The sequence below is a fragment of the Budorcas taxicolor genome, chromosome 6 (genome assembly GCF_023091745.1).
Source record: "Budorcas taxicolor isolate Tak-1 chromosome 6, Takin1.1, whole genome shotgun sequence".
Classification (NCBI taxonomy): domain Eukaryota; kingdom Metazoa; phylum Chordata; class Mammalia; order Artiodactyla; family Bovidae; genus Budorcas; species Budorcas taxicolor.
Window position 1 is genome coordinate 90,927,337 of NC_068915.1, and position 60,948 is coordinate 90,988,284.

Genomic DNA, 60,948 nt, shown 5'->3' on the forward strand with positions numbered 1-60,948 from the left:
GAGCACAGTGAGCTCTCTCATGATTCTAGTCTTTTTTTTCATGCTGTCCTTACCCTCCCAGTGAACTACTTATCCTTCAATATCCAAATCAAACCACCTGATATGAAAAGTCTTCCTTAACACCTTCTCCTTAACCCCTCCTTTGGCAAAGTTAATTACTCTTTCCTCTATTATCTTCAAGATAATTGTACATATCTTTATTTTATATTTTCCACATTATACTATAATTGATTGTCAGTGAATCTGCTACAGCAGGAAGAGACTTTATCTCATTACCTTTTTTTTTTTTTTTTGGCCATGCTATGAGATAGTTCCCCGACTAGGCATTGAACCTGGGCCCTGGCAGTGAAAGTGTTGAGTCCTAACCACTGGACTACCAGGGAATTCCCTATCCTCACAATCTACCATTCAATATGTATGTACTATATTGGATAAGAAAGACAAGCTCCCTACCCACATGGAACACACATTCTAGTGGAAGAGACAGACAAGTGATACCATAAGAAGGAATATAATTCCACATTCTAGGAAAAAAAAAAAGGTAGCACATAACATGATGAAAAATGTAACCTTAAAGGCACTCCATAATTCTTTGACTTCCAAAGTTAATTTCTAAAAGAAAGAAAAATTTTTTCCTTTTTCACCCACCTGTTTCTCCCACTCTTTAATCAGTTCTTTCACTTCTGGTAAATCTGGGTTTAGGCAGACTTGAGCCCCATTCTTCATTGTAGCGCTACCAAAGAAACAGCAACAAGTTTTTATTTTATTTTTTTTTACTTTTAAGATTTTTTTTTTTTTACTTTTAATGATTCAAATGCTTTCTCTTATCCAAAGAATTCAATTCCCCAAGTAAAATATATTTGTAGCATCTGGGACTTCGGTCTTTTTCCTGCCTTTTCATTTTTTTAAGTGACTGGGGGGACTTAGATACATTTCTAAGATAGCACATAACCCTAAATTTAAAAAATCCAACAGGTGTATGCAATGGGAGAACTTATCTCTAAAGATAATATTGGTTCTGTTATGCTAGAAAAAGCTATTTATGTTTAGGTGAAAACAGAAAATAGAAAAGTTGCCAATATATCTACTTTTCTCCCCAAACAAGGAAAATGAGCATGAATTTTACTAAATTTTCTAGTAAAACAACTTAAAACATAATAAAATGCTTTCCTAAGACAAGATTAATGGACTGGTTGAGTTTTTAAATTACATCAGACTCTCCAGGAATAATTTAAGGACTTTTTTCTTTAATTTCTGACTAGTCTAAGAATAAAATGAGTCATTCTATATATCATCCTTGATTCAGGCTTCAAAAAAACTTAAAATATGCATATCTTTAACCTAGCCTGGAATTCTAGGCTCCCTGTATCTCAGATGGTAAAGAATTCTCCTGCAATGCAGCAGCCCAGGTTGGGAAGATCCCTAGTTCTCCAGCATTCTTGCCTGGAGAATTTCATGGGCAGAGGAGCCTAGTGGGGTATTGTCCATGGATCACAAAGATTCAGACATGACTGAGTGAATAACACACACATCCTTAATCTACCAATTCTAATCTCTAGAAAAATATTAATATAGGTGAGAATTAAAGAAATAATATTGATACAGTAACTATTGATACAGTAGCAAAAAAACTGACCTACATTTAGGTATTGGTCATATAGATTATGGTATGTGCATATAATAGAATACAATTTGGTCATTAAAAATGACATTATTAGCAAAAATGATGTTATTACACAAGACTTACTGACATGAAGAAAGGTTCATGATATAGTGCTAATGAAAAAGCAGTTTACAAAAATGTATATGGTATACGATTTTGTTTTTGTATACATACATTGTGTATATAAATATATGTATATGTACATATATGTTTTGTATCTATATATGTACACACAAAGCAAAAGTGTGTATATATACCAAGAGAATAACTGGATGGTAGAATTTAGAGAATTTTTAATTTCTTCTTTTGGGTAATTTACATTAAACATTTTCTTCAATGAACACATAATACTTTGGTAATATATCATCCTTGGTTCCTTATCTTTACCAGAAATTGCTTATTTTTTTAGAAGAAAAGAAAGAAGTTTACCAGATTTATGGAGGGGCAACCATTTGCATTTTAAATGTCTGAATGAACAAGTATTCCCAGGGTAGTACTCACATTAAATTTAATGCTGGACATGTGTTGAATGAGTTTTTACTTACATGATTTCAATTTTCTCACAAGTAGGGCTTGGAGCAAATTGTTTAAGGTCCTTTATGGATTTTGGGTGGATCATCCCTTGGCTGGTGTTGATGCAGGAACAGCGTCCATTCCTTATTGCTGGGATTCCTAAGGGAAAAACAGAGGGTGGAAAACATCAATTGAAAGCTATGTCTTCATTTTGGTGATACACCAAAATGATACATTTGACTTAGTAATGATTATTACTATCATCTGCTGAGTGTCTTTCAATCATAACCACAAGATTTTGAAGTAGGTGTTATCTCCATGGTGTTATATCCATGGGATTCTCCAGGCAAGAATACTGAAATGGGTAGCCATTCCCTTCTTCAAGGGTTCTTCTTATTGGGAGAATCCCATGGACAGAGGAGTCTGGTGGGCTACAGTCCACTGGGTCTCAAAGAGTCAGACATGACTGAGGGACTAACACTTCCACTTCATATCATATTTTGCAACCTTAGGAAAAGAGATTTTTAAAATATTCAATAAATGCCTATCATAGGTCAGATACATGTATACCTAATTCATGTGTGTTATGCAGACCATAGCTTCTCAAACACCTCCCAAAGCCATTTTTTAATCTGACCTTAATGAAATGGAGTTGGTGTTAGTTTCAGTTAAAAAGGTATACTTATAGTAACTAATTACCACTAATCCTAATCTTCCCCACTGCCTTGGTTTTCAGTAGTGCTTTAAACTTTCAAAAACTCTTTAAAATACACTATTTTCATTCCTTAATTTTTTCATTTAGTACTAGGTAGAAAAAGCATAATTATATAATCTCCATTTTACAGCTGAGGGAACTGAAGTCTAGAAAAGCTCATTAGAGAGAGAGGGAGAGAGAGAGAGGGAGGGAGAGAGAAAGAGGGAGAGAGAGGAGAGAGAGAAAGAGAAAGAAAGAAAGAAAAGTCGCAAAAGAATTGTAAAGTCCAACTCTTTGCAACCCCATGAACTGTAGCCTACCAGGCTCCTCCATCCATGGGATTTTCCAGGCAAGAATACTGGAGTGGGTTGCCATTTCCTTCTCCAAGGGATCTTCCCCACCCAGGGATCGAACCTGGGTCTCCTGCATTTCAAGCAGACACTTTACCCTCTGAGCCACCAGGGAAGCAGAAAAGCTCATTAGTTTGCCACAAATAACAAAGGTAGTTAGTAAAGGTTGTTCCTGAGGAACACCTCTCTGATTATCAGATACTTAATTGGTTAATCACAGACATACTTATCAACAAACTCTGTCAAGGTGGCAAAAATTATTGAGGAGACAAAGTCTCCCATCTCATTACCAAACAGTTCAACAAACATTTACTGAACACCTACTGCCTGCCAGGAATTCACACACGTAGACTGAGAAGACTTGTATTTGACCTGGCAGGTCCATCCAAGATATGAACTTTGGATAACTGCCCACAAGTGACTCACATCACTTTCTGATGCATGCAAAGCAATGCAAGTCAAAAGGCTTTTATAGCAATTTACATCTCTGACTTTACCAACTTTATATAACTTATAATCCCTTACCTTGAACTCCAGTCAGAGTCAGGAAGATGATACACGAAAAGAGAGGAGCACTTTTCTTCATATTGGTAGAGTGAAATCACTCCTGTATTTGTTCTAGTGAGTCACTCCTTTATTGGAAAGTCTTTAGAGAACATGCTCTTTGAAATCATATTTATTAAGGAAATCCATTTCCCTCCTAAAATCTGATTGGCTGGTGGTCTTAGCTGATCCAGCTAAACTGGCCAGAAACTTAATTGTGCTAGGGGAAACCCTACTCTCCTATCCAAGGGAATTTCTGCATACTTTATTTCTTTCCATTTCACATAAATGGGTAGTTTATAGTAAGAGATGTGAAACCATCAGCATTAGCAGCCTTCAGCACACATAGCAGCTCACCTGGATGAGGGATAAGTTATATAATGAATATAATAAAATTATACAGGAAGGGTTGGAAATGTTTCCAGATGGAAAACATGAAAGTCCAGATAAGTAAAACACTCTTCAAATTTTCTTGCTATTTGTAGAATATCTTTATGAATAATAATTGGCCATATTTATTTTTTTCTAATAATGCCTACCCAACAATCTTAAACTATCAAAATACATTAAAGACATCTTAACTCAGGGACTAGGTAATTTTCTACTTTGGTAAGTTCATTTTGTTTTTATGTGATTGCTGCTAGGTATTATTTTTTAATGGTTAGATTAATTAGAATAATGGATCATTTGACAATAGACAATTGGTACTACATTGAACTTAAAAACCTCTGTGTATCAAAGAAAATAATCAACAGGGTGAAAAAGCAACCTATGGAATGGGAGCAAATAATTGCAAATCATATATCTGATAAGGAGTTTATATATATATATATATATAACTTCTACAACCACAAAATCCAAATAACCCAACTGAAAAATGTGCAGACTTGAATAGACATTTCTCTAAAGAAGATACACATAATGGACAATAAACACATGCATAAAGTTCAACATTACTAATTGAAAGTGAAAGTGCTAGTTGCTCAGTCCTGTCAGACTCGTTGTGACTCCATGGACTGTAGCCTGCCAGACTCCTCTGTCCATGGAATTCTCCAGACGAGAATACTGGAGTTGGTAGCCATTCCCTTCTTGGGGGGGTTCTTCTTCATCCAGGGATCGAAACCTGGGTCTCCTGCATTTCAGGCAGATTCTTTATCAGGCCACGAGTTATTGTAATATCTAGGAATTTTTAGCACCCCAAGAACCAATTATTATCCCCTTGAGGGCAACCCTTCCTCCTCCACATTGAGAATGCATGCTGTAGAGTGTGAGGGGAGCAGATACCAGCATTTTCTGTTACATGATACACATTTTGGAACTGGTTTCTAGATGGATTACTATGCTTAAATACGATATTAAGAATTCTTTTTGAAGAAAACTTGTGGTGAACTTTGACACAGCTTATTCATTTGGTTTTGCTTAAATTGGCTTAAAGCTCAACATTCAGAAAACGAAGATCATGGCATCCGGTCCCATCACTTCATGGGAAATAGATGTGGAAACAGTGGAAACAGTGTCAGACTTTATTTTTTGGGGGGCTCCAAAATCACTGCAGATGGTGAGTGCAGCCATGAAATTAAAAGACGCTTACTCCTTGGAAGAAAAGTTATGACCAACCTAGATAGCATATTCAAAAGCAGAGACATTACTTTGCTGACTAAGGTCCGTCTAGTCAAGGCTATGGTTTTCCCAGTGGTCATGTATGGATGTGAGAGTTGGACTGTGAAGAAGGCTGAGTGCTGAAGAATTGATGCTTTTGAACTGTGGTATTGGAGAAGACTCCATTCTGAAGGAGATCAGCCCCGGGATTTCTTTGGAAGGAATGATGCTAAAGCAGAAACTCCAGTACTTTGGCCACCTCATGTGAAGAGTTGCATTGGAAAAGACTGACGCTGGGAGGGATTGGGGGCAGGACAAGGGGACGACAGAGGATGAGATGGCTGGATGGCATCACGGACTCGATGGATGTGAATCTGAGTGAACTCCGGGAGATGGTGATGGACCGGGATGCCTGGTGTGCTGCGATTCATGGGGTTGCAGAGTCGGACAAGACTGAGCGACTGAACTGAAATGAATTTTGGTAACAACTGTGACATGGGTAGGGTGGAGCTGGGTTCTGGTTCCAGCTTTGCTACTTGAGTATATGTGACAAAGTCTGTGAGCTTCACTTCCCTCAGCTGAGAAAACTATTACTGATCTCACAGGCTGGTGAAATGAATGGCAACAGGGAATTTCAACTGCACAATACCACAGAGCTAGTGACCACTTTTTTCTAGCAAAGAAAGTTAGGCGAAAACTTCTTAGAATAAAGATCAAGGCCCAGAATGGTCTGCCCATGCCCACGTTCAAGTCTGTTCTTGTATCTATCTCTACTCCATCAGCTCTCCTTTTCTTCCTTCATTTCCTCAGAGGGGCAATGCCCCATTCCTATCACACGGCTTTTACTCATGCTGTTCCCTGCCTGGCATGTGTACCTAATCTACCTCCCTACCCTACTGCTTACCCACCTTAGAGTCTCAGGTTGGCATTTCCCCCGGGGAGACTTCCCTGATCCCCAGACTTGGTCGGGTCCCCCACCATGCCATTTCATGGCGCTTCGTGCCTCTTCTCATTCAAATGCCGTGCAAGGCAATGTTATTAATACGGTTATCAGCCATCTTATGGTTAACATCTCTCTTCCCACATAGCACTAGTGTTAAAGAACCGGCCTGCCAATGCAGGAGACTAAAAGAAGCGGGTTCAAATCCTGAGTCAGGAAGATCCCCTGGAGGAGGGCATAGCAACCACTCCAGTATTCTTGACTGGAGAATCTCAAGGGCAGATGAGCCTGGACCCCAGTCCATAGTGTCGGAAAGAGTCAGACACCACTGAAGCGACTTAACATACACCACCACTAGAACAAGGAAGGCTTGCGAGGGCCCACACCTGCGTGCAGTGTCGAGGCACAGTGCCCGTAGGCATTCAGTTAACCAGCGCACAGCTGCGAAGGAACCTGAGAGCGAACCGAGGCTCCGGCCCTGGCTCCGTACTGCGCCTGCCTGCAAGGTGCAGCCGGGCTCTACCAGCGTGAGCGCACTGCGCATGCCCAGCCAGTCAGCTTCCAGAACCTTCAGTGGGGACGCTGCAGTCACAGCCGGAGCATCTTGCGCCGCTCGTGGCCGTGTTGGGTGAATCTGCTACCTCCGCTGCTCCTGCCGAGAGGCCCGTGGAGAGGAAAGGTAGTGGTCATGCGCCTCGGATCTCTGCCCTGTCCCCCCATGTGTGTCATCCCTCTTCCACCCCGAGGGGGCCGCGCTTCCCCGGCGGACGCCGGGAGTGGGGTCCGGTTTGCAGCTTCGGCGCGTGGCTTCGGCTGAGGCCGCAGGGAGCGTTGGCCTCGGAGGGGCCTGGTCGTGGGGCGGAAGCCTCGGAGGGTCGTTCGGCCTTGGGCCTTGGTGACTGGGATAGAAGACTTCTGAACAAGAGGAGGGGGCGTTGGGGTCAGTGAGGAGTCACTCGAGGCCCCGTCGTGTTTTTTTATCTGGAGGTGGTGAACTTTCTCCGGGGCTTTAACGTGTTTGGCCTGAGGGCTGGACTCGCCGCCCTCAGAGTAGGCCCGGACCTCCCTTGTTTCCCAGGCCTCCTGTGGGAAATTGTCCTGAAAATTTTGAAAGAAAACATGTTTCTGACTGAAAAACCCCAGCGAACTGGCGTTTATGGCTCGATGGGGTATTTAGGAGAAACAGAAACCCAGAAGAGGACCTTCCTGGCAGTTCTCACAGCCTTGGGAAGGGAGCCAAGGATTTTCAAAGCGTTCGAAATAGATAATTATCAGTTTCCCTTTGGATAGAGTTTTAACCTCCTTTGAGTCGGAAAAAACCTCCAGTTCCTGTCCCCGGGGGGAGGGGGGTGCAGGGGGAACCAGGGTTTTGTCTTCACATGTGCTTGCCCGCCTCTCACTTCCGTCTGTTTGGTTATGGGGTCAGTGCGGTCTGTTGAATTATATGCCCGGTGTGACCGTGCCGGAGTGAAAATCGGAGTCTTCCCTTTTACTTTGAAAGGAGAAGCAAGTTTCTCTCATAGTGAAACTCCGCAGGCCTTTTTGAATTTCTCGCAGTGTGGACTTCCCCTCCTCTCAGCAGCTGTTAAATTAAAGGATGCTTACTTGAAAAGAGTTTATTTCTTGAAAGTCTCTGCAGCTCCTACTTAGCATTCTGATTTTTCCTTCTTTCCTCCCTATGCAGGGAGTCATTCCTTCTAAAATATTGTAGTATGCCTGCAAGCACATCATAGTCGGTGGGGGCTGGGGTGGGATTCAAGTCCTGTCTGCATTCTCAGGTTAACAGAAAGGAACACGTTCTTCCTTTAATGATCTTAGTATCTGGCCTCCTGGTTTATATGTTTTATCTAAAGTTTACGGACTGGATTAAATATGTGAATAAACTGTCCTGAGATGGAATGTAAGTGCATCATTTAAAGGACAGCTGCAGATGAATGATGGCAGTAACATAACATTTTTGCTCTACGACTTTTGGCAAGTCAGCTTATAGTCTGCTAAAATGTAACCAGAGTGGTTGAAGCTGCTGCCTGACTTGAAAAAAAGTTATCCTGAAAAGGAAGAAAATATTTTTTGTTTAAAATAACCATATTTCTTTGAAGTGATTTACATTAAGATTGCTTATCTAAGTAACTTTAGAAGAGAAAAACAATCCATGTTCTTGGAAACCCGTTTGATGTCCATCGTTTATTTCATCAAGCTTTTATTATGATTATTCTAGGACCTGGTGGCTCAGACGGTAAAGCTTCTGTCTACAGTGCGGGATACCTGGGTTCAAGCCCTGGGTTGGGAAGATCCCCTGGAGAAGGAAATGGCAATCCACTCCAGTACTATGGCCTGGAAAATACCATGGACAGAGGAGCCTGGTAGGCTACAGTCTTTGGGGTCGCAAAGAGTCGAACAAGACTGAGTGACTTCACTTCACTTCAGGACACAAATCTGAACAATAAAGAACTCAGTTTAGTGAAAGAAAGCAGCATGTAAACTAGCAATTACTGCAGAAGTGATACGATAAACGATTGTACGCAAGTTATTGAAAGTGTAGAGAAGGTCACAAGTTTGGCTCATGGCTTCAAATCACAGTTGTTTAAATTAGGTCTGGAAGAGAGATTTGGTTGGAATTAGTTACAGAAGGTGGGAGGCATGAAAAAGTATGCTAAGTTTTAGAAACTGGAAAAACTTCAAGAACTTTGATAAGGATGAAGGGTAGAGTGATAACAGGGGAGTGGTGAGCAATGAGGCTAGAAATGTAGCAGGATCTAGAGGATGAAGGCCCTTGTAAATCCTTGTGGTGAGGACAAGTTGAAGGATTTTACCCAAGGGAGTGACGTGAGAACATTCACAAACACATGCACACGCACATACACCTATGTCTACATCTGACTCTTGTCACTAAACAATATCATTTATTTTACCTAAACATTTCCCAGTATCTATGTAGTTTATATGATTTTAAAATGCTTCCTTTTATTTGTAGTCTGTTTATTCTCCGTGCTGGACTGAGCTGTTACCGTTGTTTCTGTAATCAGTTCAGTCACGTCCAACTCTTTGCGACCTCATGCAGCACACCAGGCTTCCCTGTCGATCACCAGCTCCTGGAGCTTGTTCAGACTCATGTCCATTAAGTTGGTGATGCCATCCAACCATCTCATCCTCTTGTCATCCCCTTTTCCTGCCTTCAATCTTTCCCACCATCAGGGTCTTTTCCAGTGAGTTAGTTCTTTGCATCAGGTGGCCAAAGTTTTGGAGTTTCAGCATCAGTCCTTCCAGTGAATATTCAGGACTGATTTCCTTTAGGGTTGACTGGTTTGACCTCCTTACTATCCAAGATACTCTCAAGAGTCTTCTCCAACACCACAGTTCAAAGGCATCAATTCTTCAGCCCTCAGCTTACTTTATGGTCCAACTCTCACATCCATACATGGCTAGTGGAAAAACCATAGCTTTGACTGAACAGACCTTTGTCGGCAAAGTAATGTCTCTGCTTTTCAATATGCTGTCTAGGTTCGTCTTTTAATTTCATGGCTGCAGTCACTATCTGTAGTGATTTTGGAGCCCAAGAAAATAAAGTGTGTCACTGTTTCCATTGTTTCCCTATCTATTTGCCATAAAGTGATGGGACCAGATGCCATGATCTTAGTTTTCTGAATGTTGAGTTTTAAACCAGCTTTTTCACTCTCTTCTTTCACCTTTAGCAAGAGGCTGTCAATTCCTTTTCTGCCATAAGGGTGGTGTCATCTGCAAACCTGAGGTTTTTGATATTTCTCCCAGTAGTCTTGATTCCAGCGTGTGCTTCATCCAGCCCAGCATTTTGCATGATATACTTTGCATGTAAGTTAAATAAGCAGGCTGACAATATACAGCCTTGACATACTTCTTTCCCAATTTGGAACCAGTCTGTTATGCTATGTCTGGTTCTAACTGTTGCTTCTTGACCTGCATGCAGATTTCTCAGGAGGCAGGTAAAGTGGTCTGGTATTCCTATCTCTTGAAGAATTTTCCACAGTTTGTTGTGATCCAACACAGTCAAAGGCTTTAGCGTAGTCAATAAAGCGGAAGAAGATATAATAGGGGTACTCTTATCTTTTTCAGAGATTTTACTTTCTTGGGATATTTTCCTTCTTTAGAAGCTTAGACACAAAGATTAAAAACATTTTTATATCTTTTGAAACAATTTGACAGTAAGACTGGACTGATTTTGTAATACCTTCATCAGTGTGTAGATGTACCGGTTTTCCAATTCCCTTGTCATTTGCATTTACTTTTGTTAGTTTAATGTATGAAACTGGAGATCAGAGCTTATTTCAGTTTTGGGTTTTTTTTCAATTGACATTTTAGTTTTATTGGCTTAATCTCTGCATCATCTATCTTGAGAGGAACACTTGTCAAGTGGAGTCAGGATATTAACATTATAAATGTATGTCATTTCTTTACAGACTTTGAATAGGAAGATCTAATCTATTTTCAGTTAAAATACTTGCTTTTTATATTTTGTTGCCTTCATTTCTTGCATAATTTTTTACAGTATGACATATTATATTAGCTGAATTGTGTCCCCCAAAATTCATATGTTGAAGTTCTAACTGCCAGTACCTCAGAATGTGGCTTTATTTAGAGATAGGATCTTTAAAGAGATAATTAATTTAAAATGGGATCATTAGGATGGTTCCTAAACCATTATGACTGGTGTCCTTATTAGAAGAGATGAGGATGCAGAGAGATACAGAGAAGACCATGTGAGGACACGGGGAGGAGATGGCCATCAGCAAGCCAAGGAGAGAGATTTCAGAAGAAGCCAACCCTGCTGACTCCTTGGTCTTGGACTTCCAGTATCCAGAATTGTGACAAAATAAATTTCAATTGCTTAAGCTGGTCAGTGTGTGATCTTTTGTTATGACAGCTCTGGCTGAATAATACAACATATATATTGGAGGAAAAAAATATCTATATATAGAAGAGTGTACTGGTGTGGCTCAGTGAATTTTAACTGAATGTCAGTGGCATGACAGTACCCTTCCTTGCTTCCCCAAAAGTAACTTGTATCTTAGGTAAATTTTGTCTATTTTTGAACTATATAAATGGCATTATACAATATGTTGTATTTAGTGTCTTATTTCTTTCTCTAAATATTTTTGAGATTCACTCATGTTATGTGTGGAGGAGGAGTTTGTTCATTTTAATTTTCTTATAATATTCTGTTGTATGACTTACAGTGGGGTATACATCCAGCTGATGGACATTTTGATTGTTTCCCATTTGGTGTTATGAGTGTTCTTGTGTGCATCTTTTGGTCCACACGTATATGCATTTCTCCTGAGTGTATCATTGGGAGTGGAATTGCTAGTTCATAGTGTGTGTATATATTCAATTTAAGAAGTTATACCAATTTATGCTTCCACTGTTGGTGAGTGAATGAGAATTTCATTGACCCTCCATCCTCATATATGTTTCATTTCATCAGGCTCAGTGTTTTTTTCCTTAGTTTTTTTGCTTTTAATGGTTTAGAAGTTTTTCATTATTATAGAATACTGACTTTTGTTTCTATAAAATAGAGATTGTCCATAATTGATTGTTTCAAACTATGAATTATTGTTTGATATAGTGTGAATTTAAGTTACTTGATCTCTAAATTAATACCTAACTTTCCCACCGAAGTTTGTTAGTGATTTTTCTCTGCTGTAATCAGTGACTGGGGCTAGAGTCATCTGAAGGCTTTACTGGACTGGATGTCCAAAATGGCATCACAGACCTTATCCATGTAACTTCTTTCTTCAGCAGTATAGTCCCAGCTGTTAAATGGCTCCTGAAGACTCCTCCATGTGGCTTGCCTCTCCAGCCATGTAGTTTAGGTGGTGGTGACTCCACTGTTCTCCTCTTTCTTCTTCACTATGTAATTACTTTTACCAGTGTTCTCTGTTTTTTCATAGTTTCAGTTCATTGTCTAGTGTCCTTTCTCTTTAGTCTGAAGCACTCCCTTTAGCATTTCTTGTAAGGCAAGTCTAATAGCAGTGAACTCCCTTAGTTTCTGTTATCTGGAAATGCTTTTATTTCTCCTTCATTCTTAAAAGATAGTTTTGCCAGATTTAGAATTTTTGATTGACAGAATTTTTTTTCTTTCAGAGTTTAAAATACGTCACCTCTCAGCGTTCTGGTCTCCATGGCTTTTGATGAGAAGTTGACTATTAATCTTATTAACGATCCTTTGTATATGATGAATCACTTCTCTCTCAGTGCTTTCAAGATTCTCTCACTGGTGAGAATTTGATTATTATCTGTCTCTTTCCATTTATCCTGCATGAAGTGCACTGAACTTCTTGGATGTGTAGACTCGTGTTCGTGCTAGATTTGAGAAAATTTTGGTCATTATTTCTATGAATATTCTTTCTATCCCTTTCTCTTTTCTGTTTCTGGAACTTGCATTATATTACTTTATTTTATGGTATTCCATAGGTCCCTTAGGCTCTGTTCACTTTTTTTCATTCTTTTTTTTTTTTTTCCCTTGCTCCTCAGATGCAGTAATTTCAATTGACTTATTTTCAAATTTGCTGAGTCTGTCTTCTGCTGGCTCAAAAATGCTGATAAACCCCTCTAGTGAATTTTTCATTTCAGTTTTTTACTTTTCAGCTCCAGAATTTGTATTTGGCTCCTTTTTGTAATTTCTTTCTCTATTGCTACCCTCATTTTCTTCACGCAGCATTTTCCCTAGTTTTCTTTTATTCTTTGTACATGATTTCCTTTAGCTCTTTGAGTGTATTTTAAGATGGTTGATTCAACATCTTTGTCTAATAAGTCCCATGAATGTCTGGGTTTCTTCAGGAATGGTTTTTCGTCAGTTCTTCCTGTTTGAAAGGGCTGTACTTTTGTGTTTCTTTGTATGCCTTTCTTGTTGTTGAAAACTAGACATTCTGAGTATAGTAGGAACTCTGAAAATCGAATTCTCTCACTTGATGACTGAAACCATCCGTTTGTTTCTTTACCAAGTATTTTTGCAAAGTGGGTATTCTTTGTTATGTGTAGTGACTGAAATTTGTTTACTTGTGTTGTGGTCAACCAGTGACCTGACATGACTTTATAAATATAGGTCAAGACAAGTAGAATGACACACAAAGTCTGCTCATGTATGTTAGGGTAAATTTTATTCAAAATGAATTTCAGGAAGTTATCTTAGAGATCTGAATTAAAGTTGAATTCCAGATATTATTTTGGATTTCTTTTCTCAAAATGAGATTAGATTATATCCTTTGCAATATATACTAAGTTTGTGTGGGAAATAAGTGAATATTTTATTTCTTTTGCATGTCAGTGCCCATAACCTCGGAGAAGGCAATGGCACCCCACTCCAGTACTCTTGCCTGGAAAATCCCATGGACAGAGGAGCCTGGTAGGCTGCAGTTCATGGGGTTGCTAAGAGTCGGACATGACTGAACGACTTCACTTTCACTTTTCAATTTTATGCATTGGAGAAGGAAATGGCAACCCACTCCAGTGTTCTTGCCTGGAGAATCCCAGGGACAGTGGATCCTGGTGGGCTGCCGTCTATGGGGTCGCACAGAGTCGGACACGACTGAAGTGACTTAGCAGCAGCCCATAACCTAAAACCATTACCTTTTGATTCCATCACTTGTTGGCACCTCAAGTCAGAATCTAAGTGGTATAATTTTGAAAATGTCCTTGGTTTACACTTTGCAGGCTCAAGAGGATCTGGAAGTCTTGAAATAGAGGAAGTAGCAGATGTGACAAAAGTTAGCTTTTGGGAACTAAGAGCACCTTTTGTATTGTACTATAGTACCCAAATTTTCAAACTTGATTTTAAAATAAAACATACTTCTGAAACAAAGAATGCCTGCTATGTTTGTAGCAAGCAAATGTTAATATATATAGCATTTATGCTAAAGCTTACTCTGAAAACTTTCTTTCCTGTCTTAGAGAATTGCTACAGCAAGCCAAGATGATTGTATAAACTTTATTTTTTTGTAGTTTTTATTGAAAAATAATGTTACTGTTTTCCAAAGTACAAAACTGGATGTTTCAAACTATATTTGCTACTCTTTCCAAGATTCAAATATATTTCTCCTTATATGTGCTCCCAGTTGAAAATTATGATCTAACATTTCAACTAATGTTATAGTGTCTGCCATTGTGAATATATCTTGTCTGTCTTTTCTCCTCTGGTATTTGTGGTATTTGTTAGTCAGGCTTTGTGGTTGCTGATGTGTAATATGTGAAAATTCATTTGTTACTTTAATTGTGAATTTTTTTATTGGTGTATCGTTACTTTACAATTTTGTGTTAGGTGAATTTTTATTTTGAGTAATTTAGTTAGATGTAACGCATTGTGTTATTACTCATAATTCTGTTTCTACCAAAATGTATAATTCTAATTTAATTAGGTTCTGTTTTTATGTTCTAAAACACAGATGAGATACTTCAATAAATGATGGTCTTTGATTTGGGATTTTATTTTCTATCTCAATCCATTCTCTCCCTGCAAGCTAAATAATTGTTTTACTTAGTCCCAAAGTATGGTGAGCTATTTACAGAGGTCTTTGTGTGTATATGAATGGTGGCTGTCTACAGTGCTCATGCTGTGATTCTTGCTTCTTGTCCAGGCTGAACTTCAGCAAGCTCCTCAATAAGAATTTCACTTAGAATTCTGTTTTCTTTGTCAAATCTTCCCTGAACACACCACAGCCCTAGGTCATCTTTCCTTTTCCTCAGTAGCTCTTAAACTTAGTTGAGAGTTTATTATGTTGACTGTCTTATCCTGCTCCCATTAGTATTCCTTCTGAGTGATGATGAGCATCAGTTAGAGTGAGACACTGTAGATATACATGCATTTCGTTTTTTTGTGCCTATTAGTCATCAGGGGGTATAATTGATCTGCATGATCTAAATTCAATAACATATATACTTACTATAATTCCTTATGACTGTAATCAAATTTTTTAAAAAGAATGGTTAAGGTATTCAACAAGGAGGCCATTAGATTGAGGTGGCTTTAGTGCCTTGGTAGCCTACACAAACAAAAACCAGAGTCAGTACACTTGAATCTGAAAAAATGAAAACCAATCAACTAGGTTTTCCCAAGTAAAGCAGCTATTTAAGCTGTAGTCAATCGAATAATTTTGCTTTGTTTCTGCATCTTCTCTGTAAAAACCTCAGCCCTAGCTTCTGTCGATGGAGTGTTTCTAACCAGCTTTGGTTTGGTGCTGCTTGATTTGAATTAATGTTTGCTCAGATTTTTGAAAAATATCAATGTGTGTGCCTCAGTTTCCCTTTTAACAAGACTCTCTGTTCGTTGTACAGAAGCTTCCCAAACACCTTCTGGTACCACTATTAAGGTGGATCTGTCTAGGCTAGGCTTCCCAGGTGGCTGAGTGGTAAAGAATCCACCTGTCATTTCAGGAGATGTGGGGTGGATCTGTCTAGGCTAGGCTTCCCAGGTGGCTGAGTGGTAAAGAATCCACCTGTCATTTCAGGAGATGTGGGTTTGATCCCTTGCTCGGGAAGATCCCCTGAAGAAGGAAATGGCAACCCACTCCAGTATTCTTGCCTGGCAACCCACTCCAGAATTCCATGGACAGAGCAGCCTGACAGGCTACTGTCCAGAGAGTGACAAATGAGTCTAACATGACTGAGCAAGTAAACAACAACCAAGCTAGACTACATATTGTTCTGCCTCTGTTTATGGTTGACTTCGTTACCACGTGGGCTTTTCTTAAAAAAACAAAATTAACAAGATGAAAAGTCCAGTTACCTATACAATTTAGGATGGCACATTCATGATTTAGTCTCAATTTTACCCTTATTCCATATAGTCAGAATATGACTTTGATCTCTTTATATCTCATGTGATTGTAAGAATATAAGCATTCTTTTATCTTGAAGAAAGTTAATTTGTATCCCTGTAGTGTTTTAGTGATAACTTACATGTTCCTTTGAATTTAACACAAGGTATTTCTACTAACTATATCTAAGATGTTTATCACTTCCAACATAATAGATTTTCTTTTTTGATCAGCATTATTTGCAATACTGGAGAAGGCAATGGCACCCCACTCCAGTACTCTGGCCTGGAAAATCCCATGGACAGAGGAGCCTGGTAGGCTGCAGTCCATGGGGTCGCTATGAGTTGGACACGACTGAGCGACTTCACTTTCACTTTTCACTTTCATGCATTGGAGAAGGAAATGGCAATCCACTCCAGTGTTCTTGCCTGGAGAATCCCAGGGACGGGGGACCCTGGTGGGCTGCCGCCTCTGGGGTCGCACAGAGTCAGACACAACTGAAGCGACTTAGCAGCAGTAGCAGCACCATTTACAATACCAGTTATCTAAACATGAGTGTTTCCTACCTTTGATTGCTGGTGATATTTGGCTTATATATGTGCTTTTTTCACACTGAAGTATAAAAAATTAAAAGTCAGGTATCATGTTGTCTTTGTTTGCCTCATTGCATCTTGAAGATAGTAGGTGCACAGTTTGTATTTACTAAGTTGAATTTGATTGAATTGAGAATATGCCAGGAATCCCTTTAGTCTCATATAGTAATCTGAAGGATGTTTTTAATTTCTAACAGCAAGTTTGTGCCCTCAGTGGTTCTAGAAGTTTTTAAAAAAGGTGGTATTATGGTTAATAAAATAGTTCAGATAGTCTTGAAATTCTCGGAATACCTTGGAAATAATGACTATTAATATCTCCTTTAGGGCCAGATCTTGAAGTCAGCTCAGGTTTCTAAATCCCGAAACTGCCAAGTATGTTCAGAGTCATTTGCATGTACGATTACCCAGATTGAAGTGTGTATATTGATGTCCCTGTGGCCTGAAGGGAATGTCCTGCAAACTGAAATGGTCTGTTCAAGGTCTTGAATGAATTAGTACAGACTCATGGTTTTTAGCCATTTGGAGGTTGTTGCGCTCTCTTGACAGTCTGGTAAAGGCTACCTATATATGTGCGTTTGTATGTTTTGTATAATTTTAGGAAATTGTTGAGCCTTGAAAACCACACATGCCAAGGTAAAAGTCTTCTGGGAATGATGGAGTTGGACAGACTCTTTAACTCTCCTTAAGATGAGATTGATGTTAAACTTTCTTCAATTTCTCCTTTTGTCCTCTTTTCCTATTCTGTAGTAACTAAAGTCAGAGAAGGCAATGTCACCCCACTCCAGTACTTTTGCCTGGAAAATCCCATGGGCGGAGGAGCCTAGTGGGCTGCAGTCCACGGGGTCGCTAAGAGTTGGACACGACTGAGCGACTTCACTTTCACTTTTCACTTTGATGCATTGGAAAAGGACATGGCAACCCACTCCAGTGTTCTTGCCTGGAGAATCCCAGGGACGGGGGAGCCTGTTCGGCTGCCGTCTGTGGGGTTGCACAGAGTCACAACTGAAGTGACTTAGCAGCAGCAGCAGTAACTAAAGTAAAAGTAAGGGAGTTTTCCTCTTGCATCTGAGCCTAGGAAATGGGATGGCCATGTTGTTCTGGCTCTAATTAAATTTGAACAAACTGGGAAAATGTTGCCTAATATGTAAACAATATGCTTGTCTCTATCACAAGTGAAAATAAGACAAGTTATTTTTGATTTTGAAATAAGTGTCTCTCAGAATGAAACCCTGTGAGGAGCATGGATTTCCCCTACTCTTAACAGCTTTTGGTGCTGTTAGAGCATTAAATTTAGTTTTAAAGCACATTTATTTTTGAAAGTCGTGTAAGCCCCTGCTTAAAACCTAACCTTAATTCTATTTCCAGTAGGGGCCTCTCATAGTTTAGTAAACAGTTTGCCAGTACACATAGTGGATATTGTAATAGGAGAAGGTTGTCATGCCCTCTGTGCCTGTGATAATTCAACAAAACTAGTAAGCTTCTCTTTATTTCCAAGTTGACTTTCTCCTAAGGCTTAAGAGTGTCCCACCCAGGGATGCTCCTCTATTTGGGGCTTCCCAGGTGGCACTAGTGGTAAAGAATCTGCCTGCAGTGCAGGAGACCTGGGTGTGATCCCTGGGTTGGGAAGATCCTCTGCAGGAGGGCATGGCAACCCCCTCCAGTGTTTTTGTGGAATGCTTGTGGAATGCTGTGGAAGTGATGGGAATATGTTTGCTGTATTTGAGAAGTAATAGGAGGCTGGTATGGCTGAAGTAGAAAGGTAGAGGTGAAGAGTGGCAGGAATGAGGCAGGAGAGTTATGCAGAGCCTTACAGACCATGATGAATTTTGGATTTCATGTCAAGTGTGGTGGAATGGTATTGGAAGGATGAAACCAGGGGAGAAATATAATTATATTTATTTTTTGTAAATATTGCAATGATTTGTATAGTGAATAACCTGTAGCAGGCAAGAGGTTACACAAGGAGACTGATAACAAATACATTTGGATCACCTTACATTATTATATGGTGATCCAAAATACATTCACTGATAGGTCAGTGATTTTTAACACAAGGTGTTAAGTTTTAGTCTAACATGGAGGAAGAAGTTCTGGTATCTGTATGACTCTGTTCTCAGTTTAGATCTTTTTGCAGAGATGATTAGTTTCATAAAGCTCCCTGAGAGCATAAATCTTGGTCCTTTAAGACTGACGCTTAAAATTCAGTGTCTTTGAAAATTGCTTAACTTTCCCCCTTCTATTATAATTAAAAAAACAGTAAAAATGTTCTTATAGGAAACTTGAAAAATAAAATTTAAAAAATCATTTATAATCTTATCTTGCTGTTCAGTCACTCAGTTGTGCCTGATTCTTTGTGACCCCACGGACTGCAGCACGCCAGGCTTCCGTGTCCTTCACCATCTCCCGGAGCTTGCTCAAACTCATGTCCTTCAAGTCAGTGATGCCATCCAACCATCTCATCCTCTGTTGTCCCCTTCTCCTCCTGCCTTCAATCTTTCCCATCATCGGGGTCTTTTCGAAGGAGTCAGTTTTTTGCATCAGGTGACTATGGTATTGGAGCTTCAACATTAGTCATTCCAATAAATATTCAGGATTGATTTCTCTTAGGATTGATTGGTTTGATCTCCTTTCAGTCCAAGGGACTCTCAACAGTCTTCTCCAACACCACAGTTCAAAAGCATCAATTCTTCAGTGTTCAGCTTTCTTTATGGTCCAACTCTCACATCCACACCTGACTACTGGAAAAACCATAGCTTTGACTAGACAGACTTTTGTCAGCAAAGTAATGTAGAAATAGTATTTTAATTAGCTCTTGATAGTTCTTTGTCTTAGCAACATTTATGGAGGATTTCTACTTTTCTTTTTATTTGAGAAAACAGAGGCCCATACAAGCTGTCATGACTTATTAAATATTGTATTCTTACTGCTTTATTGAGGTTCTCAGCCAGTCTGTGAATGGAGGGAGAACAGTGTTACTCAGTTATCAAAGTCTAGATATGGGACATGAATTAACCAAGTATGGTTTGACAAAGAAAATTAAGAGGCAAAATTACAATTACTTTTCCCTTTCCCATTTTCCCTTCTTTATAGGAAGCCAGTGTTCTTAAATCAGGTTGCAACATATTGGTCATTGTCTCCCCCTGCCAAAAAAAGAGGTTCTCCCCCTGAGATTTACAACATGACTGTAATATAGTAGATACGTCAATTTTGTTGAATGTATACATAAAATTTTACTTACATCAGCTTTCTGCTTAGAAAAGACGTTCTTTTTCACCTCTTGACTTCCCTAAGACTAGAGACTTATTTTTTAAAATATTTTTGTAGATTTCTCTTCCTGAACTAGATTTCTGCATGAGCCTTGTTTTCTGCCTTAGAATTTTTAAAAATCTCATTAAATTTTTTTCTATTTGTGTAAGAGGCAAGTACATATTCCCTTCCAAATTTATATCCCTCATGGCAGTTAAGTAAGGGAGTCCCTTGTTCTGGACAAGGCGGTGTAGACTATATAGCATTTAAGAGCCAAGGTGCCACTTCCATCCTTCTCTTCCTGTCATGGCGACTCTCAGCTGAGATTGAGGGAGACTGTTCTTGAGTTAGCGTAGAGGCCCTGCACACCTGCATGGAACTTGGTGTGAGCAAGAAATAAATTTTTATTGTGGTGCATCTTTAATATTTTGAGAGCTTTGTTACTACAACATAGTCTAGCAGTCTTGAACATTTTTTCACGTATGTTTTATAATATGTATATAGTTTATAAATATGTAATGATAATGATGGCATACTTAGAATTTTTCCTGATCTAATTCCTGTCTGTCTCCTCAAAATCATTTCTCACAATATCCGTTTAAACTTCCATTCTTCCAGACTGAATACACTATGCTGTTTCACACCTGTGTCTTTGTACATGCTCTTTCCTTTGCTAGAATTCACTTTTATTTTTCTACCTATCAGATATATACGTGTCTTTCAGATTTCAGATTGCCGTTACTTTCCCAGGAAAGGCTTCCATGATTTTCTCTATTTTCTTTGTACATTTGGAGTTTTTTCAGTTTAGATTTATCTACCTTTCTTTCTGTCATCAATAGTAAATTATAAACTCACAGTGTAGTAATTTCTTTTAACCTGGGTATATAATGGGGATAAATGTTTGTTAAATGAATGCCCTGCCTTTGAACAGAGAACGCTTTAAAGCTCTGTTGGTTAATACCTTCCTGAAAAGTAGTTGGCAGTTGGTTGAGAATAAAATAGGTAATCTTTTGTATAAATTCATGGGGTCAGGAAGAAAAAGAAAATGAGAGGGGAGGAAGGAGAAATTCTGCCACTTCAGTTTTGCTGTGATCCTCTTAAGGTTTTCATAGTAAGGGCCATATAATGTGGTGTTAGTGTTTGTGCTTTCTCTCTCTGCATTAGATTTTTATCTATCTTTGCAGTTTCCTTCATTGGGTACAGTTGACATACTGAACTGATGCTATCATATTAGTTTCAGGTTTAGAACCTAATGGTTCAGTATTTGTATATATTGTGGAATGATCATCATGCCACCACAATAAGTCTAGTTAGCATCTGTCACATAGTTACAGTTTTTTTGCTTGTGATGAGAATTTTTACAGTTTACTCTCTTGCATAACTTTCACACGTGCAATACAGCATTATTAACTACAGTCATGCTGTACATTACATCCCCAGTGATAGCTCTCTTATTCTGTCATTTTTGCTCTGTGAAGTTGCTTGATGTTTGTGAAGACATCTCAGAGTTGGTAATATTCTGAAGTTCTTTGTTTCTTTCCTGGTTTGTTTTGCCTTTTTAAATGTAAAATAGAGCATGTATCTAAAAATTAAAATGTGTAGGTACAGATTAAAGAACAAATTCTCACGTACCCATTATTTCGGTGAAAAATAAAACTTTACTATAGGCCAGAAGCCCCTTATGTGCTATTCCCTGGTTTCATTTCCTTGTCACCTCCTGAAATAATCACTATCCTGAACTTCATGGAAATCATTCCTTTGTTTTTGTTTTCATCGTATATGTCTCTATAGCTGACCGTTGCACAACATAGGGATTGGGGCGCTGACCCTTGCACAACATAGGGATAGGGGCGCTGACCGTTGCACAACATAGGGATAGGGGCGCTGACCCTTGCACAACATAGGGATTGGGGCGCTGACCGTTGCACAACATAGGGATTGGGGCGCTGACCGTTGCACAACATAGGGATTGGGGCGCTGACCGTTGCACAACATAGGGATAGGGGCGCTGACCGTTGCACAACATAGGGATTGGGGCGCTGACCGTTGCACAACATAGGGATTGGGGCGCTGACCCTTGCACAACATAGGGATTGGGGCGCTGACCGTTGCACAACATAGGGATTGGGGCGCTGACCCTTGCACAACATAGGGATTGGGGCGCTGACCCTTGCACAACATAGGGATTGGGGCGCTGACCCTTGCACAACATAGGGATTGGGGCGCTGACCCTTGCACAACATAGGGATTGGGGCGCTGACCCTTGCACAACATAGGGATTGGGGCGCTGACCCTTGCACAACATAGGGATTGGGGCGCTGACCCTTGCACAACATAGGGATTGGGGCGCTGACCCTTGTACAACATAGGGATTGGGGCACTGACCCTCTCCCCACCAAGTCAAAAATCCATATGTAACTTTATAGTTGACTCTTCGTATCTGTTGGAGAAGGAAATGGCAACTCACTCCAGTATTCTTTCCTGGAGAATCCCATGGACAGAGGAGCCTGGCATGGGGTCGCAATAGTCAGACATGACTTAGCGACTAAACCACCACTACCACTGCCTCCATATCTGTGGTTCCACATCTGGGGATTTAACCAACTACAAATCACATAGTACTATAGTACATATTGAAAGAAATTTTGATGTAAGTGGATCCACATAGTTCAGACTTGTGTGTTCAAGAGTCTTTGTCAGTGTTTACGTTCCCTTTTTTAAAACTTTATATTGTAAATGGAACCATGCTGCGTGTACTTTCCTGTGGCAAGCTTCTTTTGTACAAGATTTGTTTTGAAATACATCCATGTTGATGTGTATAGTTGTACTTCATTTATTTTCACACTGTATAATATTCCATTGAATTAAAATACGCTACTTATCCATTCTATTTATGAACGTGTGGCTTTACATACAGAGTTTTACTATTGTAAAATAGTAATCATAGCTGTTTTCTCTTATATCAAAAGTGGAGGTATCTCATTACTCTAGATACCTTCCTGATACTTGCTGTTACCCAACGTAAAGTTTTTTTCTAATCTGGTGGCATAAAATGGTATACCATAATGATTTGAATGTGTATGTCCCTGATTACTAATGAAATTGAGCATCTTTTCGTATGTTAAGGGATTGTACTTTTTTCTTTTCTGGAATTCCTGTTCATTTGTTTCCTGTGTTTCAGCTGGTTGTCTGTCCTTTCCTTTTCAGATACTAATAATGTGCCAACTAAATGCTTTGCAAATACCTTCTTAGTGACTGGATATGGGAGGTGAGGGAGAAGAAGTGTAGAAGTACTCAGAAAATTCTGGTTTTGGGAGCTGAATGGATGCTGCTGCTGTTCATCTACGGTGTAAAATAGAGGAGGAGAAATAGATCTGGGCGCAGGGAGAAGAGGAATTAATTTAAGATATTTTGGAGTTTGATGTTATCAGGTTGCAAATGTCTCATAGAAAGTTGACTCTTAAGGATCTGAAGCTCAGGCCAAGCTTTGCTTTGCCACATAAGCCCTGGAAGAATCCTGTATGATGGGCCTTCCAGGAGACTATAGTTGGAAGGAATGTGGTAGTCCTCAAACTAATTTGTCCTCCACCCACTCCTGCTGCTTTGGCTGTGGATTCTCTGGTGTATGCTTTTTATGAAATAAATGTCCCAGTAAAATGATCCACCAGACACTTCATCTTTGTTATAATTATTTATTATGTTTTTGGCCTCTAAAACAATTACATAATCTTTCTTAGTATTTCTAGGAGAGAACATTACTTTTATTTTGGAAAGCATTTAGCATATTTGTCTTACATAGCCTGCAGAACATGTATCTAAATTTAAAAATTTATTCCATTGCAATAATTACATAAGTTGATAGTTGTATACAAGTTATTCCATGAACACTGAAAATCATATAAGAAACATATATCTTTAAGAATTCTACTTTGTATAGTTTTTGACTAAGTAATACTATTTTAACCTACATTTCCAGATATTTCTGTCTGCTTCTGTATATTTGGAACTATGTACATAACACCTGAAAGAATACGGGCCCCTTGGAGGGATGGCAGTGAAGCCCCTTGGAGTAAAGATCTTTCTTTAAAAAGCAGATTGCATTATTGGTTTGAATATCTCTTAGTTATTTGAGATCCTAAGGTCTCTAACAAGCCCAGAGCTGGAAAGATCCCTTAATAACCTAGAAAGATTGGAAAGGGGAAGAAGCTGTCAGTAGCAAGGCTGGGACTTAGCACATTGACTGAGAACGTAGCGCCTCGGTATAGCTTACAGTCACAGTGCCAGGACAGAGTCACTACTGAACAGCTCAGGGTGATGAGCCACCCTCCCCCCTGCAGGAGTAGTAGCAGCTGATTTGGTGACTGGCTTGGTCACCTTTTAGGAGAACTGAAGTCCATGAACAATTAGGGCTTGACATATACTGTACACAGGGAAACAATTGTAGAGGTAGCTTTTCTCTGGTCCATCTTATCAGTAGTGCAGTGATTATGCCTCTTTCTGTGTTCGAGGAGATCTTTTAGTCCTGTAAGAAGAGAAAGAGGGTGTAAGAGACTCTAATGTGCCCAGTCTAAATTCTGCTAGCAACATACTGAGTTCATAGGTAATCGTAGGTCCTTAGGTGAGGTGTGGTGAGCTTTCCTGCTCCTACACAGTCATTGTCGGTTACACAGGATGCTTTTTTAAGGCCAGGAAAACCTTATGGGAAATTTGGCATTTTTGCTTGCATTGTTATAGCTCTGCTTCAGGGTTGAAGTGGCCTAATGACACTTCTAGACAGGTAATTAGGGTAACTTTTGATACCACACAAGATGACACCTGAAATATAGAAGCAGATGGAGGTAGTGGAAGCATGGTGGTAACACCGTTTTAAGCCAAGAATTCCACCGGAAAGCCCAATGCAAATATTTATAACTTTCCAAAATCGACATTTCTTAAAAAGCAGTTCTTCTGAAAGCAATAGCAAACCTACCTTTGCTTGTTAATTGCTTTCAGTAAATTCTTGATGGTCTTAGATTCTGGATTCAGACATCTTTTCTCCCCATTCCTTTTCATTGTGGCACTGTAGGAGTAAAAAAGAGTGAAAATATTTAAAACAATGTTGGGCCAATAAAACAGATGGAATATGTAGTTTTAAAGTCAGGTATTTAGGTTTCACTTTAGATGTTTCTCTTTGCTCTATGGAAGTCTTAGGATCAACATAGACCCTTTACTGACGTTTGGAATCATCATCACGTATTTATTGTTTGATTACAGCCAGGGAGATGATCATTAGGTTTTACTCACATAATCTCGACACGTGGACAGGATTGACTTGCAGGAATCAGTTCAAGTTTTTCTAAGGACCTTGGATTAACAGATCCATTACTGATCTCGATGCAGGTACAGCGTGTATTCCTAGAGAGAGGTATGCCTGCAGGGAAAGAGACAGGTATAGCAGAGGACATTAGCACAGTTTTCATTTTAGGCACTTAATGTGGATTTGGTAGTACTTAGCAGAACCTCTAAGTGTAATCACATAGTCAATCTGTGATCATACAGCTCTGTTTGATTTAATTAGTTGATTCCCTGAAAGAATGGAGTTGTAACTTGTTGATTGTAAGATGCATTGAGCCCCAGTCATATAGTTAATTACATTTAAGTTAACTAAGGAGATACCTGTCTCTTCCTCTTTCTCTTCCTTCCCTCATATTTTCTCTGTATATCCCTCTTTCTTTTCCACTCCCACCTTCCTCCTCTCTATTTTTATTCCACTTGCTTCTCTGATAATAAGCTCTGATCAGAAGCAATCTCTGTTCATTTACCCTTCATTTTTAGGCAGGCTGTAAAACTTTTGCAAATACATTATTTCTGTACTTCACAAATCTATACCCTAGTCCTATTTCTGTTCTTATAAATTAAGTATCCCTTGATGTTCCTTACCTTGACTCAGAGTCAGAAGGATAAGGCAGAAAATAAGAAAACCACTTTTGTTCATGGTGCTGCAACTGAAGGTACTTCTGCAGTAGGCTCAAACTGTCTGAACAGTTGAGGAGTGTTTCAGAAAACGTAGATCTCAGATGCAGTATTTATTTGCAAAGGCACTTTCCCTCTCTAACTCTGATTGGATGACATTACAGTTGACTTAGCAAAACCTGCAGCCTGTTCCTTGGGGAAGTCCCACACTGCAGAATCGAAGATATTGTTTATATTTATTGTGGCTTCTGAGGTACGGAATTTCCCTCTCCCTCCTTTGTTTCAATAAGAGTGAGTTAGGTTTCACTTTCTAAAACATGAACGGTTTCTTGAAAAACATAACTTTATTGCAAGTAGAATTACTTTAAAAAGAGGAACTTATATTCTTGCACTTCCTGCAAAATAAAAATGTCAACTTAAACTCAAATCAGAGTCCTAAATACAGTTTTGGTTTTTTTTAACTATGTGGTGCACAAATCCATCTCTCCTTTATTTTGTTGTTCTTACAAATATATCTATACATTTGTGTCCATTAAAATTAACTTATATTAATGTTTTATGCCTAAATACAGTTTTAAAATGAATAAGCCTTACTATTTGTTTCAAATCCATTTAAATTTGCATCAGTAAGGCATAAATAGGAAATCTTACTTTTATTCACTGTTTACACTTTTTATGGGTTTCAGCGATGTCATATATGTTCTCATTTTATTTCTGTAGTAATCCTCTAAGAAGATAAGATATTATTTTATATGTGGAAGAGTAATTTTAAAGATTAGATAATAGTGTCAGGTTGTCATCCATTTATTTTAACTATGTTGCTTTTCTCTCAACATTTTAAATTTTGGTAATACTTTCACAGGTTTGGCAATTTAAAAAACTTCTTAGGAATAGCAATTTTCCCTCCTTTGGAGGTAAATTTAATTTTTGGAAACAATAATTTCGCCAAACACTGCAGTATTTGATCAAATAGCAGAGTGTTTGATCAGATAGTACCAAGTAATAGGTTTGGTCTTCTGGAGAAGGTCAAAGACATGGAACTGGCAAGTTTCAAGTAATTCTAGAAGTGCTCCAATTACTCATTAACATCACTAAAATAAGTGAATAACCCCCAACATAATTATTTCTAGGTTAAGCACTATGTATTTGAATATCTGATTTCTTGTATGTTAATAAACAAGTTTCATGTACCACAGTCCATCCCTGAATGAAAACATCATAGGATCCAGAATGGAGTAAGAAAAGGATTTGTAGCTATAGTAGGGTTATAGCAAAAAAAAAAAAAAAAAAAAGCTTTTTGAGGAAATAAATTTAAAATAGGGGCATAAATAAAGACAGACCTTAGGAGAACAGAATGGAAACAGAGATTGATTTAAGATGAGTACAGCTCTAAGAGAATGTCACATGCAAAGCAGAGGCAAAAATGCGGTAGCCTTAGAGCTGGTAACATTGATAACTAAAATAAGCACAATTTCAGCTAGGCAAATAGGGTCAATACTTGGTTTCTTATTTTAGCATTCAGTAATGCTTGGCTGATTATTCACAGCAGACATTATCAGTAAGAAGTAGGTAATACCCTTTTATATAACATGTGTTAGAAATGCACCGGTAGTCTGATTGTATTCTTGGCAAGTGATTGACAACAGGAGATACAAAATTAAATACTTTTCTAAATGCAGGCATCCAGATGCAAGTGATACTTGGAACCTAGGAAAATATATGGGGGGTCTTTTCATAGTCAGCCTGGCTGCAGCAATGTAGGGATGGTCCAGAGAAAGGTAGGGCTTCCACGCTGGGGTTAGACTAGTGTACCTGGAAGGAACTGGCCTAAAAGTTGGCATAGAGGCCAAGATAAAAGCCCATATTTGTAAACTGAACACATGTAAAACTTGGAACCTCATATGCAGGGGCTCCGTCATCAGAACAGTGAATGAGTTGTTGCTTCGGGATGCAGAAATTTCTGGATTGTTGAATCTCAGGTTGGTCTGTTCTAAGGACTGGAGTAGAGCTAAGCTTGCAAGTGGGTAAGTCAGTAGACTTAGCTGTGGGGAAACTGAAAAGTCAAAAGGAGAGGGAAGTGAGGCAGAGACTGATAGAACTGGAAAGACTTTCATCCAGCAAAAACGCCTTCTGATGAGGGAAAGGTGTGTGAGAGACAGTGACATGGAGGAGCCCTCCCATAGCTGTTTGTGTAGAATAAAAATTGGACTGTGAGTAAAAAAGCCAAACATTTTTTGGGAAATGTCTTGATATCATGGATGGAAGAGGCATAGGACAGTTCAACATTAAACAATAAACAGATACATGGTGATAGTTTTATTTTGTTAGTATCTAATTTCACAAATAAGATGCTGTCTATATAGCACAGTAGGAGAGTTGAGGTAGAGATGCCTGTTAGTGGACTGTTATTAGTGAAAAAGTATGTATTACTCATTTAATTGATTTTTAGTTAAATATTACATAGCATTAACTATATGCCAGGCATTGTTTGAAGTGTTTTATGAATACTGACTTAATCCTTAGTTCTGGGGTCCATTTTCTCGACAACTTTGTTGTGTTGTCTTTCTAGAACATTGTCCTTGATTTGGATTTCTGATTTCTGTTCTCTCTGTCTTAATTAGCTGAAGACATCGTTGAGGTTGTTTTGATGCCTCAATAATTAAACACCTAGGGTTTAAGGTGGGTCTGTCTTACACTGAATCTCATACTGAAATGAAAGATGCTGTATTGTATATGTATGTTACACATGTATATTCAGATAAACACGTGTTAGCCAGTAAACAATCACATAGATACACATTTATTTACTTATAGTATTTTATATGGTAGTTTCCTTTCCTGAAATAGATCATGTTCTATTGGATTTGTGTTAGAATATAGTGAACATTGTATATCCTGGGATTTTTGTGACTGGGGGAAAAAGACATTTATTTCTTCCTAGTTCTGATATTTGCATTTTGATTCTGTTAAAATATGTAAATTTTATTTAAGAGTTGAGTTTTATTGTGGCTTTAAAAATACTGCAGATAGATTTTATCATTCAGCATCTTGTCATTTATTCAGCTAAATAATTCCTCAGCTGTATTCATGAGCCTGCTCAACGTCTCCTTCATCAGAAATATAGACACCTCCCAAAGTTTTTTATATTCTTGTGTTTAACTGTTGTGACTTAATGAATCATTATAAATTATCTTTCTTTGCCTCTACTAACAGTGTTTTGTTTGGTCTGTTAAGTGTAGCTACAACTATTCAGCTCTCTTTTGGTTACTGTTAACATGAAATATCTTTTTCTGTTATTTAACTTTTAACATGTTTATGTCATTGAATATAAATTACATCTTTTGTAAAAACTGTACAGTTAAATCATGTTTTAAAAAATCCATTCTGGAGGATAGTGGCCAAGACGGTGGAGTAGACAGATCCTGAGCTCACCTTCTTTTATGAGCACACTAAAATCACAACTATCTGCAAAACAACCATCAATGAAAAAGACTGGAACCTGCCAGAGAATATCTTCTACAACAAGGATGTAAAGATGGAACCACAAGATGAGTAGGAAGGGCAGACTTATGATTAAAATCAAATCCCATTGCCCTGGGAATGCAACCCACAAACCAGAGAATAATTATATTGTAGAGATTCTCCCTTAAAAGTGAGAGTTCTGAGCTCCAACACAGAAAATTTCAAATAGCCAGAGCAATCTTGAAAAGGAAAAACAGAGCTGTAGGAATCAGGGTCCCTGACTTCAGACTATACTACAGTGTTACAGTAATCAAAATAGTATGTTAACCATCACAAAAACAGAAATACAGATCTATGGAACAGGACAGAAAGCCCAGAAATAAACTTATGCACCTGTGGTCAATTAATCTACAGTAAAGGAGGCAAGATTATACAGTAGAGGAAAGACAGTCTCTTCAAATGATGTTGGGAAAACTGGACAGCTACATGTAAAAATATGAAATTAGAGCATTCTTTAACACCACACACAAAAATAAACTCAAAATGGCTTAAAGACCTAAATGTAAGACGATACTATAAAACTCTTAGAGAAAAACATAAGCCAAAACACTCTGACATAAATTACAGCAATATCTTTTCCACACCATCTCCTAGAGTGATTGAAATAAAAACAAAAATAAATGGGACATAATTAAACTTAAAAACTTCAGCACGTCAAAGGAAGCCATAAATGAAACAAAAAGACAACCCATAGAATGAGAGAAAATATTAGTGAACAAAGCAACTGACAAGGAATTAATCTCCAGAATATGTAAACATCTCATGTAGCTCAATAGCCAACAAAAAAATGAAAAACCCAATCCACAGATGGGCAGAAGTCCTAAATTTCTCCATGCAAATGGGCAAAAGCCATATGAAAAGATGTTTAACTTTGCTAATTATTAGAGAAATGCAAATGAAAACTGCAGTGAGATATCAGCTTATACCAGTCAGAAGGGCCATTATCAAAAAATCTACAAACAATAAATGGTGGAGAGAGTGGAGAAAAGGGAACCCTCCTACATGGTTGGTGGGAATGTAAATTGGGATAGCCACTATGGAGAACAATATGGAGGTTCCTTAGAAAACTAAAAGAGAACTACCATATGGCCCAACAGTCCCATTCCTGGGCATGTATCTGGAGAAAACTCTAATTTGGAAAGATACATGTATCCCCAGTGTTCACTGTAGCGCTGTTTACAATAGCCAAAACAAGGAAGCAACTTAAATGTCCATTGACAGATGAGTCGATAAAGAAGATGTGGTATATACATAACAATGGAGTATTACTCAGCCACAAAAAAGACTGAAATAATACTGTTTGCTGCAACATGGATAGACCTGGAGATAATCATACTAAGTGAAGTACATCAGACAAGGACAAATATCATATGATATTGCTTATATGTAGAATCTTAAAAAAAAAGATGCAAGTGAACTTATTTACCAGACAGAAACAGACTCAGAGAAGAGAACAAACTTATGGGAACTTATGGTTACCAGGGGAAAGGGACGGATTCAAAGTTCAGGACTGACATGTACACACTGCTCTCTATGTCAAACCTGCGCCCCCTGAAGTAGGAGTGCAAAATCTTAACCACTGAACCACCAGGGAAGTCTCCATCCACTATATGTAAAACAGATAGTCAACAAGGGCCTACAGTATAGCACAGGGAACAGGGCTCAATATTCTGTAATAATTTAACTAGGAAAAGAATTTGAAAAAGAATAGACACATACACACGTATAACTGGATCATATCACTGTACACCTGAAACTAACACAATATTGTTAATCAACTATGCTCCAATACAAAATTTAGAAAAACACCCCGTAAGTTGTCTTGTCATTCTTCTGCTTAGGACCTTTCAATACCTTAGTTATATTTAGAATTAAATCCAGTTCTGTATCTTGTTTTACTAAGTTCTCTATAATCTGGTTGCTACTGGTTTCTCCACCCTCATCTCACATTTTCCTTCTCAGCCACTCTACTCCAGTCACAGAGGCTTTTATACTAGCAATTTTCTTTATTTGGAATGTTTTTCCCCTTGTTCTTTGCATTGGTGATTCCTTCTGGACATTTGGATTCTATCTAAATAGTCCCTTCTCTTACCAAACAACCTAGAACATCCATGACCTTATTTTAATTCTCTGGCATTTCTCACGCTCTGATACTTGCTTACATTACTTTTTAATGTCTGTTTTGTCGCATTCAATTATAAGCCCTTAAAGAACAGGGACCTTATCAGTCTTTTTCAGAGCTCATACCTATCACCTAGCATGTCACCTGGCATATGGAAGGTACTCAATAAATACTGGATGGATGGATAGATGTATACATCTTTCCAGACTTTAAGCAATGATGCAAATAAGAATTATACATCTTCAAAGAGAATTTCCATTGACTCATCACATGTCTACATTAAGACATGAATAAATACTACTGTTTCCTAGCTTTAGAAACCATGTTTAACCTGAGAAAGCTATAATTTCCCCAGAAGTTAGCATAGATTCAGATAAGTAGAATCAATACAGGTATTCTCAGCTAGCTATAGGTCAAAATCTTTATTTCTAGGACAGTGGGGCAAATATGTAAAAGGTGGTACACTAAAATTTTTAAACTATTCATTGGAGGTTCTCTGCAATTATGTACTGAATGAACAAAGGAATGCCGGTCTTTTCAGTGCATATTGCTTACGTGTTCATTGATGGTTTTGGAAGCAGAAGAACAAGGAGAATTGTACTTGTTCTAATTATTGTCTGTCTACTTTATGAAGGGAACCAAGCTAGTCTCATGGGATACTAGGATAAGATCCAATGTCTGTCCTTGATGGATTTGCATTCTAACTGGAAAGGCTGCAAATATGAAACAGTAAATATCAATTAAAAAAACTGTGCTCAATGACAAATGAGTGGTATAGATAATATATGATATGGGGGTTATAGGTGATTGTATTTATTAAGATCAGTAATAGATGAACCTTAAAGTGTGGATTGTATTTAGACAAGCGGCCAGGAAGGGAAGCATACACAATTAGAGAAGTGTCACGAAAAATGGATTAGAGAGATGCCAACCAGCCAATCAGGCAGATTGCTTCAGTCTCATTGGGTTGGTAATATCTTTTTAGGATTCTGTAGGATCTGGTCCTTGGGTTTACAGCTCTGGAAACTCATTTTTTTCTAATCATTCAGGGTAAACCTGTTCTTAAAGAGTTAATTCTGCAAACCAGATATACAAGAACATAAGATGAAAATTAAAGACAGTTTATTCATTTGTATGAAGACCTTCCAGTGACTGGAATGATTGAGTCTGATAACCAATTCACCCTTTTCTAGTATCAGAATACCTGAGAAGTTGAATTAGTTATCAGGTTGTTTTCTTGTGAAAATAGAGTGAAAACAAAGGACGGTTTTCTCCTTGTTTTGAGTGGGGCTCTGCTCAGGAGAGAAACCTTTATAAGTGTGATCAATGTGGAGGAGAATTGGGGAAAACCTTTAGAGACAATAGTAAGCCAACTATTACTTGTTACATCCATTGGCAGCCTTACATGAACTGTGTGAATAAAAATCTAAATAATAACTTCTAAATTTTATATTTTAATTTTTGCGTGACTTTTTATATATTTACTTTCTTAGTATTCACTGATCTGAGTCTAGTTTTTAAAAGAAAGAATTAAGGGGAAAAGTACATCTGTAGTTTCAGTTTCATTTGCTGTTGATTTAAGACTAACTATGGCATCAGGCCAAAATAAATTGTCTGTCCTAACAGACTTGTTACAGACCCAGGAAAAAAAAAAATGCTTTCCGAGAAACTAATGTGCTTAGAAGAAATTTCCTAAAAAGTGAGCAGGAGCAATTCAGTGATTTCCATAGGCTGAGAATCCCCTCAGCTGATTTACAGTACACCTTGGAAAGTCTGGGAGAGGAGGGTAAAGCTTTGCCTTTCAAAGTCTTGACTGAATTGTCAAAAGATTCTCCTAGCTAACAGTGTCTGGTAATACTGGTTTTATACTTTTGAGTTACCAGTGTGTCTCATCATTCACACCCAGGGCAAAGTTGGTAATGTATACTTAAAATAAGCATGCTTGGGAAAGCCTAAATAAATAACTTCTGTTTGTATGCATACTGAAACCATGCAGTGCTTTGCTTTTCTCACACTTAATGGGATGATGAGATGGTCTGGGTCTCTACAGATAGCAGTGTATAGTTTGTTCTCTCACTTGCTCTGTGAACCTGGACAAACTGTTAGGTAGGTTTGGGCTTCAGTTTTCTTATTTTCAAATATGCGTTATAATATATACCTTTCACATTGTTCCAAAGATGACAGATTATTAAAAAGGAATTTTAAGAAGTGTAAATGAAGTTTTAATTGGCCAGCATTTCAGAAATATAGCCAGGTCTCTGTCCAAGTTTCAGCTTATCTCCTAAGTGCAACAGGTAGTATTTTCTCTCTAGATTATGTAGTAACTCGTATGATCAGACGTGTCTGTTAGTCTGCAGCATTGACTAGCCATAACATGCCTCTTCTGGTGGAACTGAGGGCTGGAATCATGCAGCATTTAGTCTTAGGAAAGGGCTTATTTAGGTAACTTGTCTTATCTTCGTTGCATAAGCGTATACCATGAATTTACTAAACAAGACACGGATGCTCATTTTTTACTTTTCTTCTTTGTGCTATAGGTCATAGCCTGAAAATTTTAAAAGAAAGAAATTCAAGCCAGAAGTATTGATAAGGAAGAAATAAAATTTTGCATAGAAGATTTTGCATAGGAACCACCCTTTCAAATTTAGAAACGATCGAATTTATCAAAGTAGGTGGCTATAAGATCAGTGTACTACACTTTCTCCATCAGAAACAAAATAAGTTTAATGTTATTTTATAAAAATTTACAGAAGCAACAAATTCTTAAAAACATGAATATTAGGAGTGAAACTAACAAAAGGCAAGCAAGACTTATTTGCAGAAAATGTAGGTGAATTTTTCTAAAATAATGTTGAGATTAAATACAGAAAGATTACCCTTTTGATAAAGTTAAGCAAAACTAAAGCTAAATAATACTTTGTTTAACTGTGTGTGTATAAATAAAATTAATTTTAAAAAGGCTTCCCAGGTGGTGCAGTGGTAAAGACTCTTTCTGCTAATGCAGGAGATGCAAGAGACATGGGTTCGATCTTTGGGTTGGGAAGATCCCCTGGAGGAGCAAATGACAAATCGCTCCAGTATTCTTGCCTGGAGAATCCCACGGCCAGAGGAGCCTAGTAGGCTACAGTCATACAGAGTTAGGCATGACTGAGCAGCAGAACATACACGCAATCTTAAAAAGCAGGAGAGTGATGGTTGCACATGAATGTACTTAATACTGCTGAACTGAACACTTAAAAATGTTTCAGTTCAGTTCAGTCGCTCAGTTGTGTCTGACTCTTTGCAACCCCATGAATTGCAGCACGGTCAGGCCTCCCTGTACATCACCAACTCCCGGAGTTCACTCACACTCCTATCCATCGAGTTGGTGATACCATCCAGCCATCTCATCCTCTGTCGTCCCCTTTTCCTCCTACCCCTAATCCCTCCCAGCATCAGAGTCTTTTCCAATGAGTCAACTCTTCGCTTGAGGTGGCCACAGTACTGGAGTTTCAGCTTTAGCATCATTCCTTCCAATGAACACCCAGGGCTGATCTCCTTTAGAATGGACTGGTTGGATCTCCTTACAGTCCAAGGGACTCTCAAGAGTCTTCTCCAACACCACAGTTCAAACACATCAATTCTTCTGCGCTCAGCTTTCTTCACAGTCCAACTCTCACATCCATACATGACTACTGCAAAAAACATAGCCTTGACTAGACGGACCTTTGTTGGCAAAATAATGTCTCTGCTTTTCAATATGCTATCTAGGTTGGTCATAACTTTCCTTCCAAGGAGTAAGCATCTTTTAATTTCATGGCTGCAATCATCATCTGCAGTGATTTTGGAGCCCAGAAAAATAAAGTCTGACACTGTTTCCACTGTCTCCCCATCTATTTCCTGTGAAGTGATGGGACCAGATGCCATGATCTTCGTTATCTGAATGTTGAGCTTTAAGCCAACTTTTTTGCTCTCCTCTTTCACTTTCATCAAGAGGCTTTTTAGTTCCTCTTCACTTGCTGCTGTAAGGGTGGTATCATCTGCATATCTGAGGTTATTGATATTTCTCCCAGAAATCTTGACTCCAGCTGTGCTTCTTCCAGCCCAGTGTTTCTCATGATGTACTTCTGCATAGAAGTTAAATAAGCAGGGGGACAATATACAGCCTTGACGTACTCCTTTTCCTATTTGGAACAAGTCTGTTCCTGTCCAGTTCTAACTGTTGCTTCCTGACCTGCATGTAGGTTTCTCAAGAGGCAAGTTAGGTGGTCTGCTATTCCCATCTCTTTCAGAATTTTCCACAGTTTATTGTGGTCCACACAGTCCAAGGCTTTGGCATAGTCAATAAAGCAGAAATAGGTGTTTTTCGGGAACTCTTGCTTTTTCCATGATCCAGCAGATGTTGGCAATTTGATCTCTGGTTCCTCTGCCTTTTTTAAAACCAGCTTGAACATCTGGAGGTTCACGGTTCACCTATTGCTGAAGCCTGGCTTAGAGAATTTTGAGCATTACTTTATTAGCGTGTGAGATGTTAGGTTATGTGTATTTTACCACATTTTTTTAAAAAGCAAGGGAAGAAACAGAGTTCAGAATAGTGATTGTCTTGGGGTTGGCAGAGGCAAGGGAATAGGATAGGGAAGAAACACATAGTTACATTGTTATTAATATTCTAGTTCTTAATTTGGGTGGGGTGTTCATGGGTGTTCATTTTATGATACAGATATATGCCTCAGAGGTGACAAGTTATGTATCATCAACTACAGTGATTAATCCAAGTCTGTATACCAGTGGTCCACTGAAAAATTAATCGACTGTAAAGTTCTCATTTCAGAGAAAGTGTGAGAGTAAGTTTTTATTCCTGGTTCCTCCTTTGGAGAGGAGCAGAAGAAATGTGGCATAATTATGCTGCTGCTTTTCTGAGTCATTTCATATATTAAAAATTGGAAGTTTCCAATAATCTCAATTAAATTATAGCAATATTTTGACTTAACAGAGTGACTGATGGATTTAAATCATTGTGCTGTTCAGAAAGGGACTTGTTCAGTCACTAAGTAGTATCTGACTCTGTGAATCTTTTCCAGTGAGTTGGCTCTTCACTTTGGGTGGCCAGAGTATTAGAGCTTCAGCTTCAGCATCAGTCCTTCCAATGAATATTCAGGGTTGATTTCCTTTAGGATTGACTGGTTTGATCTCCTTGCTGTCCAAGGGATTCTCAAGAGTCTTCTCCAGCATCAGAGTTTGAAAGCATCAATTCTTCCAGGGAAGCCTCAGATCACATCTTTATCCATTCATCTGTTGATGGTAATTTAGGTTGCTTCCATGTCTTGGCTATAGAAAATAGTACTGCTGTGAACACTGGGGAGTGTGTATCTTTTTACATTAGAGTTTTCTCTAGATATATGCCCAGGGGTGGGATTGCTGGACCATGTGGCGGTTCTGTTTTTAGTTTCTTAAGAACCTCCATATGTTTCTCTGGAGTGATTGTACCAGATTACATTCCCACCAAGAATGTAAGAGGATTCCCTTTTCTCCATCCTCTCCAGCATTTACTCTTTGTAGATTTTTTGATGATGACCATTCTGACTGGTGTGAGGTGATACCTCTTTGTAGTTTTCACCTGCGTTCTAATAACTAGCAATGTTGAGCGTCTTTTCATGTGCTTTTTGGCTGTTGGTTTTCTTTGGAGAAATGTCTTTTCTCCAAAGATTTTTCTTTGGAGGAAGGTCTTCTGTCTGTCTTTGGATTGAGTTGTTTTTCTTTCTTTTTTTAATGTGTTGAGCTGCATGAACTGTGTATTTTAGAGACTAATCCCTTGTCAGTTGCTTTGTTTACAAATATTTTCTCTCATTCTGTGGGGTGACTTTTTGTTTTGTTTATGTTTCCTTTGCTATGCAAAAAGCTTTTACGTTTAATTAGGTCTCATTTGTTTACTATTGCCTTTATTTTTTATTACTCTAGGAGGTAGATCCAAAAAGATACTGCTGCAACTTATGTCAAAGTGTGTTCTATGTATTCTTATAAGAGTTTTATAGTTTGGTCTTACATGTAGGTCTTTAATGCATTTTGAACTATTTTTGTGTATAGTATTAGAGAATATTCTAATTTCATTTTTTAATGTGTAGCTGTCCAGTTTTCTCAGAACCGCTTATTGAAGAGACTGTCTTTTCTCCATTGTATAGTCTTGCTTCCTTTGCATAAATTGTCCATAGCTGTGTGACTGTGTTCTGGACTTTCTATCCTACCCTGTTGATCTGTATTTCTGTTTTTATATTTCTGTTATGGTTTATGGTACCATAGTGTTTTGATTACTATAGCTTTATAGTGTAGTCTGAAGTCAGGGAGCCTGATTCCTCCAGCTCCATTTTCTTTTTCAAGATTGCTTTGTCTATTCAGGGTCTTTAGTGTTTCCATATAGATTTAAAAATTCTTTGAAAAATGTCACTGGTGTTTTGTTAGGGATTGCATTGAATCTGTAAATTGCCTTGGGTAGTGTGGTCATTTTGATAATACTGATTCTGCAGTCCAGAACATGGTATATCTTTCCATCTGTTGGTGTCATTTTCAGTTTCTATAGTTTTTAGAGTAAAGGTCTTTTGCCCTCTTAGGTAGGTTTATTCATAGATATTTTATCCTTTTTGATATGATGGTAAATAGGACTGTTTCCTTAATTTCTCTTTGTGATTTTTGTTGTTAGTGTATAGATATGCAGCAGACTTATGTATATAATTTTGTATCCTGCAACTTTATTGAATTCATTGATGAGCTCTAGTAGTTTTCTAGTAGCATCTTTAGGATTATTTTATGTATAGTATCATGTCATCTGCAAATAGTGACAGTTTACTTCTTTGCAATTTGATTCCTTTTATTTCTTTTTCTTCTCTGATTTCTGTGGCTAGGACTTCTAAAACTATGTTGAACAGAAGTGATGAGAGAGGACATCCTCTTCCTCCTGATCTTGAGGAAAGGCTTTCTGCTTTTTACCATTGAGTGTGATGTTAGCTGTGGATTTGTCATAAACGGGCTTTATTATGATGAGGCACTTTCCACTCTGTGCCCACTTTCTGGAGAATTTTTATCATAAATGGGTGTTGAATTTTGTCACAATGCTATTTCTATATCTATTGAGATGATCGTATAGTTTTTATTCATCAGTTTTTTCCAGTGTTGTGTGTCATACTGATTTGTGGATATTGAAAAATCCTTGCATCCCTGACATAAATTGCACTTGATTGTGGTGTCTGATCCTTTTACTGTCTTGTTGGATTCTGTTTGCTATTATTGTGTTGAGGAGTTTTGTGTCTGTGTTCATCAGTGATACTGGCCTGTGCTGCTGCTGTTAAGTCGCTTCAGTCGTGTCCGACTCTGTGCGACCCCATAGACGGCAGCCCACCAGGCTCCTCCGTCCATGGGATTTTCCGGGCAAGAGTACTGGAGTGGGGTGCCATTGCCTTCTCCGCATACTGGCCTGTAGTTTTCTTTTTTGTGGTATCTCTGTCTGGTTTTGATATTAAGATGATGGCAACCTCATAGCATGAGTTTGGAAATGTTCCTTTGCAGGTTTTTGGAATAGTTTCAGATGGATAGGTGTTACCTCTTCTCTAAATGTTTGATAGAAATTGCTGTGAAGTCATCAGGTCCTAGAGTTTTGTTTGTTGGGAGTTTTTAAACCACAGTTTCAACTTCAGTTCTTGTTATTGGTCTGTTCATATTTTCTGTTTTCTCCTGGTTCAGTCTTGGGAGGTGGTACCTGTCTAAAAATTTGTCTTCTTTCCTTTTATTGTTACATTTTATTTCTATAGGAAGTGATGCTGATTTCACGTGTACAGTAGTGAAAGTTTGCTTTTTATGAACAGGAAAGCAAAATAAAAGCATTAAGAAGTTGCTGAGAATAATGAAGATTGATCAGAAATGTGGTAAAAGAAAATTTGTGATGATGGTATGAGAATAACTTGAAGTTTGGGAAATACAAACAAAACTGAGCTATGGCAACATACTCCTTTTCCCAAGCTTTCCTAGTTCCACTCAATCTTCTAAGCTATCCCCAGAATTATTTAGAATAATTAGGAAATAACTTAATTAGGGTCCTTATCTTATTCATGAACATTTAATGAATCCCCATTTTATAGATAGTAAAATTCAAGGTTGTTCAGTTAGACATTTGATATCCTTCATCCTCACTTCAACCAAACTAATTTAATTATTATTTTTAAAACTCAACTTATACTTTTCTACCATTATGCATTCCTTCATAATATTCCTTGATGTAAGTTCCTTTCCCTTAGTTTTTATTGCCATTTAGTTTTTCCATTCTTAAATATTTATCAAGAATCTGATACCTGCTAGACAGTATACTATGGGCTCTTCCCAACCCAGGGATCAAACCTGGGTCTCCCATATTGCAGGCAGATGCTTTACCATCTGAGCCACCAGGGAAGTCCTATACTATGGGCTAGGATTTTAGTAACTTTCTTACTGAGCTTGCACTTGTGGAAGAGCATATATTAAGCACAGAAATACTTTTTTATTTGCAACAAATAGTGTCATGAAAAAGTGCAGTGTTCTGAAGACAAATAGGGAAGAAAATGTCATTTAAGCTGAGATGTAAGTGATAAGTAGGAATTAGTTTAATGAAGAAACGGGCTAAGGGAATGGAATGTGTAAAGGTACTAGGACTTCCCTGGTGGCTCAGACAGTAAAGCGACTGTCTACAATGCGGGAGACCCTGGTTTGATCCCTGGGCCAGGAACATCCCCTGGAGAGGGAAATGGCAATCCACTCCAGTACTATTGCCTGGAAAATCCCATGGACAGAGGAGCCTGGTAGGCTACAGTCCATGGGGTTGCAAAGAGTCGGACACAACTGAGCGACTTCACTTTCACTTTCACTAAGGTGGGAAGGATTTTGACTTGAGTATTTTAATTATGATGATGAGAAAGACTGAGGGCAGGAGGAGATGGAGGTGACAGAGGATGAGATGGTTGGGATGACATCACAGACTCAATGAGCATGAGTTTGAGCAAACTCTGGCAGGTAGTTAAGGATAGGGAGGTGTGGTGTGCTGTAGTCCATGGGGTCACAAAGAGTCGGACACAACTTAGCAACAGACCAACAACAGCATTAATTCTTTTATGTCTTATTTTGCTGTGAACAAATTTAAGTATTATATTGTTTCTCAATGATAATGTACTGATCCATGCTGCTGCTGCTAAGTCGTGTCAGTCGTGTCTGATTCTGTGCGACCCCATAGACAGCAGCCCACCAGACTCCTCCGTACCTGGGATTCTCCAGGCAAGAACACTGGAGTGGGTTGCCATTTCCTTCTCTAATGCATGAAAGTGAAAAGTGAAAGTGAAGTCACTCAGTTGTGTCTGACTCTTGACGACCCCATGGACTGCAGCCCACCAGGCTCCTCCGTCCATGTCCATGGGATTTTCCAGGCAGGAGTACTGGAGTGGGTTGCCATTGCCTTCTCCAACTGATCTATGCTACTTTACTTTAAAAAATATCAAATTTATGATGTAGCTCTTAGTAAATTTTTTTTTCAAAGATTTCTTTAAAAAAAAAATCATTGTAAATAGTCAAATGATAGATCCAAGTTTTAAAACTATCCAGGGAATTCTTATAGAAGTCCTATATCTGTATAGAAATCTATGTAGATTTATGATATATATACATATAATATTTATGCTGTATATCTATACAATATACCATAGAATAAATATTTGATTCAGGTATTTACTTATTTATATCCAGATCTCCTGGATAACATTTTGTCTTCTCATTATTGCTTGTAGGCACCAGTCAAAAGTTAGTCAGTAGGACTGTTGGGTTCCAGGCACCCTACTGTGCTCTTTACTTTTCTGTGCATTCTCTGATCTGTTTTATGGTTGGCTCTTTGATATTGATAAGAAGGATACACAAAAGATGCATTTAAATTGTTCTTTTGTTTTCAAATAAACAAACGTAACATGATATTTGGTAATTCTGTAAATATTTTCGTTTTCCCAATGTATGGATGTCTATCTAAAGAGTGCTGTCACAGCTGAGGTTCTTGGATCCACACAGAGAAACCAACTCTGGCTCACTTCAGCGGAAAGAAATTTAATTGGCAGTTGAAGAATTTACAAAAAGACTGAAGAATTGGATTTGGAAAATGTACAAAACCTAAGGGTGCTAGGTGGCAGGAAGGATTATAGCTACAGGAACATGTTAGGAAGTCACTACTATCAGACTTACACTATTACTACTGCTGCTTTAAATATATCTTACTGATAGCATCTTTGTGGTGCCTGCTGGAGGTCAAAGTCTAGGGTAGGAATGGTCTTGCGGAGACCTTGTTCTGGCCGCCAGGGAACGCCTTCCTTTGGCTTTTTCCTTTTGGCCTACCGCCAAAGCTCACATAATAAGAAATTTGCCCTGAGTAAGAAAGCAGTTTGAGTGTAGGAAGATCCTTTAAAAAAAAGAAAAGAGATAGCTGTCCTTCACAACTACTCATTAAAATATATTTCAAAACAATTCTTTGTGATGATAGGTAGCTGTGTACCTCTTGAATTACAAGATAAAATTGTTTATGGTATCTTATGTTTCTGGAAAACATGTATTTGTTTCTGTTTTAAGGAGGGTTGTGGTAGCTTATTAGAGAAAAATTACTTGATTCTTTTCAAAGTGAAACTATCTTAGATATCTCTAAATTTTATAGTACAGGCATGACTAAAAAATAGATATTTTTCTAAGAAAAAGAATCACAGAAAATAAATTTGATTGTGAGATATGCACATATTATTTATTTTTCAGTATTTTTCTTTGGTAGACAAAAATATGCCATATTTAAAATGTGTCCAAAGTATTACTATAATTTCTAAGAATGGATAAACCAAAATTCATGGTTAACACATACATCCTAATTGCCTCAAATATCTCAATGAAAAAATGGTTATTTTAAAAATTCAAAACACCAGAGCTACTCATTTTGTTATGAAATATTTGCACTCTTACCAGTTACCATTAGTTTATAATTGTTTTCATAGTACATTTCATGAATTACAGCCTTCTTTATAAAACAAGATGATGTTTAAGGACTTTCTCCATATATATATATAAAACTTCTGAGAAAAGGAATGTGAATTGACATAAAAATTATTTAAGGAATGATTATTATACACATGGATGCTTTGACTTACGAGTCCTGGTCTTAATTCTAGTAATAATAATACATTGTAATATGGAATATAGGTCAGGTATAGACAGATAACTTCTGGAGACAGAGGTGCTTTCATAGCCACAGCAAAATAGTTATAAGTATCAAATCTCTTAGAGATTTTCCTAACCTAGAAACGTGTGAATGTTCATTGCAGCCGGCAGGAGAAAGTCAGTTTCCTTACTGCAGAGTTCTTATCTTTTCAGTAGTCACAGTTACACTTGTTCTAGGTTTTCAGATCCTCTTTTCCAGGACTTCATATATTTTGATATTTTTAAGAATTCTTTCTTTGAACTTTCTGTAATGAGAAAATGAGAATTTTACAGACTTGGACTGTTCTTGTTTCCTAGTGATTTAAGAGTTGACATGCAGAAATGTGTAGCAGGAAAGGAGTAGATCATAACCAGAGATCCCTTATCAGAACACTTCACACAGGATCATAACAAAACCATTCTGTAGTTGTCAATTTTTTCTCCCAAAAGATTTGTCTTGGATAAAGCAGATTATAAAATGGAAGTAATCTGGTAACCTACCTTGATAATAGCTTTTGCTTGCTTTGACTTAGGATTTAGGCATCTTTGTCCTTTATGTGTTTTCAGGGTGATACTGTCAAGGGAAGGTCCAAAACAGTCTTAATTATGGAAAACCATAAGAAAAACAACACAACCCCCCCCCCACTATTATCTTCACCATGTCCATTACTTACATCACTTCTGTTTTGTCACAGTTATTAGTTGGGTAAATTATGGAGACTTTCTCAATATCTGCCACTTTCACTGCTTTGACACCAGGGCCTATGCAAAGACACCGACCCCCTTTGAACATAGGGAAGCCTAGAACAGATCATAGCATCAGTTACTAATACATTTGATTGCAGCAGTGGGCTCTGTTTTATAATCTTGATGAAGAATGTGAGCCAAGTTTTTAGTGAGGCTAGAGATAGTAATTTGACAAATACCACTCAACACTGCTGTTACTAGGAAAAGAACTTAAGAAGTTGACAATTTTCTCTTTGAATTTGTAAGCAAACCATTAAAAAATAAAGGGAGAAATGAAAGAAGTTCATTAGAGATCAAGCTTATTTGCCTGTTGCTTTTATGCTCAAGAACTTTTCCAGAAAGCTAATAACATTATCTCTTAAAATCTTGGCAGATGTTTAAAACTATTCCCAAAGGCTCTTGCCAGATTTTGTAGCTAAATAAATTCTATTAAATGTATCATCTCTAGTTTCAGTTAAACATTTCCAATGTTCTCTGCCAAAGCTGTAGCAACTGCTAATGTTTGAGGGTAAATAAAAATTCACTGTATATTTTGAGATAAAAGTGAACAAAAAGACATTTGAAGCGTTAGAAAAGACATTTATAGGTTGAGAAATAAAAGATACCATATACCTTGAACAATTGCAGCACATAATATCACAGCCAGGACTATAGCCATGCCCTTCACACGCATGCTTGTTGCTGCTGCTTTGGCTTTGATATTCTTCTTGGAGGGAGGAGAAAAGCAGATAGTGGAAGAGAATTCTTACTGGCTTATATAAGGCACTTTATATACCAGCAGCCCTCTTATGGCAAGTGGAATTTCCCTCCTTGAGTCATGTTCCTTTCTTCCAAGAGATTCTATTTTGTTCTCATCTGCCGTTCCTTCCTTTTGTAACAGTATTGTAAGTAATATGAATGTGAAAGCACTTTGTAGACAGTAAAGAGCTATATAGAGTATTCCCAGATGGGAACCTACCTTCCAGTAGCATTTCCTAGAAATGTATTTGTTTATTGGACTACCCTGGGCAGATTCTGATTGCCATTCTTTCTTCCATTTAGGAAGATTATCTTCTGATTTTCAGTCCTTTCACCTTCCATCTTTCACAGAACTATATAAAAGAACATTCTTTAAAACAAATTATACTTTTGCTTTTAAGTCCAAACTCTTGCATGGGAGGCCTATTTTGTTTAACATCAAATGACCTTTTCTTTCAACTTATTTATATTTTTTAACTGTAATTTATAATTTATTTATAATATGTCTGAAGAAGTCTTCTAAAGACCTGTACTTATGAATTTATATCCATTTATTTTTCCATGTTTAACAGTTTTTGCATATATGTATTTCTCAAGCATTATTATTTAGTACATAAAGTTGTGTGAATTGTGGATTTTTAAAAAACAGTTCTTTCTCATGCTGTGTTTGTATTTCTTGGATTCTACTTTGATATAACCCTGTTTTCTTTTTATCTTTACCTTTTCCTCTTAAGGGGCTTCCTTGGTAGCTCAGCAGGTAAAGAATCCACCTGCAATGCTGGTTCAATTCCTGGGTTGGGAAGATCCTCTGGAGAAGGGGTAGGCTACCCACTCCAGTATTCTTGGGCTTCTCTGGTGGCTCAACTGGTAAATAATCCACCTCCAAAGTGGGAGACTGGGGTTCCATCCCTGGGTTGGGAAGATTCCTTGGAGAAGGGAACAGCTACCTACTCTAGTATTCTGGCCTGGAGAATTAGTCCATGTGGTAGTAAAGAATTGACTGGACCGAGTGACTTTCACTTCTACTTCACTTTCCTCTTAAGCTTTCTCATTCTATTTGTTTTAAATGTCTTTTGCAAACACTTAAAAAATCATATCAAAGGGATTTTAATAGGTGAATGTAATTATTTACTATGTAATTGGTAATCTGTAAGCTTTATTAAATGCTTCCTTGATGTATGTTTTCTGTCGTTATGTTTCCTGTGATTTCTTCCTAGCTTTATATATTTTAACATTTTCTTATGTGATTTGGACAGAATACAGTGTTTTGTGTTCTGCTAGTAATCTTAATTTTTTTTAACCTGACTTTTTCTGGTAATTTACATCAACCATAAATAGAATCTTCTGGTTCCTGCCTTTGTAAGATGAGAAAAATCACTGTAATTTTCAAACGTTTCTTCCTATTTCCTAGTTTTGTATTTTCAGATGGTTATTCCACATTACTCAACTTCTTTTTTGAGAATTATCATTATATTTTATTCTGAAATCACATACTTATTTGGATGTGTGTGTCTTAGTCACTCAGTTGTGTCTGACTCTTTGTGACCCCATGGACTGTAGCCTACCAGGCTCCTGTGTCCATGGAATTCTCCAGGCAAGAATACTGGAGTGGGTTGCCATTCCCTTCTCCAAGGGATCTTCCCAGCCCAGGGTCAAACCCAGTTAGTTCTCCTGCATTGCAGGCAGATTCTTTACCATCTGAGCCAACAGGTCCTACATTTATCAATCATTTAAGTCTTTAAAACCTCTTAGTCTTTATTTTAATTAATCTCAAAGTAGTTGGAATATTATTTCTCTTTATCATTCATTCATTTAACATTTTTCTCACAGGAAAACAAAGTAAAAGGAATATGTTCTTGGATTTCATAAATCCTTATCGATTATTTTTTCTTCAAGTTCTTAGGTAATACATAGAACCAAAATTATGCAGAGTTGGTTTCGTGCTTTAACCTTTTTACTTTTTTTTTGAGCTATACAAAAAGTAAACTTAATTAGACTCTGGAAGGTACTAATATGGATGGTTTCTCCTTCCTTCACACTCTTTCCCTTTTTACTGCCTTTACCTCCCAGGGTCCCTGCCTTAAAGATTACTGGAAAGCACCACCCCGTTCTATAGTATCAATAGTTCATTGTTCATTCATTGGACAAATATTTATTTTCGTACATGCTTAGCACTCTTTTGAGTATCAAAGATAGAGCAGTGGACAAAACCAAGTTCCTTCTTGTGTCTTTAAAGTTTTGCAGTGTTCTAATTTATTGTAGAAGGTAGTCTGCCTAAGTTCAAATGTGTTCTGTAAATGTGTGTCTTTAACCCTATGACTTCTTCTGACCTAAACACTTTCTATTATCACATGAGGAGGATCAGTTCTTTGAGAACATCCCCTTCTCTAGTGAGTTTGAGAGATCCCTCTTATTTCTTTCATATAATATGGTTCCTTTAAGATGGAATGTACTTTTCTCAGCTTTCCTGAATCCTTTCCTTAAGTTTTGATATCTTCGTAAAGTTTTCTTTAATTCCTTGATTTCTTCTGGCTTTATAGCATTTACTGTCTTGTCTAGCTTTATCTAGAAGAAGTATAATGATTAACCACATACTTAATTTTAAATATTCTAGTAGCCACACTTAAAACATTTTTTTTCTCTTTATTTTTTTGGCCTTGTTGTGCAGCTTATGTGGTCCTAGTTCTCTGACCAGGGATTGGACTCAGGCCTCCTCCAGTGGAAGTGCAGAGTTCTAACCACTGGGCTGTGGTTGCTTCTGTCGTGTCCGACTCGTTGTGACCCAGGGACAGTAGCCCGCCAGGCTCCCCTGTCCATGGGATTCTCCAGGCAAGAATACTGAAGTGGGTTGCCATGCCCTCCTCCAGGGGAGCTTCCTGACTCAGGAATTGAACCCATATCTCTGGTGTCTCCTGTATTGCAGGCAGGTTCTTTACTCATTGAACCACTGGACTGTCAGGAAATGATCTTTAGTAGCTATATTTAAGGAGTAAAAAGAAATAGGTGACATTAATTTTAACAATATGTTTATTTTGTTTAAAATGTGAAAGATTATCATTTCAAGGTGTAACCATTATAAAATCATTAAGTGAGATTTTTTTTTCAGTACTACACTTTTATTATTTATTTATTTATTTTAAAATATAAATTTATTTATTTTAATTGGAGGCTAATTACTTTACAATATTGTATTGGTTTTGCCATACATCAACATGAATCCACCACTGGTGTACATGCTTTCCCCATCCTGAACCCCCTCCCACCTTGCTCCCCATACCATCCCTCTGGGTCATCGCAGTGCACCAGCCCTGAGCATCCTGTATCATGCATCGAACCTGGGCTGGAGATTCGTTTCATATATGGTATTCTACATGTTTCAATGCCATTTTCCCAAATCATCCCACCCTCTCCCTGTCCCACAGAGTCCAAAAGACTGTTCTATACATGTGTCTCTTTTTCTGTCTCACATACAAGGTAATCGTTACCATCTTCCTAAATTCCATATACATGCGTTAGTATACTGTATTGTTGTTTTTCTTTCTGGCTTACTTCACTCTGTATAATAGGCTCCAGTTTCATCCACGTCATTAGAACTGATTGAAATGTATTCTTTTAATGGCTGAGTAATAGTCCATTCTGTAATACACTTTTAAATTGGACTAGCCACATTTCAGATGCTTAGTAGCCACAAGTGTTTCAGTTCAGTTCAGTTGCTCAGTCGTGTCCGACTGTTTGCGACCCCATGAATTGCAGCACGCCAGGCCTCCCTGTCCATCACCAACTCCTGGAGTTCACTCAAACTCATGTCCATCCTGTCGGTGATGCCATCCAGCCACCTCATCCTCTGTTGTCCCCATTCGTCTTGCCCCCAATCCCGCCCAACTTCAGAGTCTTTTCCAATGAGTCAACTCTTTGCATGAGGTGGCCAAAGTATTGGAGTTTCAGCTTTAGCATCAGTCCTTCCAAAGAAAACCCAGGACTGATCTCCTTCAGAATGGACTGGTTGGATCTCCTTGCAGTCCAAGGGACTCTCAAGAGTCTTCTCCAACACCACAGTTCAAACGCATCAATTCTTCGGAGCTCAGCTTTCTTCACAGTCCAACTCTCACCTCATACATGGCCACTGGAAAAACCATAGCCTTGACTAGACGGACCTTTGTTGGAAAAGTAACATCTCTGCTTTTGAATATGCTATCTAGGTTGGTCATAACTTTCCTTCCAAGGAGTCTTTTAATTTCATGGCAGCAATCACCATCTGCAGTGATTTTGGAGCCCCCCAAAATAAAGTCAGCCACTGTTTCCACTACTTCCCCATCTATTTGCAATGAAGTGATGGGACCAGATGCCATGATCTTCGTTTTCTGAATGTTGAGCTTTAAGCCAACTTTTTCACCCTCCTCTTTTACTTTCATCAAGAGGCTCTTTAGATCCTCTTCACTTTCTGCCACAAGGATGGTGTCATCTGCATGTCTGAGGTTATTGATATTTCTCCCAGCAATCTTGATTCCAGCTTGTGCTTCTTCCAGCCCAGCGTTTCTCATGATGTACTCTGCATATAAGTTAAATAAGCAGAGTGACAATATACAGCCTTGACGTACTCCTTTTCCTGTTTGGAACCCATCTGTTGTGCCATGTCCACTTCTAACTGTTGCTTCCTGACCTGCATACAGATTTCTCAAGAGGCAGGTCAGGTGGTCTGGTATTCCCATCTCTTTCAGAATTTTCCACGGTTTATTGTGATCCACACAGTCAAAGGCTTTGGCATAGTCAATAAAACAGATGTTTTTCTGGAACTCTCTTGCTTTTTCCATGATCCAGTAGATGTTGGCAATTTGATATGTGATTCCTCTGCCTTTTCTAAAACCAGCTTGAACATCAGGAAGTTCATGGTTCATGTATTGCTGAAGCCTGGCTTGGAGAATTTTGAGCATTACTTTACTAGCATGTGAGATGAGTGCAATTGTACAGTAGTTTGAGCATTCTTTGGCATTGCCTTTCTTTGGGATTGAAATAAAAACGGACCTTTTCCAGTCCTGTGGCCACTGCTGAGTTTTCCAAATTTGCTGGCATATTGAGTGCAGCACTTTCACAGCATCATCTTTTAGGATTTGAAAGAGCTCAACTGGAATTCCATCACCTCCACTAGCTTTGTTCGTAGTGATGCTTTCTAAGGCCCACTTGACTTCACATTCTAGGATGTCTGGCTCTAGGTGAGTGATCACACCATCGTGATTATCTTGGTCGTGAAGATCTTTTTTGTACAGTTCTTCCGTGCATTTTTGCCACCTCTTCTTAATATCTTCTGCTTCTGTTAGTCCCATACCATTTCTGTCCTTTATCGAGCCCATCTTTGCATGAAATGTTCCCTTGGTATCTCTCATTTTCTTGAAGAGATCTCTAGTCTTTCCCATTCTGTTCTTTTCCTCTATTTCTTTGCATTGATCGCTGAGGAAGGCTTTCTTATCTCTCCTTGCTATTCTTTGGAACTCTGCATTCAGATGCTTATATCTTTCCTTTTCTCCTTTGCTTTTCACTTCTCTTCTTTTCACAGCTATTTGTAAGGTCTCCTCGGACAGCCATTTTGCTTTTTTGCATTTCTTTTTCTTGGAGATGATCTTGATTCCTGTCTCCTATACAATGTCATGAACCTCCATCCATAGTTCATCAGGCACTCTCAGATCTAGTCCCTTAAATCTGTTTTTCACTTCCACTGTATAATCATAAGGGATTTGATTTAGGTCATACCTGAATCGTCTAGTGGTTTTCCCTGCTTTATTCAATTTAAGTCTGAATTTGGCAATAAGAGTTCATGATTTGAGTCACAGTCAGCTCCCGATATTGTTTTTGCTGACTGTATAGAGCAGCAGTAATAAATCTGATTTCGATGTTGACCATCTAGTGATGTCCATGTGTAGAGTCTTCTCTTGTGTTGTTGGAAGAGGGTGTTTGCTATGACCGGCATGTTCTCTTGGCAAAACTCTATTAGCCTTTGCCCTGCTTCATTCCGTATTCCAAGGCCAAATTTGCCTGTTACCCAGGTGTTTCTTGACTTCCTACTTTTGCATTCCAGTCCCCTATAATGAAAAGGACATCTTTTTCGGGTGTTATTTCTAAAAAGTCTTCTAGGTCTTCATAGAACCATTCAACTTCAGCTTCTTCAGTGTTACTGGTTGGGGCATAGTCTTGGATCACTGTGATATTGACTGGTTTGGCTTGGAAATGAACAGAGATCATTCTGTCGTTTTTGAGATTGCATCCAAGTACTGCATTTCAGACTCTTTTGTTGACCATGATGGCTACTCCATTTCTTGTGATGGATTCCTGCCTGCAGTAGTAGATATAATGGTCATCTGAGTTAAATTCACCCATTCCAGTCCATTTTAGTTCGCTGATTCCTAGAATGTTGACGTTCACTCTTGCCATCTCTTGTTTGACCACTTCCAATTTGCCTTGATTCATGGACCTGACATTCCAGGTTCCTATGCAATATTGCTCTTTACAACATCGGACCTTGCTTTTATCACCAGTCACCTCCACAACTGGGTATTGTTTTTGCTTTGGCTCCATCCCTTCATTCTTTCTGCAGTTATTTCTCCACTGACCTCCAGTAGCATATTTGGCACCTACCTACCTGGGGAGTTCCTCTTTCAGTATCCTATCATTTTGCCTTTTCATACTGTTCATGGGATTCTCAAGGCAAGAATACTGAAGTGGTTTGCCATTTCCTTCTCCAGTGGACCACATTCTGTCAGACGTCTCCACCATGACCGTCTTGGGTGGCCCCACAGGGCATGGCTTAGTTTCATTGAGTTAGACCGGGCTGTGGTCCATGTGATCAGATTGGCTAGTTTTCTGTGAGTATGGTTTCAGTGTGTCTGACCTCTGTTGCTGCCCTCTCGCAACACCTACCCTCTTACTTGGGTTTTTCTTACCTTGAACGTGGGGTATCTCTTCACGGCTGCTCAAGCAAAGCGCACCTGCTGCTCCTTACCTTGGACCAGGGGTATCTCCTCATGGCTGCCCCTCCTGACCTTGAACATGGACTTTACTTGTCTAATTATTCATTTAGCATATTATACTACCTTGATATTATATTTTGAATAAAGATGGGGATGGAGGGAAGAAGAGATACTGTGCTTTTAAAATTTTTTTTAGTTTGTTTTATAAACTTTTCTCAATCTTCTTAGTCCTTTTGTTCCTTCTTCACTAAGCTGTTTTATCTCATTATGTTTTGTCTTTGATTAAGCAGGACAAAGATTAAACTTCATTCTCTCTGGTTTTAGTAGTGTTTGCAATTTTTTTGTTGTTTCTGTAATTGAACTATTTTAAATTTCATCCATTCAAACAAGTTTCCCTTTGAATTTGAAGAATCCCTGAATTTAGTTCTTATAATTAATTTTGAAAACCCTTTGCAGCTTAACAGTTATAATCTGTGATTCATATGAAGTTTTAGTTATGATTCTCAATTATGCAACTAATATAGAGTTTTAAAGTTTTCAAATGGGGAGAGATTAGTGCAAGGCGTTTAAAAATAATTCCCAACTCAGCATTCATTAAGTCTTTGAATAACATATTGTTTGCAGAAAAAATTAATCAAGACTGTTTTGCTAGTTAAATTAATGAAAAGTGGGTTAGGAATGGAACAGTTCTCATTTATTATAAAGCAGTATAATGTAACAGAGGGATTCCCAGGTGGCGCTAGTGGTAAAGGACCCACCTGCCAGTGCAGGTTAGACTCAGGTTCCATCCCTGGATCAAAAAGATCCCTGGAGGATGGCACAGCAACCCACTCCAGAATTCTTGCCTGAGAATCCCATGCACAGTGGAGCCTGGCCGGCTGCAGTCCATAGGGTCGCACAGAGTCAGACATGACTGAAGTTTTTTCAGAAACCCTTAATGGAATTCTACTTCTGTGATTTTCCTTTACCATTAATAAATACCTTTTCCAGAAATCAGAAGATCCTGCTGGCTGTATTCAAGGCAGCTATTAGGAACTGGGCAAGGCTGTATTTGGGGAAAAATGGTATAGACAATAAAAAAATCATTGTGGCATTAAGGAGTAACAGAATCCTGCTGTTCTGAGTTTATAGAAGGCAGATGACTCACTCCTAGGGTAGAGGTTGCCACACGTGTAATAGGCACCTAAAATAATGTGAATAGGTTGAACAGATTGATGCAGAGTCTTTACCTCTTATGAGTACAGTAGTACAAAACCTGATGCTTTTTTATAGAGGGGTTACGGCATTTAGGGAGCTGCCAGTGGATTTTTTCAGAAACCCTTAATGGAATTCTACTTCTGTGATTTTCCTTTACCATTAATAAATACCTTTTCCAGAAATCAGAAGATCCTGCTGGCTGTATTCAAGGCAGCTATTAGGAACTGGGCAAGGCTGTATTTGGGGAAAAATGGTATAGACAATAAAAAAATCATTGTGGCATTAAGGAGTAGTGTATATTTTATTGTTATTTGAAAGCATTCCACAGAGATAATGAATTTTGAAAAGGATTTTTCTGAGCTTATACTTAGTCTCTTTCTGGGACTTTGACATAAGAGATTTTCAAAATGTAGTGTAATGTAATCTGGTATTTGTGAATGAGATGTACAAGAATTCATATTTCATAAGGATGATTTCATCTGTGATACGCACTGCCCCAAACATTGCAGTCTCAAATACATGCACAGAAGAAGGGCCAGTTTTCAGTGTCCTCCATCTCCATACTGACCCAACTGACCCACTGCTAGCTATCTATTTTTCCTCTCCTTTTCAGAACGATAGAAGGAATCAGAACCTGATGCACCTTGCGTGAAAGATGACTGATTTCTACCAAATTTCTGATGTTAAAGGAGAGACAGTTATTGGTACTCTGAAAGATGAGCACAGAAAGAAAAAAAATGAGCTTTTAGCTTTCAGGGATTGAAGATTTCAAAGTTACTGTCAGTTCAGTTTATTTTGCTTTTTACCTGTGCCTTTTTGTGCTGATCAGGCACAGGCTACCTGTATCTTGTTCCTGGAGTTGGATGGCTTCCCATTGTCTTAATTAGATTCATTGCAAAGGAGAGGGTTTCCTGGAACAGCTAAGCTACAGGTGATTTATTAAACTGTAACTCTTTAATTTGCTTTGAAATAAGATTTCAATCTGCCATTCTGAAAAGGAAATTTAATGTTTACCTTTGAGGAAGGAAGAGTTATGAAATAACAACCATTATTCACTTTTTTCAACCTGTTTGTTTTATGTAGAACCAAACTTACTTGCCTTGGAATGTTACTTTTTGCCAAGTTGATTTTAAAAGTATAGTTAAGTGTCAGAAACTACTTAATTTGTTTTCACAATAATTCAGAAGGAAACAAAGAACATGGGTTTGAAAGTGAATTGCTTTCCTTTAGAATTTTAGATATGATTTTAAGACCTCATATGTTAAAATTTAGGAGACAGAGAAGGTCTGTTATCTCATTGAACAGATTATCAACCCTCTTTTCCATGTCCTCTGTACTCCTCACAGAATGTTTGCTGCTATTTGAGCCAGGAGCAGTGGGTTGTATAAAGCAGCTTCAGCATCACCATAAACGTCAGAGAAATCGTTTTTCTCACAACAAAGGCATCTCTATTTATGGCCGTAAATTGGGCGCCTGGAAAACGACTGCAATCTACAACTGCCAGGTCAATGTGGATGTTCATGTTAATTTTCCAAGTTGGAAAACAACATGCTTATTGTTAGGGGATAGAAACATGTGAGAGATTAGCGATGAGCAACTTTACCAACAACTAACTGAAAGAAGCTGGATTCAATAAGAGGAAGAAAAATTGTGCAGTGGCCTCCCTTATTATCATTAGTTAGTTGAGGTTTTCTGCTAGTCAGAAAAGCTGAAGGAGAGGAAAGAACAGATCTGGCAGATATTATTTCAGAGCTAGTTGGAAAGAGTGTGCATGAAAAGGTCTTACCTGGAGAGATGAGTCCTGCACGCGAATGTTAGAGGAGCTATGTATGTAAGGTATGAAGTTGCACTGGATTTGTTTGTGTTGTTTAGAAATAGGATATCTAAAATGGTGATTTGTAAGAAGTATTTCAGTACACATGGCTTGCCAATTTAAACTTTAAAGGTAATGTTTTAAATAGGAAATATATTGAGGAATGTGAAAAAAGAACTGGAAGGACCTTTTTTCGTGCAGATATTTTATTTCTTACATTATCTTGATACTTAGAATAAATGGATATCTTGGAGTCAGAACAAGAACAACACTTAAAAATATTTAATAGGCTGTGTATTGTTTTTATTTTATAGATTATGCTGAATGCTATTTCCCTTTTTAATAAAAAGCCAACAAAAGTAATCTAGCTTACTTTCCATGATTCTTGCTTCTGTAGTCTTTTACTGTGTGGGTAGGTGAGCAGTAAGAGGTGTGGTGTGGGAAACAGCTCGCTCCTCAGCTCTGGTTTCCTCCCTCTCAACCTTGCACCTGTGCCAGCTGGAGGCAGCAGGGTGGTGATGGGGACCATGGTAAATATCATCATTTGTTGGGTGCCTGCCATGTGCCAGGTATTGCACCTAGTGTCTCGCTAGTCCTTGCAGTAATTCTGTAAGAGCACCAGTATCTTCTTTTCAAAGGTGGTTTAAAAGAGTTACATCCCACAAATTATGTAACTCTTCCCGAGTCATTTAACACATTTAATAAGTACTAGATTCAGAGGACAGCAGCAGTGAAAAAGCCTACTCGGATTCTTTCTTCTGTGATGAAACGGGGAAGTGAAAGGCAACCTCAGAGGTTTGACGGTGTAACTCCAGATCCAGACCTCCCTAGAAAATAAAAAGTTCAAGAGTATTGGAGTAGAGGACTAAGTATGGAACAATTCAGGATATAAATAGAATCTGAGGTTTCTGGTGAGAGAAATCAGAAAACCTTGAGAAAGTCTGCTGCTGCTAAGTGGCTTCAGTCGTGTCCGACTCTGTGCGACCCCATAGATAGCAGCCCATGAGGCTCCCCCGTCCCTGGGATTCTCCAGCCAAGAACATTGGAGTGGGTTGCCATTTCCTTCTCCAATGCATGAAAGTGAAAAGTGAAAGTGAAGTCGCTCAGTCGTGTCCGACTCTTAGCAACCCCATGGACTGCGGCCCACCATGCTCTTTCATCCATGGGATTTTCCAGGCAAGAGTACTGGAGTGGGGTGACATTGCCTTCTCCGTGAGAAAGTCTAGAACCCCATTAAATTTATATTTCATTGAATACCAGGAGAATGATTATTGTGACTTCTTAAAACTTAACCTTTGTTAGTAATGTTTTTACTCTTATTTTCCCATCATGACTAGTAGTAGTAACCATTAGAAAACTTGGCTTATTCCAAGGAAAGAGAAAAAGGGAAGAAGCCTGTATTCTTTTTTAAAATTAATTGATTATTTTTAACTGGAGACTAATTGCTTTACAATATTTTGGTGGCTTTTGCCATACATTGACATGAATCAGCCACGGGTGTACATGTGTCCCCTATCCCAAACCCCCTTCCCTCCTCCCTCCCCATCCCATCCCTCTGGGTTGTCCCAGTGCACCAGCTTTGAGTGCCCTGTTTCATGCATCACACTTGGACTGGTGATCTGTTTCACATATGGCAATATACATGTTTCAGTGCTGTTCTCTCAAATCATCCCACCCTCTCCTTCTCCCACGGAGTCCAAAAGTCTGTTCTTTATATCTGTGTCTCTTTTGCTGTCTCGCATATAGGGTTGTTGTTACCATCTTTCTAAATTCCATATATATGAGTTAATATACTGTATTGGTGTTTTTCTTTTTGACTTACTTCACTCTGTATAATAGGCTCCAGTTTCATCCGCCTCATTAGAACCGATTCAAATGTGTTCTTATTAATAGCTGAGTAATATTCCATTGTGTATAAGTACCACAACTTTCTTATCCATTCGTCTGCCGATGGACATCTAGGTTGCTTCCATGTCCTAGCTATTGTAAACAGTGCTGTGATGAACACTGGGGTACACGTGTCTCTTTCAGTTCTGGTTTCCTCAGTGTGTAGGCCCCAGCAGTGGGATTGCTGGGTAGTGTGGCAGTTCTATTTTCAGTTTTTTAAGGAATCTCCAGACTATTCTCCATGGTGGCTGTACTAATTTGCATTCCTACCAGCAGAGGGTTCCCTTTTCTCCACACCCTCTCCAGCATTTACTGTTTATAGACTTTTTGATAGCAGCCATTCTGACAGTTACGAGATGGTACCTCATTTTGGTTTTGATTTGCATTTGTCTGATAATGAGTGATGTTGAGATTTTTTTCATGTTTGTTAGCCCTCTGTATGTCTTCTTTGGAGAAATGTCTGTTTAGTTCTTTGGCGCATTTTTGATTGGGTCATTTATTTTTCTGGTATTGAGCTGCATGAGCTGTTTGTATATTTTTGAGACTAATTCTTTGTCAGTTGCTTCATTTCCTATTATTTTCTCCCATTCTGAAGCCTGTCTTTTCACCTTGCTTATAGTTTCCTTTGTTATGCAAAAGCTTTTAAGTTTAATTAGGTCCCATTTGTTTATTTTTGCTTTTATTTCCATTACTCTAGGAGGTGGATCACAGAGGATCGTGCTGTGATTTATGTCAGTGTTTTGCCAATGTTTTCCTCTAGGAGTTTTATAGTTTCTGGTCTTACATTTAGATCTTTAATCCATTTTGAGTTTATTTATGCAGACACACTGAAATCATACTCACAGAAAACTAATCTATCTAATCACACTAAGACTAAGCCATGTCTAACTCAATGAAACTAAGCCATGCCCATGGGACAACCCAAGATGGGCAGGTCATGGTGGAGAGGTCTGACAGAATGTGGTCCACTGGAGAAGGGAATGGCAAACCACTTCAGTATTCTTGCCTTGAGAACCCCATGAACAGTATGAAAAGGCAAAATGATAGGATACTGAAAGAGGAACTCCCCAGGTAGGTAGGTGCCCAACACGCTACTGGAGATCAGTGGAGAAATAACTCCAGAAAGAATGAAGGGATGGAGCCAAAGCAAAAACAATACCCAGTTGTGGAGGTGACTGGTGATAGAAGCAAGGTCCGATGCTGTAAAAAGCAATAGGAACCTGGAATGTCAGGTCCATGAATCAAGGCAAATTGGAAGTGGTCAAACAAGAGATGGCAAGAGTGAACGTCAACATTCTAGGAATCAGCAAACTAAAATGGACTGGAATGGGTGAATTTAACTCAGATGACCATTATATCTACTACTGCGGGCAGGAATCCCTCACAAGAAATGGAGTAGCCATCATGGTCAACAAAAGAGTCTGAAATGCAGTACTTGGATGCAATCTCAAAAACAACAGAATGATCTCTGTTCGTCTCCAAGGCAAACCATTCAATATCACAGTAATTCAAGTCTGTGCCCCAACCAGAACGCTGAAGAAGCTGAAGTTGAATGGTTCTATGAAGACCTACGACCTTTTAGAACTAACACCCAAAAAAGATGTCCTTTTCATTATAGGGGACTGGAATGCAAAAGTAGGAAGTCAAGAAACACCTGGGTAACAGGCAAATTTGGCCTTGGAATGCGGAATGAAGCAGGCAAAGACTAATAAAGTTTTGCCAAGAAAATGCACTGGTCATAGCAAACACCCTCTTCCAACAACACAAGAGAAGACTCTACACATGGACATCACCAGATGGTCAACACCAAAATCAGATTGATTATATTCTCTGCAGCCAAAGATGGAGAAGCTCTATACAGTCAACAAAAACAAGACCAGGAGCTGACTGTGGCTCAGATCATGAACTCCTTATTGCCAAATTCAGACTTAAATTGAAGAAAGTAAGGAAAACCGCTAGACCATTCAGGTATGACCTAAATCAAATCCCTTATGATTATACAGTGGAGGTGAGAAATAGATTTAAGGGCCAAGATCTAATAGATAGAGTGCCTGATGAACTATGGACGGAGGTTCGTGACATTGTACAGGAGACAGGGATCAAGACCATCCCCATGGAAAAGAAATGCAAAAAAGCAAAATGGCTGCCTGGGGAGGCCTTCCAAATAGCTGTGAAAAGAAGAGAAGCAAAAGGCAAAGGAGAAAAGGAAAGATATAAGCATCTGAATGCAGAGTTCCAAAGAATAGCAAGGAGAGATAAGAAAGCCTTCTTCAGCGATCAATGCAAAGAAATAGAGGAAAAGAACAGAATGGGAAAGACTAGAGATCTCTTCAAGAAAATTAGAGATACCAAGGGAACATTTCATGCAAAGATGGGCTCGATAAAGGACAGAAATGGTATGGATCTAACAGAAGCAGAAGATATTAAGAAGAGGTGGCAAGAATACACAGAGGAACTGTACAAAAGAGATCTTCATGACCTGGATAATCAGGATGGTGTGATCACTCATCTAGAGCCAGACATCCTGGAACACAAAGTCAAGTGGGCCTTAGAAAGCATCACTATGAACAAAGCTAGTGGAGGTGATGGAATTCCAGTTGAGCTCTTTCAAATCCTAAAAGATGATGCTGTGAAAATGCTGCACTTAATATGCCAGCAAATTTGGAAAACTCAGCAGTGGCCACAGGACTGGAAAAGGTCCATTTTTATTCCAATCCCAAAGAAAGGCAATGCCAAAGAATGCTCAAACTACCGTACAATTGCACTCATCTCACATGCTAGTAAAGTAATGCTCAAAATTCTCCAAGCCAGGCTTCAGCAATACATGAACCATGAACTTCCTGATGTTCAAGCTGGTTTTAGAAAAGGCAGAGGAACCAGAGATCAAATTGCCAACATCTGCTGGATCATCGAAAAGCAAGAGAGTTCCAGAAAAACATCTATTTCTGCTTTATTGACTATGCCAAAGCCTTTGACTGTGTGGATCACAATAAACTGTGGAAAATTCTGAAAGAGATGGGAATACCAGACCACCTGACCTGCCTCTTGAGAAATCTGTATGCAGGTCAGGAAGCAACAGTTAGAAGTGGACATGGCACAACAGACGGGTTCCAAACAGGAAAAGGAGTACGTCAAGGCTGTATATTGTCACCCTGCTTATTTAACTTATATGCAGAGTACATCATGAGAAATGCTGGACTGGAAGAAATACAAGCTGGAATCAAGATTGCTGGGAGAAATGTCAATCACCTCAGATATGCAGATGACACCACCCTTACGGCAGAAAGTGAAGAGGAACTAAAAAGCCTCTTGATGAAAGTAAAAGAGGAGAGTGAAAAAGTTGGCCTAAAGCTCAACATTCAGAAAACGAAGATCATGGCATCCGGTCCCATCACTTTATGGGAAGTAGACGGGGAAACAGTGGAAACAGTGTCAGACTTTATTTTTTTTGGGCTCCAAAATCACTGCAGATGGTGATTGCAGCCATGAAATTTAAAGACGCTTACTCCTTGGAAGAAAAGTTATGACCAACCTAGATAATATATTAAAAAGCAGAGACATTACTTTGCCGACTAAGGTCCGTCTAGTCAAGGCTATGGTTTTTCCAGTAGTCATGTATGGATGTGAGAGGTGGACTGTGAAGAAGGCTGAGCTCCAAAGAATTGATGCTTTTGAACTGTGGTGTTGGAAAAGACTCTTGAGAGTCCCTTGGACTGCAAGGAGATCCAACCAGTCTACTCTGAAGGAGATCAGCCCTGGGTTTTCTTTGGAAGGAATGATGCTAAAGCTGAAACTCCAGTACTTTGGCCACCTCATGCAGAGAGTTGACTCATTGGAAAAGACTCTGATGCTAGGAGGAATTGGGGGCAGGTGGAGAAGGGGACAACCGAGGTTGAGATGGCTGGATGGCATCACTGACTTGATGGGCGTGAGTCTGAGTGAACTCCGGGAGTTGGTGATGGACAGGGAGGCCTGGCATGCTGCGATTCATGGGGTCGCAGAATCGGACACGACTGAGTGACTGAACTGAACTGAAGTGAAATTTATTTACTAAATTAAAAGATAATTTACTTTTAATTTTTAAAAAGTTAAATAATAGTGATACTTGTGAAGCATACTTATCAGTTGTTTTATAGAATGCTTCTCAATTTTGGCTTATCTTCTATTTTCTCATAACTGGAATGAAGTTATGCATTTTTGGCAAGAAAACAACCAAATGCTTTTATGTCCTTTTTAGTGTATGATACCAAGGAACTTACATTGTTGATATGTTTTATGACTAGTGATATTTACTTTGATCATGGGTTAAGTTTGTGTCTGCCAAGAGAAGCTCTCACATTAGGAAACTAAGTACAAATAAGTGACTTAGTATGGGTCCTGGATGGGATCTTAGAAAAAGAATGTTAGTGGAAGAATTGGTAGAATTTAAAATCTGTCATTTTGTTAACAAAATTATACCAGTGTTTGTTTCCTGTTCTTGAAAATTGTGGTATGGTAATATAAGATGTTGAGATGCCTGATGGCATCACTGACTCGATGGACATGAGTCTGAGTGAACTCTGGGGGTTGGTGATGGACAGGGATGCCTGGCGTGCTGCGATTTATGTGGTCGCAAAGAGTCGGACACGACTGAGCGACTCAACTGAACTGAACTGAATATAAGATGTTAGCATTAGTGGAAGGGAAGTGATGAGATAAGGATACCTTTCCTTACCTTTATCCTAAGAATATTTTTGCAACTTTCTATAAGTCTAAAATTAACTCCAAAAGTTATAAATAGTGATATCTAATATTTACATGGTGCCTACTGTGCACCAGACTCTATCTATTAGCTCAGTGATTCTTCTCAACCCAGTGAGGGGAACTATTATTATCAC

General features: G+C 38.5%; 3 protein-coding genes and 1 non-coding gene across 4 annotated transcripts in view; all 4 read right to left on the minus strand.

Moving 5' to 3' along the window:
* CXCL9 (C-X-C motif chemokine ligand 9) overlaps positions 1–3,851 on the minus strand; it is a 4,768-nt gene extending 917 nt beyond the window's left edge. The window contains exons 1-3 of the mRNA XM_052642340.1: positions 3,746–3,851; positions 2,209–2,335; positions 649–733 (exon numbers count right to left, since the gene is read on the minus strand). Of these exons, the coding sequence (XP_052498300.1) occupies positions 649–733; positions 2,209–2,335; positions 3,746–3,806 (273 nt within the window). The 5' untranslated portion in view covers positions 3,807–3,851. The remainder of the gene's footprint in view (positions 1–648; positions 734–2,208; positions 2,336–3,745) is intronic.
* TRNAF-GAA (transfer RNA phenylalanine (anticodon GAA)) lies at positions 3,264–3,335 on the minus strand. The gene has a single exon. It is a non-coding gene; the product is annotated as a tRNA-Phe (tRNA).
* Positions 3,852–24,411: 20,560 nt separating the features above from the next.
* CXCL10 (C-X-C motif chemokine ligand 10) lies at positions 24,412–25,900 on the minus strand. The gene is made up of 4 exons (XM_052642324.1): positions 25,846–25,900; positions 25,210–25,336; positions 24,896–24,985; positions 24,412–24,448 (listed from the first exon to the last, which is right to left on the minus strand). Exons 1-4 carry the CDS (start codon positions 25,898–25,900, stop codon positions 24,412–24,414), a joined length of 309 nt encoding a protein of 102 aa, XP_052498284.1.
* Positions 25,901–42,972: 17,072 nt separating this feature from the next.
* Positions 42,973–44,150, minus strand: CXCL11 (C-X-C motif chemokine ligand 11). Its single transcript, XM_052642349.1, has 4 exons — positions 44,090–44,150; positions 43,405–43,531; positions 43,232–43,304; positions 42,973–42,996 (listed from the first exon to the last, which is right to left on the minus strand). The coding sequence occupies exons 1-4, from the start codon at positions 44,148–44,150 to the stop codon at positions 42,973–42,975; spliced, it is 285 nt and encodes a 94-aa protein (XP_052498309.1).
* Positions 44,151–60,948: the final 16,798 nt, after the last annotated feature.

What these genes read in the sequence shown, in the direction of transcription:
- CXCL11 (XM_052642349.1), bottom strand. Translation starts at nt 44,150, where the DNA reads ATGCGTGTGAAGGGCATGGCTATAGTCCTGGCTGTGATATTATGTGCT. An exon ending in ATGTGCTGCAATTGTTCAAG is followed by an intron (nt 43,532 to 44,089) that starts GTATATGGTATC and finishes GATCTGTTCTAG; the next exon opens with GCTTCCCTATGTTCAAAGGG. An exon ending in TGTGACAAAACAGAAGTGAT is followed by an intron (nt 43,305 to 43,404) that starts GTAAGTAATGGA and finishes TTCCCTTGACAG; the next exon opens with TATCACCCTGAAAACACATA.
- CXCL10 (XM_052642324.1), bottom strand. Translation starts at nt 25,900, where the DNA reads ATGAACAAAAGTGGTTTTCTTATTTTCTGCCTTATCCTTCTGACTCTG. An exon ending in CCTTCTGACTCTGAGTCAAG is followed by an intron (nt 25,337 to 25,845) that starts GTAAGGAACATC and finishes CTTTCCCTGCAG; the next exon opens with GCATACCTCTCTCTAGGAAT. An exon ending in AAAGCAATTAACAAGCAAAG is followed by an intron (nt 24,449 to 24,895) that starts GTAGGTTTGCTA and finishes CTCTTCTTACAG; the next exon opens with GACTAAAAGATCTCCTCGAA.